Source organism: Euphorbia lathyris, chromosome 6 (genome assembly GCF_963576675.1).
Source record: "Euphorbia lathyris chromosome 6, ddEupLath1.1, whole genome shotgun sequence".
Taxonomy (NCBI): Eukaryota; Viridiplantae; Streptophyta; class Magnoliopsida; order Malpighiales; family Euphorbiaceae; genus Euphorbia; species Euphorbia lathyris.
Genome location: NC_088915.1, coordinates 51,552,139 through 51,624,227, shown reverse-complemented (window position 1 = coordinate 51,624,227; position 72,089 = coordinate 51,552,139). Strand labels below are relative to the sequence as shown.

Genomic DNA, 72,089 nt, shown 5'->3' with positions numbered 1-72,089 from the left:
AAATGATAAAGTGTTTGTCCTAAACAATAATTGCTAAGACACTTTAGATGATTGAAAATCACTCTAGACTTTTACACAATAATATGGAAATTGGTGTAAGGTATTTGCTTTTCTTTTCTCACAGAATCTTCGAGTATGAATTTGGTCAGCGTTTCAACAGCTTGAAGTTCTATGTTGATTGAAGCAAATGGATGGCCTTTATATAGTGACACTTGAGGCACCTGGTCATTTCGAATTTCGAAATAACCATTGGAGGGAAACGGCTTCCTGTCGTTGTCACTCTGGGCGTGCTCAGCGTTGTTGGCCAATAGGATTCTTGCATCTTCTGTCTTCGTCAGTCTTCGGCAGAATGTTTCGCCATTTAAGGAAAAGTCCACGAGACAGCTTTCTGCGCCTTCTGAACTTTTCCCAAAGTAGAAATACTTTGTCAAGAAGTTGAACATTGCCTGCCGTTGTCCAGACTGCTTTGTCGTCCAACTCAGCAGCTTCTCCTTGAAGCTTTTGCCACGAAGGCTTCTCGATCCTTCTCTTGCTGAGTCGTCGTTTTAGTTGATACGGCTTCGTTTTGAACTCTTAAGTCGAATGGTGTTGATGTGTTGACTTGGGCTTGACTTCCACTTTATGGGCCTTTGGGATTTTTAATCTCAATGTCTTATACACAATTAAACTCAACCTTGAACAAACACATTAGTGCAAATAAATCAAAGCATTTTAAATTTAATGTGTTAGAATATTTTTATCATTACTTATATAATTTTGTCAAATCAAAATCATGTGGAAAGATGTTTCAACATTTGGCATTCCATTGATGGCCGGCCTATCGAAGTCCATAGAGGGACTTGCGTAACTTGCAAACAAGTGGAGGAGTGGCCTTGGGGATCCCCGGAGGCAGAGACATATAGACATCCTCATGAAGCTCACCGTGTAGGTAAGCATTATTTATGTCGAGTTGATGGATATGCCAATTTTTGGCAATAGCTAATGATAAAAGGATTCTGATGGTGGTGAACTTTGCAACAGGTGCAAAGGTGGCGGTGAAGTTGACCCCTTCTTGTTGTGCATAGCCCTTTGCCACAAGGCGAGCTTTGAAATGAGCAATACTACCTTCGGCCTTATGGTTGAGTTTGTAAACCCATCAACACCCAATGGGTCTTTTGCCTGCAGGTAAGGGGACTAAATCCCATGTGTGGTTTGCTTCAAGCGCTAATAGCTCTGTGTTCATAGCTTGTGTCCAATTATAATCTAACCGGGCTTCTCTGTATGATGCAGGTTCTTTGTGATAGGCTACGTTGATGAGGAAGGCTTGTTTTGCTGGGGAGAATTTGGAATAGGAAAGGTGTTTGGAAAGGGCGTGGGGCGAGTTGGTGAGGCAAGGCAAAGTGGATCCTGCGGCTAAGGCTATATGATAGTCTTGGAGGCAAGTAGGAATTCTTTTTGCTCTGATGGGTTTGCCCGTTGGTTGTGCTACTGGTGGAATTGCATGTTCATCATCACTATCATTGCCAGTTTGTGTTGCGTCCACATCTTGCATGTTATTTTGTATGTCTGGTTCTGTTTCTGTGTCTGGTAGAAGATTATCATCGTCGTCAATGAGTGATGTATGCAAAGTGTCTAGGTTGTCTTCACTGCAGAATGATGTCCTTGTCGTGTTGTCATTGTCTGAGAAAGGAAAATGTTGCTCGAAAAAGGTAACATTCCTGGAAAAGAAAACCACGTTAGTAGTTAAGTTTAAGAGTTTGAATCCTTTGATGCCATGTGAGTAGCCTAAGAAAACACACTTCACAGCCCTGTCTGTGAATTTTGTTTTGTTTCTGTCAAGGGTGGTGGCATAAGCTAAACACCCGAATACTTTGAGGTTATCTAGGCAACTCGTCTCTCCATATAGGCATTCATAAAGCGTCTGGTTTTGAACTGGTGTTGAAAGGAGCCTGTTGATTAAATACACGGCATGGCTGACTGCTTCAGGCCAGTAGAGTCTAGGCATCGAGCTTTGAAACATGATAGCACGAGTGGTGTTCATGATGTCTAAGTGCTTGCGCTCGACTCTGCCGTTCTGTTGTGGTGTCTCCGGACATGAGGTCTGGTGTATAATGCCATTTGTTGCATATAATTGTCTCATAAGAAACTCAGGGCCATTATCTGAGCGTATAATTTTGACGTGCTTGTTGAATTGTCTGTTGACATAGCTGCAGAAATTTTGTAATGTGATGCTTGTGTCGGCTTTGGTGTTCATTAGGGAAATCCAAGTATACCTACTATAGTCGTCAAGTATAGTTAGGAAATAGTGTTTATTAGAATAGGATTCCCTGACCGGTCCCCAAATGTCGACATGAATGAAATAAAAAATGCCTTTAGCCATGCTGTTACTTAATGGAAATGATCCCCTTTTTTGTTTAGCTCTTTGACAAATGTCACAAGGTGCATTTTTTATTGAATGAAAATCATTACATGATAGATGTAGGCCCTTTAAACGCTCATAAGAGGGGTGGCCAAAGCGTAAATGCCATACATTGGCTTTAACTGAAAAAACAGAATGCTCATCAACTATACTAGGGATAGGATGTTCTAAATAATAGAGACCCTCATGCTCCTTAGCCCAACCAATCCTCTTCCATTTTCTGATATCCTGTATCACACATGTGGACCCAATTATAAGTATACACATCCGACTAGTGGCTAGCAATTTACTAGTAGATATCAAGTTGTAGTCAAAATTAGGGATGCACAATGCGTGATGTAAAATAAGTTCTGGACTTAAAACTACAGTGCCCACGTATTCAGCCTTAACTCTGTCTCCATTAGGTAGGTTCACCCAGCAATTGTTTATCTTGGAGTATGTCATATAGAATTTAACATTGCATACTATGTGGTCTGTGGCTCCAGTGTCTATTATCTAGTGAGGTCGGGTAAACTTACTAGAAGAAGTGTTTAGAGTCATACCAGGGTGGTCTGCTTTAGTAAAAGTGTTGACACTACTGTTAGTTGTTGTAGATTTTCCTGAGCAATTCTGTGGTAACAATGCAACCAAAGTCTGATATTGTTCCTTGGTCAGGGAGAAGGGTTCTAGGCTGGTTGGTCTGTTATCTTCTTCACCCGAGTCACCGTGCTCTCTGTTTTGGTTGCTTGTTGAGTTTGCTTTAGGCTGTGTAGTTCTGAAATTTCCCCCTTTGTTTCGGTTGCCATAACTTGGAGGATAGCCATGCTTTTTGAAGTAGATATCTTCAGTGTGACCTGTGTTTCCATAAAAAGTGCACAGTGATGAATTTTTGTTGTTATTTTTGCGATTTCCATACCTTGTATTGCTGCGATTGTTGTTTTGTCTGCCTTGTGTGTTTGTGAATCCTGCGAATGGATTACTCTCACTCCCTTCTTCATTTTTGACAGGCGCAAGGCCTATCTGTCGTTCGTGCTGAATGGAAAAAGCATAGACTTTGTTGAGTGAAGGTAGTGGCTCCATGAGGAGGATTTGAGAGCAGACGACAGAGTAAGACTCGTTCAATCCTTGGAGGAAGGTGATCACCTGATCCACATCTTATTGGTCACGTAAGACTTTGAACGCACCGCAGCTGCAAGCAGTACGACAGGTACATTTGGGCATGGGCCGCAAGTTGAGCAGCTCATCATAGAGTATTTTCAGATTTGTATAATAGTCAGTAACGTTGCCGTTTCCCTGTTTCAGGATGTGGATCTCTCGCCGGAGTTCCAAGATCCGTAATGAATTTGCTTGAGCAAAGCGTTCCTTCAAATCAGCCCAGATTTGGTCCGCTTTATCTAGCCACATTATGCTTCGAGCGATTGAGGGAGAGATGGCATGGTGTATCCAAGAAATAACCATGTTGTTGCATCTCTCCCACTGATTGTACATGGCGTCGTCTAAGGCAGGGGCTTTGATGGTTCCATCAACGAAAGCAAACTTGTTCTTTGACATAAGAGCCACCTTGACGGCTCGTGACCATTGGTGGTAGTTAGGGCCAGCAAGTGCTTGCGAGACGAGAGACAGGGTCGGGGTCTCGTTAGGTGGCAAATGATAAGGGCTACTGGAGTTGATGATGGGGGCAGCCATTGATGCTTACTTGAAGCAGAAATTCAGAGTTGCTCTGATACCATATAAAGATTGAATGAGGTAAAACTTCAAGCTTTTAATTTCTCATTGAAAAACTATATGAAAACTAATTACATATTTAATCTATTGCTAGGTGTGCTCAACAAGTAAAAAGGACTACAAGGATAATAACAAGTGTTTCGATCCTAGCCGTTGATCAAGAGGCTTTGTGATGTATGACTGTGATTGATTCGGGCTTGGATTACATGTGGTGTGATGCATCCTATAAAGGTGGAGTGCTTCTAGAATAGTCTATTGAGGAAAAGGTCAAAAGTACCCTTTGATCAAAAGGTTACGTAAAAGACTTAAAAGGCCTTCTTTCATTTATTGTACTTTGCCAGAACTCATTATGCTTCCCATCTTCTTTTCTTTCCGGACTCTTCAAATGCTTCTTCTCTCTTCTCTTGCATGTTCATCTTCTTCTTCATCTGTGCTTGCAATTTCGTAACTTAGAATTTGGATTTACCCGGAGCAAGAACTAATGCATGTCTGTGTTCTGTATTAAAGTACCAGTTGTTTATGTATGGAGTACTGTTCATTTACATTTGTGTATAGGGAGGGCAATCGAATAGCGTGCACTCCCTTGCTTCGTGGGCAGCTATAATGCGAATGCTCCAATGGTTTCCATTGGAGATTATCATGGTGTAATTTGGTAAATGATGTGTAATGATGTGTCTGCTATTCTACATTAATCTATTTTATTTAAAAAATAAAAAAGAGCATCTAGCAAGCATATGATAGGGTAAAATAAGCCACATTCCGTTTACGTACTATTGACATAGTACGGAGTTATAGTAATAGAATTATGAAATTGAATTTACACATGCAACAACGTGCGGGTGCTTCATTTCAATTTATATGTTTTTGATACCTTAATCACATGATATGATATTTGATACCTAAACGAGATCGGATCAATCTTTCATTTTAATTAATCACAACTCTACAACATGAGGCTTAACTGTTATTACTACACTCCGATTTTAATTATCTTAATTAATATGTTTTAATGTTTAATTTGTCATCACGTTTTATTCATAATTTTATTAAACAATTAAAATTTACCTTATAATTTAGACTGCTAAACTTTATTTAATTCATTAGTACTCGTCCTATCCTTTTGCATTAATTAGGGTTTTTATAATAATCTGTATAAAGTTATGTTTTTCTCTCTTTTTCTGCATAAAGGGTTTTTACAACCTTAATTTGCTTTTTTATGATTTATTAAATTATCTAATATGTATATATCTAAAATTAATGTAAATTATGAGTTCATCTACATACGAAAGAAAGAACTCGTAGAAAAGTTTCATATTTATATTAATGCATTTCAATTATGATTAACCCAAAATTCCTTCGGCATAAATTGGTGAAAGATATCACTTCTAACTCAATTCAAAAATCCAATTTTATATCTAGTATTAGATAAATAAAGTACGGCCGGAACGGAAATCCAACTGAATCAATTTATTGGGCTCAAGCCAAAGGCTCATATCACAAAGAGCTGAAGGAAAAAATTAAAGTTTAATTAGAAAGCTTCAGAAAGAAGTCATCTAATTGTACACGTGGATGAATGGAAGTTTCGGACTTCAAGACCACGTTCCTAATCCCTAGATCACACCATAAATTACAAAATGACATAAATAGATTAGAGTTCGAAGCCAATCAACAAACTACACGTGAAAATATGTTTAGCAGAACCAATCAGGAGCTGTCACGTCTAAACTGCATTACACATTAGGTATGTAATTATCTATAAATAGCATTGATAGTCGTGCACCAAGGACATTCATTATTCATCTACTTACTAATTGCTTTCAAGTTGCTTTTTACTTCTAAAAACACTACTTACTTAGGCATCAAAGAGGAGACGTCGGATTACGGTCCTTCCCTGATCGTTTGTTGTGATTCGGATCATCGCAAAGCAACTCAAAGATCATGTTCAGTATTGAAGACATCAATATCTAATTAATTAATGACTAATTTTTTATAATATTATTGTCACGAATCATTCAATCTAATAAGGGGTATCAATCATTCAATCTAAGGGGTGTCAATCATTCAATCTAAAGGGTTTTAGTATGATAATAATTTATAATGAGACACTACAAGAAAATCAGGAGTTAGGGGCTGAAAATTCAGTCGTAATTCATTCCCTAAACACATTTATTGACCAAATTTCAGCTGTTAATGATGAAATACATTCAATCAATAACTTATCAGTAAGATGTTAATGGTGATTTTTTATTAGTCGCGAATTTTGAAACCAACAGTAACTAGTTGTTAAACTATTGTAAAGTTTTGTCTAAATATTCAGTCGCAAAACATTGCTCACCAAGTTAGCTACCAACATTTACGATATTGCAAAACAACCATCCACAACAGTGATGAGCTTTCATTAATGATGAAAATGAATCATTACTGACATAGTTTCTATCGACGACGCATAACAAAACAGTTGAATAGATACAAAAAATTATCGAGCCTATTTCAGTAATTAAGTTGTACTTCAGCGTTACCTTTTCATTCTCGAATCAAAATTTGTATTAAATTTAGGAGAAAGTACACAAATAAACCTCGTGGTTTATGTCATTTTCAAATATACACTATGCAGTTTAAAAGTTGACAAACATGTACCTTGATGTTGGTTCCGTTAGCAAACACAGTCAAAGTGTTAAAAAAAAGTCAAAGAAAAAAGAGTTGATTTTGTCTTTATATTTATTTATTTTATAAATTAACCTCATTATTATTTAATTATTGCAAACAAAACCTAAAATTACAAATAAAAAAATATACATTTTCCATATCTCTCTAATCTTTTCTTTTCTTTCTTTTTTCTCTCTCTTCTCTTTCTTAATTTCTCTCTCATCACCACCACCGCCACTCCCCACGGATATCATCGGAATCCTCCTAAAGGCTGAAAAATTCATCACCTTCATCCACTTAAGGTGTCATCGGAAGCACTAAAGCAGTCAATAATGCTCAACTGAATGCTTACAATTTAAAACTCAAGAATTAGGTAAAAATAAGGGAAAATTATCAAATTGGGTAAAATGGGAGACTCATTTAAATATTTAACCCATTTACTCAACCTACTACATATCTAGGCTGTTTTTGTGTGACTTTCCCATAATATCCTCAATATTTATGGCGCGGCTATCTCCCTCCCGTCTGACTTCGTAGATTCGATCATATGCGAAGCCTGCGAAGCTAATGTTTGGTTTACTTGATAATTTTAATTAGCATATGCAAAGCCTGTATGTGTTTTTAACAAAATTCGCTAAGTAGTATATAACAAAAAATGCCAAACAACAACGAATTCTAACATTAAAATCATAACATTATCAAAATTTACAACAACATTGCCACAATAAACTCCTAACAAATCACTTCATAATACATAGGCTCCTATTCACCACCGATGGATGGATGTGTTGAAGGAAAATAAACAAGCCTAGGCGCAGCGGAATAATAAAATTTTATCTATTTTATCTATTTCTCTTTTCCAAGATCTGTTAATTGTTATTTCATATAAAGGGGATAGAATGAAATACATTTTCTGAAGAACTATCTACAGTTGCAAACGAAGTGCCCACAACTCTTAATCCGTGTATCACGAACAACAAAAGAAACAACACAGAAAAGAATAACTAATCAATAATCAACCTTAATAATAGCAATCACAATGATTGCCTCTAACAGAAATCGATACGAGATCAAAGAGAGAGTAAGAAAGATTGTAATTCGCCGAGACGGTTTCGGAACGGTTCTTCTTGCCCCCTTGTATTATGTGTGTGTCAAAATATGGGATTAGCGAGTCTATTTATAGACTTCTCAAAACCCTAATCCCAGTTGTGTTAGGTAATTAAATAATTAGAATCTTATTCGGAATATGATTCCTAATTAGATAATTAAATAAACACTTTACTATTATCTAAATAATAACTAATTATATCTAGATAATTATTATTAATCAAATTAATAATTAATTAATGTTAGGGATAATTAATTGAGAAAATTACATATAAAATCATATTTGAAATTTTTATTATGTTTTTGTCAAATATACGGTTATTGTTTTTGAGTTTGAAAAAATAAAAAAACCTACCAATTTTCACGAGTTTGAAACATGGCAAGCCACTAAAAAATATATGAGAAAACCACTTTTACTATTTAGGTACTTGACATTTTAAGAAATTCTTTATAAAAATGAGATAATTGTAAATAGTTGGCTAAATAATGACTAATATGTAACTTACCCTAATTAATTAGAGTTTCAATCACATAAAAACTTCTAATTAATATTATCAGATAATCCTTTAATTTAATTCATAACCATAATCAAATTATAATTATTAATCAAATTAATTTATCCCTAATTAATCTACAAATTTCCACCGATATATAGTGTCTCATTAATTACATTTTCGTCCTCCGATTCCAAGTCCCATATGCGACCCATTAGGTTCTTTATTGTCACTAGCAGTATATATCCTTTGAGATTAATTCATCACGATTAATTCAACATATATATAACGGAATACCGTCGCGAGCTGTTACTAGCAGAACCTATGATATTCCCCCAGAGCAATTAAGCAGGCAGGTTGATAACTGACGTTAACCTTTCCATATTAGGTACAGTATAATACGATCCTTCATCAACTATATCATGTCGGTCAATTCCTTATAACCATGGAACTATCAAGGTTACATATAACGAAGAGTCTGGTTTTACTTGTACAGGTTGAATTCACTCTGAAAAGATAAGTTAAGTGAAATGTTCATTTCTACTCTTAACTTTATCACCTTGCAAGGATTTCAGTCAATTCACCACAAGCGGCCATTTGGATATATCTCCCACTTATCGGGAGTGACGAATGCTCAATCTGACATTAACTATTCTGCAATTACTTTGTGTGATACCCAACCCTGCTCTCACACACCCCAGGCTCTCACCTGTTGGATCGTGCTCGCACAGAATCAAAGTATCAGACTCCATAATCCAGAATCACTAATTAACGAATGTTTGAGTCTGAGGATTAGTTAACCTACTAATACCAATGAGATGAACAGTTGACACTTTTAGATAAATTAATCCATATTGTTATCTCAAGTCGGTTCCTAATCCTACCGGATCTATGTAACTGTCTAAATATCTAAATATCTAAAGCTTGTGAGATCAGCTTTCTGTCTCGACAGAAAACACTGTTACATGCAAGTCTCAACAGTAATATGCCAACCCCTATAACATATTACTTGACTTGGGTTGATTTTAAATCTATTGGTCTATTATAAAGTATAGTCTCACTTCATGCTTGTATGAACACTTTATAACTACTTAAATAAACTTAGGATTACTTTCTTTATGAAAGATTTGTGCCTTTATATATAGTTACATTTTAATGTTATATATCTGATTAAACAAATGACTAAATAAACAATTTATTCATTAATATTTATATCCTAAGACAATTGTCTTTAGGACACTAAACTCCAACATTCTCCCACTTGGACTAAAGCCAATTGTTTCTGAAAACATTCCCATAAGCGTTCGTATGATGATCATGAACCTTTTGGGGTAAGGCATTCTTTTAAATGGATCTATAAGATTGTGCCTTGGTGGGCACTCTTTTAATTCTCACATCTACTCTCGTTGTTATCTCTCGGAAGAGATGGTAACGACTGAGGTAGTGTTTGGATGTATTATGAGACTGCGGGCCCTTAGCAAGAGCAACAACCCTATTGTTAATCTCATTAACAATGTCAGATACCACGCCTAGTTCATTAATGAATTTGCATTCCAAACTTCCTTTTAGCTGCTTCCAAAGCTGCTACATATATATATACTCTGATTTAATTTACTGGCTCGGTCACGATTTCTTGCTCGGAACTATTCCAGCTAATCGTACCTCTTTCAGAATAAACTTGTATTCTGCAAGATCATCTTTTATCTGTTTGATGACTTGTATCTGAAAGTCTCCAACTTTCAAATTTCATCTCCATATACCCGGAACATATCTTCAGTCATTTTAAGTACTTAAGAATGTTCTTGACAACAATCCAATGACCATCACTCGGATTGACCTATAATCGACTTTGTCATGCTTAAAGCAAAAGTGATGTTAGGTCTTATGCAAAACGCTTTGAGCACTTTTGTCAACGTATTTAGACTGGGAGGGGTCAAGAAGTCTTCTCAATCTATCTCCATGGATCTTAATCCTTAAGATGTAAGCTGCTTCTCCTAAGTCTATCATGGAGAATTTTATCCGATAACCAAAACTTTCACCGATTGCAGTATAGCTACGTCGTTCCCATTAGTAGAATATCGTCGACATATAATACTAAGTAAACGACTAAGCTCCCACTAGTTTACATGTAAAGGCTCGTACGAGCTCCCACTAGCTTACATGTATAGGTTTACAAGAGCCTTCTCATAAGTCGTGGGTTCATCATCTAACACGTGAACCTCTTCGTCGTCTCCCACTAGAAATCCAAATCTCTTTGGGATTTGATGAACTCGACCAGACCTATGAGTTAGCAGTGTCACCAGTGTCTCATCCTGTGAGACAGATTCGAGTTCCACCATCGCTTCCGCTATTTCAGCCAATCCTTCTTCTTGAACTTCTTCAAGTTCAATCACGTTTTCTACTTGTGTTTCTAGAAGAAACTCGTTCTCTAGAAATACAGAGTGTTTGGATACTATTACTTTCGATCATCCGAATGATAGAAGTAATATCCTAATGTTTCTTTCGAAATTCCAATGAAGAAATATTTATCAGATTTAGGGTCTAACTTAATCTGATGCTATGTATTTAACATGTGCTGAATACCCCTAAATTCTCATGAAAGAGAAACTGGGTTTCTTTTCCAATGAACAATTCAAATGGAATAGAACTTGGCGGTTTTGTGGATACTCGGTTCAAGGTAAATAAGGCAGTTTCTAGGACGTAGCCTTACAACATCTTTGGAAGAGAGGTTGTGCTCATCATGGATCGTACTATATCTAATAGAGTATAATTTCTCCTTTCAAATACAGTGTGGTGTATACGGAGGAGTCCATTATGAGCGAATCCTATATTCAATTTAGAAAATTAAGAAAAATCATTAGAAAGATATTCTCCACGACGATCTAATCGAAGCACTATAATATTCTTTCTTGTTTGTTTTTCTTACTTCATTCTTGAAGCATTTGAACTTTCTCAAAAGCTTTTGACTTTATGCTTCATCAAGCAGACATATGCATATCCGATATGATCATCTTATGAAGCTAATGAAGTAATTGAACTTTTCTCTTGCTTGTGTTGACATATGATTACATACATCTGAATGTAGTAGTCCTAGAGTGTCTGATACATGTCCTCCTTTATTGCTAAAGGGTGTCTTTGTCATCTTTCCTTTAAACAAGACTTACATGTGCCCATTGATTCAAAATCAACCGAGTCTATAAGCCCATCTTGATGCAGCTTAGACATGTGTTTCTTGCTTACATGGCCTAGGTGACTATCACAAGTAAGTTGAATTATCTAGCCTTTAGTTCTAAAAGAAAAAGCACCATCATGACCCTTATTCTAGAGAGAGTCTAAGTACTTCTTACAGTTCCTCTTCCAATTCCATTCTTTACCATATTGGTGGCATTCCCTTCTTGCTTTTATTGACTTGGGTTTAATGCATTTGTTCTTATTGGAATCTTTAGAATTAAGAAAATTTCCTTTGCTCTTTTGAGATCCCTCAATAACAAGTGTTGACATCACTTTCTTAAGATTTGGGCTCAACTGGTTTGAGCATGTTCAAGAGCTCTTCTAGAGAGGTCTCTGAGTTTATTCATCTGACAGTTCGTGATGAACTTATGAATAAATCTCTGGGAGGGATCACAGAACTAAGTCGACACTTAATTCATTATCCATCACAAATCCAATACTAGAAAGCTTTGGTGATGTAGTCAATCATCTTGACACAAAGTGCCACAACAGAAGAACCTTCTTGCATCTTGGGGCGAAACAATCATCGCTATCTTATAGCTTTCGCATTTGAGTCTGTTTCTCAAAACACCTCCTCCAAGTGCATAACCATGGAATACGCATCCATGTTCTTATGTTGCCTTTGTAACACTAGTGCCATAACTGCAACTATGATACATCTTGTATGTTCGTCATCTGATTGGTGCTTCCGGTAAACATCAATCTTCTTGACAGGAGCATCATTAACAAGGACATTGGGTATCGACGTATCTTAATACATACCCAATCTTTTCGAACTTCAAAACAATTTTGACGATGGATATCAATGTATCTTAATACATACCCAATCATTTCGAATCCTCAAAATAATTTTGAGTTTGCCAAAAACAGTTGGTGAATTTTGAACTATTCAATTTATCGGTTAAAATATTATGTAGATCTATTTTAGATATGATGACTCAGAGTATTTAACTTGAGAGTGAGATAGAGTGACGGATGTTATTCATTTGTTTAATTCATTTACAATTTAAATACGTTGGTCTTTTTTATTTTTAAATTGCTCCCACTATTTTACCAAATTAATAACCCTCTATATTAATTCGAAGAATTTCACAAATCTCTTAGTGAGCTAGAATCCTAACTCCTGAAATTTCACCTTGAGTTTGCTCAACAAGCTAGTTTCATTCATTGGGTAGATTCATACAATCAATCACATCAACCATGTGATTCCTAGGTTATTGGGTTACTAACCATATTAGTAACTAATATGCATTCATATTAATCCCAACCATATTGCCCATTAGTTTATAACAACATGAGTTTGCTCATCCAATTATCATAATCTAATTTAAGTATTACCTCATATTCGTGAAAACGATTTTCGATAATTCAGGTGTTACCATAAGACCCTGAGCATGAGTTTGCTCAACAACCCAAAGGCCCCCAGTACTGTCGGGTGAATTATAATATTAGGGAGGGGCAACCGATTTTTACAATAACTCGTTTATTGACTTATCTTTTGATTAGTGGGGGGTTTTATTTAAAGTCTCATAATCTAACCTAGTCTTGATTTGCTTTAGCATACATCAGACACATACAATTTACATTGGCGGTTATGGACATATTATCTAAATTTATTCCGTCGAGCCAGAAACAGAATAAAAGGTCACCCTAGGGTAAATACTAACTATTACATATTTATTCTTCAGGTCCTCCGTCTTTTCCTTGGCGCCTTGATTTACAACAATATTTAATTTCTATACTACTTTAGAATACTTCAACTAATTTGAAGGGATTTAGGTGAGAAGAGAAATACAATAGAGAGTAGATAAGGTCGGACACGCAGGCCCTATTTTCCAAAAATACCAAAATACTAAATAACTATTATAGAGGGTCCAAATATGTCTATAACTCCAAACATGCAAAGACTCAATTAAATAAATTTAATTGGTTGATTACATAAACGGTTTATGTAATATTCTAGTTAATCAAATTAACCCTTAAATTAATTATACTTTCAATTTAATCATTTAATTAATTTTACTATCAAATTAACCTTTAGTTAATTTTGTATCATTTAATTTTATTCCAATTAAAATATATCAAATATAAACTTAATTAGACACTCAAAATATGGAGACTGGATCTGGTCAAAGTTTGATACCTTCTTTAACCTGGAGACCCTCCTTAAAATTAGAGGAGTTAAGATTAGTAATCAAGAGGAAGACAATGACAGGCATTGCTGGGCCCTGACCAACAATGGCGCTTATTCTTGTAAGTCAGCCTATGAAGCCTTTACCCCTAATAGGGCCGATCCTCTCTCGGATATTTGGAAATCTATTTGGGCCCTTAAAATCCCTTACCGTATTAGGAGTTTCCTTTGGCTGGGAGTCAAGAACAAGTTGCTCACTAACTCGGATAGACACAGACGACACTTGGCGGATTCAGGGGCCTGCAGTAGATGCAGAGGCCATGTTGAAACTTTGTGCCATGCTCTGAGGGATTGCCCCAAGAGTAAAGAGGTGTGGAAGAAGATTCTCCCTCACCACTCTCTCCCTTCCCTCATGGCTCATTCTGAGGTTGACTGGTTCTCTGATGGAGCTAGTGGCAAGTTATTGGCTAACATGGAGCATGGTGATATTTTCTTTGCTATCATCTGTCACCAAATTTGGAAGTGGAGGAACGATGAGATCTTTGCTGATAAAACTGTCCTTATTCCTGATTTACTTGATTTCTTCTCGAAAAAACTCTCTATTATTACTGAGAGCTTCAAAGGGGACCCCCTGGGAAGATCTACCCAGAAAAAAGAGGTCCATCTCATTGGTTGGAGCAAACCAAGAGAAGGGGTAGTGAAGCTGAATACGGATGGTTCCTGCCTTAGCAATGGCAAAATTGCTGTCGGAGGAGTTCTTCGTGATGCGGGTGGCGCCTGGCTGGCTGGTTTCACCTATAACCTGGGGATGGGTTCTTCCTTTTCGGCGGAACTTTGGGGTATTCTCTCAGGTATCAAGCTTTCTATTAGCCTGGGTATTAGGAGGTTATCTGTGGAATCTGATAACTTGGAGGCGATCAACAGGATTTCAGATAACCAGACTATTTGTCTTAACAGCCAAAATCTTATCAAAGCCATTTTAAGGCTTCACCCTTCCTTTGAGTTCTTAAAGTTCAACCACATCTACAGGGAACAGAACCGGGTTGCGGATCGCTTGGCGGCAGCTGGGCATGAGGGGATGTCAGGTGTTTCTACCCTTTCTGTTCCTCCCATCTTTCTCTCGTCTCTTCTGTTAGAGGATAGGATTGGGGTCAGCCTGCCTAGGTTGATCCCGGGTTAGTTTTTCTTTGTTTGTTTGTTTTCTTTTCCTGTTTCTACCAAAAAAAAAGACACTCAAAATATAACTATACAAAGTATTAATTATTTGTGTTCAATTATTTTACCAAAATTATTTAACGTGTCTAATTCAACCGTATCACATACAAATAATTAAACATTCAATAACTTTGCAAAATCAATTCCAAAACACAAAACTTTTAAGACGAGAGATTATAAATTATTGTGTTTAATCATTTTACCAAAACCGTTTAACGTGATTAACTAATACATCAAACATGATTATTAAGCACAAAACCCGGTTTACAAAATCAAATTAAAACACATATAATTACCATATCCTTTTATTAATTATAACAATTATAAATTAATAAACTTATATGGACTGATTCGTTGTTCCTAAATTTTAATTTTGTAGCAATGAAATAGTTCGTCTAATTAATCGTATCAAAATATCTTTAATTAGACAACTTAATTCAGTCTATACAATTTAAAATAAACAACGATTAAATCATGTGGATTAATTAATTCTATATATATTAATTTTAGTTTTCTGAAAAACCATAATATTTTTGAAAAACAGAAAATAAACGACGAAAACTGGGTTCGTCCCCGTCTCGAATCTCATTCGCGACGATAGGCAGCATTGCTGCCAAAAGAAGGCAGCAATGCTGCCGCAAACAATTACAAAATTGTGTTATGCGAAAGTGCTGCCACTTTCGCATAACACAATTCAATTATTTTTTTTATTTTTTTTAATTCCTTTTCCTTTTGTTTTAAAACAAAACATTCGATTTTTTTTTGGTAGGACAGGAAAGGAAAAACAAAACACCACAAAACCAAAAAGATTTAGCTTGGGATCAGTCTAGGAAAACCGACCCCTACCATATCATCCATCAGAAGAGAAGAAAGGAAGTTAGGAGGAGAAGAGAAGGTAGAAATTCCCAAAATCCTCATGTGGCCTTCTTCTGCAAGACGGTCCGCCACCCTGTTTTGCTCCCTGAAGATGTGACAGAAACTGATGGTCTCGAAGGAAGAACAAAACCTTCTAATCTCATTGATTAAGTTCTTGCTACTTAGACAAGTAGTATTCAAATCAGAGATCATTCTGATAGCTTCCATATTATCAGATTCAACGATCAGATTTTTCAAACCCAGATTAATCGCTAATCTGAGCCCAGAATACAAAACATTCGATTTACTTTTATATATATATTATAAAACTTATTTTATATTTATATATATATATAACCTTTTCAAATATATCAATAATTAATCGATTCTAACCGTTTCGCTTAAATCGTTAACAAAATCAAAATTTTCAAAGATTAATCTAATTAACTCTTTTAACGATTCAAACGGTTAAACCCTTAATCCACAAAACACATATATCTCATATACAACCATCGTTTTAATCAACCGTTTAATTCTACAAACCCTTTGTTAATTAACCGAATCATAAAACATCTTAAAATCTCATCTTAAACATTTATCTTTAGATTAATTAACTAAATCAAATTTATTAATTAACCTAATAATAAATCTATTCAATCTGATTGAAAAACCCTTTTATTTACATATATGAAATAACAGATTAACATAGGCTCTGATACCAATGAAGGAAAATAGACAAGCCTAGGCGCAGCGGAATAATAAAATTTTATCTATTTTATCTATTTCCCTTTTCCAAGATCTGTTAATTGTTATTTCATATAAAGGGGATAGAATGAAATACCTTTTCTGAAGAACTATCTACAGTTGCAAACGAAGTGCCCACAACTCTTAATCCGTGTATCACGAGCAACAAAAGAAACAACACAGAAAAGAATAACTAATCAGTAATCAACCTTAATAATAGCAATCACAATGATTGTCTCTAACAGAAATCGATACGAGATCAAAAAGAGAGTAAGAAAGATTGTAATTAGCCAAGACGGTTTCGGAACGGTTCCTCTTGCCCCCTTGTATTATGTGTGTGTCGAAATATGGGATTAGGGAGTCTATTTATAGACTTCTCAAAATCCTAATCTCAGTTGTGTTAGGTAATTAAATAATTGGAATCTTATTTGGAATAGGATTCCTAATTAGATAATTAAATAAACATTTTACTATTACCTAAATAATAACTAATTATATCTAGATAATTATTATTAATCAAATTAATAACTAATTAATGTTAGGGATAATTAATTAGAGTTTCAATCACATAAAAACTTTTAATTAATATTATCAAATAATCCTTTAATTTAATTCATAACCATAATCAAGTGGAAAGGTAGCTCTCTCTCCTTTGCGGGGCATTTAACTCTAATTAAATCTGCTATTACTGGTTCTCTGGTTCATTCATTCTTAATCTATAAGTGGCCAATGGGATTGTTGAATAAGCTCAATAGAAGTGTTAGGAATTTCCTTTGGACGAGTTGTATTGATCAGAGGAAGCTAATCACGGTTCCCTGGAAAACTTGTTGCAAAAGTTTGGAGGGTGGAGGTTTGGGCATTAAGGACTTTAGGTTCTTTAACCAGGCTCTCTTGGGTAAGATGTGTTGAGAATTAATTCAAGGCACCAGTCTAGCTATTTCTTTGATGAAATCTAGATTTTTGGTTGTCTCTGGTTTGCCTAAAGCTACCATTGCTCCTTCCTCGATTTGGTCTTCTTGTAAGTTTGTTTATTCATCCATTTGGGACCAGACCTTTTGGTAGATTGGCCAGTTTTCAACGCTCAATTTCTGGACAGATAGGTGGATCATTCCATCGGTGGCAAACAAATTAGGTCTCGATCATCAGGACAAGCATTCGCACTATAATTCTGTTGATGACTTTTTGTTAAATTCGGAGTGGCTTGACTTAGGTACTCTACCGTCGATTGTTCAAGACAATATTCGATCTATTCATAAGGGTAGAGATAATATTGATTTCTGCGTTTGGCAGCCCTCTACGAATGGTATTTTCTCTGCCAAAGAGCACTATTCGGTGATCAGTCCTAGTTCCTCCTTGGTGGACTGGTATAAATTCATTTAGAATGCTCACACTCCCCCTTCTCGGTCCTTCACTTTCTGGAGGGTTTTTCATGGCCGGGTTCCGACTCATGACCTTCTGCAGTGTCTCGGATTCTCCATTGCCTCTCGTTGTGTTCTATGTGGTAGGGATGCTGAGTCCATTAACCACTTATTCATTAGCTGTTCTTTTGTAGATTCTCTTTGGAGGGCCCTTGAGATTTATTTTGACTGCTCTTTGCCTCGACATTCCCAATTCATCCACTTCTTCAGCACTCTTCGTAGCATTCATTTTGGCTCTCAAGTGTCGACGATATGGCGTGTTTCCGCTGTCACTTGCATCTGGTTAATCTGGCATTGTCGGAATGATGCAATATTTAAGGATGTTTCTCCTTCTATTCAGCACTCGAAGATCACCCTCTTTCAAATGATTCGAGAGTCCTTTGCTACTTCTAATGGTTTTTGCTCTTCGCGGAGAGATGCTGTTATCTTATCCCATCTTCTGGCTTCTCCCAGGCCGTCTCCTGCTCCCAATATTATTCCGGTCCATTGGCTTAAACCTCCTCCGGGATGGATTAAATTCAATGTGGATGGCTCTGCTTTTGGTACTCCTGGCGAGGCCGGAGCAGGAGGTATTTTTCACAACTATCGAGGCTTTTCTAAAGGTTGTTTTGCTTTTTCTACCCCTCCTTCTTTTGCTTATATGGCTGAATTGAGAGCCGCTATTTTCGCAATTGAACTTGCTCGGGAGAAAAATTGGCATCAGTTTTGGGTTGAGTCAGACTCAATGTACGTAGTTAATCTGTTTAGACATCGTTCCATGGATGTTCCTTGGAGTATTCGGCAACAATGGTTGCACTGTCTCAGCATTTGCTCTAGGATGAACATTCTCTTTTCTCACATCTTTAGGGAAGGAAATAGAGTAGCTGATGCATTGGAAAAGTTTGGAGTCTCTTCCCCAGTGATCAATTGGTGGCCTTCCGCTCCTGCTTTTTGCCACATGTTTATTAATGATGACATTTGTAGTATTTCACACTTGCGTTTCTCTTGACTTTCCTAATCTTTTCTCCTCCCCCTTTCTTTTTGTTTGTTCTCCTTCCTCTCCTCTTGTTCAAACACTCACTTTTTTCTCTTATTAATATATTGTGGGTTTGACAGTTCTTGGGCCATGGGTGCTCACCCCGCCCTAGATCTGTCTCGTCCCAATTTCTATAAAAAAACCATAATCAAATTATAATTATTATTCAAATTAATTTATCCCTAATTAATCTACAAATTTCGGCCCATATATATAGTGTCTCACTAATTACATTTTCGTCCTCCGATTCCAAGTCCCATATGCGACCCATTAGGTTCTTTATTTCCACTAGCCGTATATATCCTTTGAGATTAATTCATCATGATTAATTCAACATATATATAACGGAATACCGTCGCGAGATGTTACTAGCAGAACCTGTGATATTCCCCCAGAGCAATTAAGCAGGCAGGTTGATAACTGACGTTAACCTTTCCGTATTAGGTACAGTATAATACGATCCTTCATCAACTATATCATGTCGGTCAATTCCTTATAACCATGGAACGTGTCAAGGTTACATATAACGAAGAGTCTGGTTTTACTTGTACAGGTTGAATTCACTCTGAAAAGATAAGTTAAGTGAAATGTTCATTTCTACTCTTAACTTTATCACCTTGCAAGGATTTCAGTCAATTCACCACAAGCGGCCATTTGGATATATCTCCCACTTATCGGGAGTGAGAAATGCTCAATCTGACATTAACTATTCTGTAATTACTTTGTGTGATACCCAACCCTGCTCTCACACACCCCAGGCTCTCACATGTTGGATCGTGCTCGCACCGAATCAAAGTATCAGACTCCATAATCCATAATCACTAATTAACGAATGTTTGAGTCTGAGGATTAGTTATACCTACTAATACCAATGAGATGAACAGTTGACACTTTTAGATAAATTAATCCATGCTGTTATCTCAAGTCGGGTCTCAATCCTAATGAACTCCTTCACCGGATCTATGTAACTGTCTAGATATCTAAATATCTAAAGCTTGTGAGATCAGCTTTCTATCTCGACAGAAAACACTGTTACATGCAAGTCTCAACAGTAATATGCCAACCCCTATAACATATTACTTGACTTGGATTGATTTTAAATCTATTGGTCTATTATAAAGTATAGTCTCACTTCATGCTTGTATGAATACTTTATAACTACTTAAATAAACTTAGGATTACTTTCTTTATGAAAGATTTGTGCCTTTATATATAGTTACATTTTAATGCTATATGTCTGATTAAACAAATGACTAAATAAACAATTTATTCATTAATATTTATATCCTAAGACAATTGTCTTTAGGGCACTAAACTCCAACATGTGTCTCACGGTACAGACTCTTATTCACCACTGAGGGATGGACGTGTCCCACGGTGTAAGCTCCTATTCACCGCCGATGGTTGGAAGTCCAGGCCTTTTGGGATGGATGTCTCTCATGGCACCCCAGCACGCCGACTTCCAGAAATGAATATTATGTATTCAACCACCTTCAGAAAAAATTAATCATGTTAGGCAAACAACATGAAGATTTGGCTTCGCGAAACGAGGATTCGCTAAGTATGTGAAAATAAATGTACAAGGAAAATGGTGATTTTACTTAGTGAAACGATGATTTCGCGACGTCTGTGAGGAGAAATGTGATGCTCTGACTTCATGAAATGATGATTACGTGGAGTCAGCGGGAGAAATTTATCGAATTACCTCGCAAACTTCGCGTAATCATCGTTTCGCGAAGTTAAATCGATAAATTTCTTTCCACAGACTTCACGAAAATGGCATATGCTAAATGAATTTATGGGGAAAAACACAGAGAAAACAGTATATACTTACATTTTCTGACGAAAATAATATGATAAACTGGGGAAAACGATGAAAATAACGTAGAATCACCATTTCTTCTATGGTCACAAGAAGAAAGAAACCAAGAAACGAGCAGGAAATAGAAGATGAAGAACCATGACTTCGTTTTCTAGGATTAGGAAGATGAAGAATCAAGAGATGAAGAGAGAAAGAAGAGAAATACATGGTAATTTGTAGAAATCGTGCAGATTTCATGCAATTTAAAGGAATATATGAAGATCAAAAGTCTTGGAATCATTAATGGAGGAGCTGCCAACCGTTTCGCGTAACCAAGGAGAAGGGGGGAGAGGAAAGGTTAGGGGTATTATGAAAAAGTCACACAAAAACAGTCTAGATATATAGTAGGTTGAGTAAATGGGTTAAATATGTAAATGAGTTTCCCGTTTTATCCAATTTTGTAATTTTGCCTAAAAAGAAACATGAGCACCCAATTCTTAAGTATCTTGCTAATCAATATTAATCTGAACAAAAAAAAAAAGACACCATAATGGAGAGGACTTTAAATTGTTGCTTCACTTTCAATCCAGCGAAGACAAAATTGATCCAGCAAAAATCAAACAAAAAACAAAAACAAAAAATTGATCTATTAAAAAAACCTAGCAAAAATTCAGAAATAGATCCAACAACAAACCCAGATATATATAGATCCAGCAAAAATCCATAAACAATTAATGTTGCATCGGAGAACCACTGTAGACGAAATGTGATTAACTTGAAGGGCTTGAGAAATTGAGTAGTAGTATCGTATATCTTTGTCTGTATATGGTAAAAAACCATTCACGAATCATCACTCGAGCTTAAGAACTTGGATGATGATTTTTTCGGCATTTAGGTGGATTCCGATGACATTCCTGGGGAGTTGTAGTGGTGGCGATGAGAGAGAAATTAAGAAAGAAAGAATAACAAAAAGAAGAGAAGATCGTATATTTGATTTTTATTTTAAATTTTGGGTTTTGTTTATAATAATTAGATAATAATGTGGCTAATTGATAAAATAAATAAATATAAAAACAAAATGAACTCTTTTCCTTTTGACATTTTTTTAACACTGTTAGTCAATTTTGGCTGTATTTGCTAACGAAATCAATCTCAAAATGCATGTTTACCAACTTTTAAACCACATAGTGTATGTTTGAAAATGACCTAAACCCCCAGGTTATTTTTGTACTTTTTCCTTATATCAAATTAAGCAAGCTAAGTTATAAATTTCTAAAATGCATAATTGTAAATCCAAAACGCATAATTCTAAATGGTAATTAGATTTGATTACCCAACCAAAATACAAACTAAAGTACTAGAGTTTGACCTAAAAAAAATAAGTGCAAAGCTTAACTGAAGCCCGAGCGCGTATTGAATCGGTTCGCTTGCTAGTTTTACTTCCTTTATCCAAAAGAAAGGCTCCCATTCATGTTAAATATATAAATATCATAGTAATACCTAGATGAACTTAAAAGAATATTAAACCAAATTAAATATAAGAATATCATAATAATATAAGATCTAGATGAAACTTAAAAAGCTATAACTTAAACAAAATATTAAACTAAGTCACACGACTATCATAATAATTTAAGACGTCGATGAACTTTAACCCATGACACAATCTATCCTTTGTACATCATGGAGTTAAGTGATAGATTGTTGAATTTGCCTAAAAAATTGTCTCATTTTCATCTCTAAATCTATCAATCTCTCTCTACAATTTCTCATTGGCATCAACACTCAAATGGATGTTATCATCAGAACATGGCTGCTCCATCCATTGTCCCTCTACCCGATCTAAATACTCTATAAAATGGGCTCTATTAGCATTAAAGCTATTAAGTTGCTCATCTATGATCTGAAACGTGGGATTTTCAGCAGCAAAATTCAAAGTAAATGCCTAGCCAACGCCTAAATTTAAGCTAGGCGATCATCATAATATTGGGAAACATGTGTACCAAGTCCAAAAATCATCCCCCTTGTAAGCCTTTTGGATGTCTTATAGAACTCTTCGAACTCATTAAAAGTTAGTGCAATTGTCCTAAGCATCTGACCATCTTATGTAAGGTCCTCAAATTGATCATATAGTTATAAATGAAATTAATTAGAATAACATATTAAAAAGTATGCGTTATAATACACTAAGTGCAATTAATTTGATTTGACTTTACCTTGAACAATCGTTAACTATTCTCTCATGTTCATGTGTAAGTGTCCTAAAAAACAATTGATGAGGAGTAATAGGTTGGTTCGTCTCTTTTCCTATAACTATATTGTGTTAATGTATTTTAACTATTAAGCATGATATGACTCGATTTAAGTGTAAACGAATCAAGCATCAACAAGAGCTGAATTTCTCTTGTATCGCTCTCAAGCGAGATGTTTCTTCATCCACTAATCACTTTATTGAAGAAATTTCACATCCATTTTCTAACGTGCGAAGGGTCCTCTCGCATTCATAACGACGAAACATAGTACCAGGTTAGCAATTGCTCTAAGAGAAGATTTCTTTTTCTCTTTTAGGACCTATATCATTTGGTTAAACTTAGTTTGTATGATTGTTATCTTTTGAGTGTTTGTGTTCATTAATACAATTTCATATTTTGATCTCAATATTTCTTCAGTACTTACATGTCCTTAGTTTCTAGGTTTAGGTTCCATCATTCACTAGCGGGACTAAAAGGGATAATTAACACTAGAATGGGGTTGACAGGATTAGACTTAGACAAATATAAATTGCTTGCATAAAACTGAGTTAGGATACATTTATTGAATCAATCTTACCACACTTCAATTTATTCGTGCCAGTTGTAAAATGACTCCTAAAAACTTCCTTATATAGAATAAGAGTAGGAGTAAAATTAATTTAGAATCAAAATCTACTTTATTTGTTTGCCCAAACATTAAGAAATCCTAGTAAGATAATACTTGCTGAATAATAACTCTCGTGGATTTGACACCGATCCTTGCCATATTTATTACTTGATACAACAAGATACACTTGTCTCTAGTTGTGATTAGGAATCTTTTGAGTTATTGCCAAAGTCTAGACAGGTAACACATGCATTTTATATCACACTTGCACCAAGCCTATCAAGTTTTTAGCATCAATACTCGAAAGTTATTAATTCCTAGCAATATTGTTTAAAATCCTGAATTATTGATTTAGACATTTCTTTGTTAATATTTTCTGTTTGTGGATATGTTAACTTTGTTTTTTTGAACGGATACTAACTTTGTTAATATTATATACTTGTTTATATTTGTAAACTTAAGTCTTAGCTTCCTAGTTTATGTATACTTGTGATTATTGTTTATTTGTATATTTGTTTGTCTTCTGAATATTTCTTTTACTTGTACACTTTCACTTTTTTTTTTTTTTCTTCTTTTAACGTCTTTTCTATTCCAAGATTAACATGGTCGAGCTTGTGGGACTTAGTAATATATTAATTTTGAATGAGTGAATCTTTAGGAATCAAAATTCTCATTAAAAATATAATGCTAACATACAATATTTATATTATGCTAGGTGTGGTCATCAAGTAAACTTGATGATTAAGAAATAAAGGACACAACATGTGTCAACATAATAGCCTTGTGATGGATTTGATTAAATGGATGGTGATGATTTGATGAAGCCTTGATCAAGTGGAGGTGGTCCATCATAAGGAGGTGCAACCCTTCTAGAATGTGCTATCCATGGGAAATTACCATGACGCCCCTGTTATTGTTGTGAGGACCAAATTGCCCTTAAGCAATTTGGCTTTTATTCCGGAAGATAAGCTTTGGAAATCCAAAGCTCTTAATTCTCCTGACACAAGACTCTCCAAACTCCTTTGGTAAACCAAAGGTCTTCTTCTTCTCCCCTTTGCTTATGAATCCGAAAAAGCCTCCATCTTCTCTCCATTGTTCTTGAAGCTTTTCTTGTACTGGAACTTTTGTTTGATGAGTTTAATATCCTCCCTCAAGCTAAGCTTGGTACAGATTCTTCAAGCTTAGTTTGCCGATCAAAAACCTAAGCTGCGGGGCATGTTGTGCTTTTGTAAAGAGATCCGCTACCTGCAGAGCTGAGGGTATTGGCATCAATCGGATTAAACCGGCCTGAACGCGTTCGCGGATGACGTGACAGTCAATATCTATGTGTTTCGTCCGTTCGTGAAATACTAGGTTCTGGGCTATGTGCATGGCGGAGATATTGTCACAGAACATGAGGGAAGCTGTCTCCGGTGGTGCCTTCATATCTGTTAGGAGATTCGTGAGCCAGTGAAGCTCACATGATGTGGAGGCCATGGCTCTGTATTCCGATTCCGAGGAGGACCTAGAAACGGTGTTCTGTTTCTTTGATTTCCAGGAGATGAGGGCCGATCCGAGGAAGACGGCGTACCCGGTGATTGATTTCCGAGTTTCTTGACAAGTCCCCCAGTCTGAATCCGTGAAGGCCTGTAGTTTCAAGTCGTTGCATGTGGGAAAGAAAAGGCCCAAACCTATGGTCCCTTTGAGGTAACGTAGAACTCTCTCTGCTCTGTTCAAATTCTCTGTGGTTGGTTGCATGAGATGTTGGGATAGTTGATTCACAATATATGTGATGTCTGGTCTGGTATGTGTGAGATATAGCAGTTTACCGATTAACTGTCTATATGGTGTGATTTCTGGGAGTGGATTGTCGGTTTGGCTTGGTTTGTGATTTGGTAGTGCCGGAGATGAGGCTGGTTTGCAGTCGATGAATCCCTGGTCTTGTAACAACTCTAATGTGTATTTTCTTTGTGACATGTGGAGTCCTTGACGGCTGCGAGAGAACTCAAAACCCAGAAAATAATGTATGGCCCCGAGATCCTTGATGCTGAAGACGTTGTTTAGGTGTTGTTTGGTCTGGTTGATGGTTTGCATGTCGTTTCCTGCGAGAACTACATCATCAACATATACTAGCAACATGGTTACCTGTCCTGCATATTCCTTTGTGAATAAGGATGGATCGGCCACTGATTGAGAAAACCCCATATGTTTGATGGTGCCGGTCAACTTGGCATTCCACTGCCTGCTTGCCTGAGCCCGTAGAGGGCTTTATTGAGCTTGCATACTTACCGAGGTCTTTCCGGGGATACTCCTGGTGGCATTGCCATATATACATCTTCGCTCAGCTCCCCATGTAAGTATGCGTTGTCAATATCAAGTTGATGTATATGCCATTCCTTTGCAACTGCTATTGCTAATAGAGTTCTGATGGTGGTGAACTTTGCTACAGGTGCGAAGGTTGCAGTGAAGTCCACTCCCTCTTGTTGGGTGTAACCCTTGGCAACCAACCTGGCTTTGAATCTGGCAATGCTTCCATCGGATTTGTGTTTAATTTTGTAGACCCACCGGCAGCCTATGGGTCTTTTGCCCTTTGGTAAGTCAACTAAGCTCCATGTTTGGTTAGCTTCTAGTGCAGTCAGTTCCTTGTTCATTGCCTCCACCCATCCTCTTTCTAACTTGGCTTCTTCATATGTTGCAGGCTCCCGATGGCAGGAAAGATTAATTGAGAAAGTTCTCTTGGCTGGAGAAAAACCCTCATAAGACAAGTGTTTCCATAAAGCATGCGGGGAATTAGTCAAGCATGGCAGTGTAGAGCCTTGGACCAGTGCCAAGTGATAATCTCTGAGATAGGTTGGAAGTTTCCTTGTTCTTTGTGGCCTTGTGTTGATTTGTTGGTGTTCATGTGCTAGTATCTCTGGCTGCTTGATATTTTCTTCGATTTCTTGTATTGTGTCAACATGCTGTGTTGTCTCTGGTGTGCCTTGTTCATCATCTGCACTGTATGATTCATCCTCATCTTCGTTTATGCATGCTTTATGGAGTAACTCCGGCTCTGCTTCACTGCAACATGATGTTTCATTTTTCTTGTGTTCTTCTGAAAAAGGGAAGAAGTTCTCAAAGAACTTCACATGCCTGGAAAAAAACAATGTTAGTGCTTAGATTCAAAAGTTTGAATCCCTTTGTGCCGTGTCTATATCCCAAGAAAATGCACTTCATTGCTCTTTCTGTGAATTTGCCTTTGTGTCTGTCCAAAGCTGAGGCGTATGCTAGACACCCAAAAACCTTGAGGTCGTCTACATGTGCCCCTTTGCCATACAGTCGCTCATAAGGTGTCTTGCCCCGAATTGGTGTGGATGGTAATCTGTTTATGAGATAAACTGCATGACTAACTGCTTCTGGCCAAAAAATGTGAGGCAGTGAACTTTGAAACATGAGTGCTCTGGTGGTATTCATTATGTCTTGGTGTTTGCGTTCTACTCTGCCGTTTTGTTGTGCTGTTTCTAGACATGATGTGTGATGTATGATTCCGTATTTTGCATAAAAATCCTTCATGATGAACTCAGGGCCATTGTCCGTTCGGATTGTTTTCACATTCTTGCCAAATTGTCTATTTACATATGTGCAGAATTGTTGTAGCGCTGTACTTGACTCCCCTTTTGTTTGCATTAATGTGACCCATGTATACCTGCTATGGTCATCTAATATGGTTAGGAAATATCGTTTACTAGAGTGTGACTCTTGTGTTGGGCCCCATATGTCTGCATGAATTAGATCAAAACATTCATCTGCTATATTGTGGCTTAGTGAGAAAGGCATTTTCTTTTGCTTGGCTTTTTGACAAATGTCACATGGCATTTCTTTGAAGGAATTGAAATCATTACAAGATAGATTGAGGCCTTGCAACCTCTCATGAGAGGGATGACCAAAACGTAAATGCCACAAACTGGCTTTAATAGAAAAAACAGAAATATGGTTAGGCAACGGGTATTCCAGATAATAGAGGCCTCCATGCTCTCTAGCCAAGCCAATCTTCTTCCAACTTGTTGTGTCCTGTATCACACACATCGATCTCGTTATCACAACACAGAGTCCATCAGTACTCAATAGCTTACTAGTCGATATTAGATTGTAATCAAACGCAGGTATGCATAGGACATTAAGCAAAACAAGTTCAGGACTTAAGGTTACAGTGCCAATGTATTCTGCCCTGACCCTTTCTCCGTTTGGCAAGTTTACCCAACATTTTTCGATTTGTTTGTATGAGCTGTACATTTGTTTATTACAAATGATATGATCTGTAGCTCCTGTGTCAATTACCCAACATGATGAGGCAAAATTAGGGTTAGGACCATTACCAGAACTGTCTCCCTTGACAAAGGTATTGACGCTGTTGCCCGAGGCCGGGATCTTTCCTTGATTCATGGGCAGTAGGGCCACCAGCGATTGGTACTGGTCTTTGGTCAGAGTGAATGGTTCTGGGTTGGTCTGCTTGTTGTCTTCTTCTCCTGAGTTTTCCTCATTGCCCTGATTAACCGCTGAGTTTGCCCTGGGTTGATTTGTTCTGAAAGGATTCTTGGTTCTGTTGCCGTAATTTGGGGGATATCCATGTTTCTTGAAACATATTTCTTCTGTGTGTCCAGTGTTACCACAATAAGTGCATAAGGATGAGCTTTTACCGTTGTTCCTGCGATTGTTGTTCTGATTTCTGGTGTTGTTTGATTTGTTCTGTCTGCCGTTGGTGTTAGTGAATCCTGCAAACATGTTGCTTTCACCTCCTTCATTTCCTTTTGCAGGTACAAGACCAAGTTGTCTTTCATGCTGAGTGGCCAGCGTATAGGTCTTGTTCAATGAGGGGATTGGTTCGATCAGTAGTATCTGCGAACAGATGGTTGAGTAGGATTCATTTAACCCTTGGAGAAAGGTGATAACCTGGTCCGCGTCTTGTTGATCCCTCAGGATTTTGAAAGCAGTGCAGCTACACACCTGCCGGCAAATGCATTGGGGCATCGGTCTGAGGTTTGTTAACTCATCCTGCAATACTTTCAAGTTGGTGTAGTACTCAGTGACACTTCCGTTTCCCTGCTTCATACTATGTATTTCCCTTCGCAGCTCGAGTATCCGCAGTGAATCCGCTTGTGCAAACCTTTCCTTTAAGTCTACCCAGATCTGATGTGCCTTATCGAGCCACATCACGCTTCTCGCAATGGTAGGTGAAACAACATGATTTAGCCATGATATAACCATGTTATTGCACCTTTCCCATTGACTAAACATGTTATCGTCTGGTGCAGGGGCGGTAATAGTGCCATCGACAAACCCAAACTTGTTCTTTGACATTAGAGCTACCTTGACAGCTCTAGACCATTGGTGATAGTTTGGCCCGGTGAGGACCTGTGATACCAGCGACAACGCCGAAGTTTCGTTTTGGGGAAGGTGGTATGGACTGCTGGACGTAATCATCGGTCCGGCCATAATAGGTAAGAAAAAGGATAGCCTTTTGTCTTAATGTTGCTCTGATACCATATTAATTTTGAATGAGTGAATCTTTAGGAATCAAAATTCTCATTAAAAATATAATGCTAACATACAATATTTATATTATGCTAGGTGTGGTCATCAAGTAAACTTGATGATTAAGAAATAAAGGACACAACATGTGTCAACATAATAGCCTTGTGATGGATTTGATTAAATGGATGGTGATGATTTGATGAAGCCTTGATCAAGTGGAGGTGGTCCATCATAAGGAGGTGCAACCCTTCTAGAATGTGCTATCCATGGGAAATTACCATGACGCCCCTGTTATTTTTGTGAGGACCAAATTGCCCTTAAGCAATTTGGCTTTTATTCCGGAAGATAAGCTTTGGAAATCCAAAGCTCTAATTCTCCTGACACAAGACTCTCCAAACTCCTTTGGTAAACCAAAGGTCTTCTTCTTCTCCCCTTTGCTTATGAATCCGAAAAAGCCTCCATCTTCTCTCCATTGTTCTTGAAGCTTTTCTTGTACTGGAACTTTTGTTTGATGAGTTTAATATAATATAAGGTTTGGAACTAACCAAATTTAATGTTTCTTTAGATTAGTTACTTTAGCCGCACCAAGGTAAAGTAATTAATCAAAATTTTATAACTAATAGCTCGAGAGGTTTTCTTAAATCTCAAGTAATCACTTTAGTCGGACCAAGGTAAAGTAGTTTAAAAGGTTTAGATTTAATAAAAAATTTAATGCTTCTCTATATTAATTACTTTAGTCAGACCAACATAAACTAATTAATTAAGAGTTTAGAACCAATAACTCGAGAATCTATTAGCTAATAAGAAAAATCGTCATCTTAAAATGATAAAACACATAAAAAAAAAGTTTAAGTGTTAATAATAAGCACAGAGGTTAAGTGGAGCTAAAAGTCTTAGTTTCTTCTATTATAAGTAATATACATTCTCAATTTGTGTAACTCATATTTACTTGTTAATGTAATTTTAATTCGGTTACCCAACAAACTTTACCTTTCGATTGCTTAAATAATAGATAGCAAGCAAAAGATTAGTAATTACAGTCACCATCCTCGTGAGAACGATACTTTACTTTCAGTTTATTAGTTGATTAAGCTGCACTTGCCTTCACAAGCACATATATATAATATATGCATCATGGAGCAATCGACTTAAAAGGGATACAAAATGGAGCATTGAAGGGTCAATAAGTGTACGGGAGGGATTCAAGGTATATGACTCACCGAGTCAATATTCGACTCGTTGAGTTGTATACCTATGTGGGAGACATAACCTCCCACATAAACTTGACTCGTCGGGTTACCCATTGACTCGGAAAGTCAACTACTTTTAGGGGAGATTTAAACTCGTTTTTATAGTTATTTTGGGTGTTTTTATCTCCATTTCTTTGTGTTTTATTGTCTTTAAATAGTTAGGCTTTGAGGTAATTTACCTTTTAAGATTAGACAAGTATAAATTGATCTCTTTGTAATGAATAGCCAATTTTTATTAATGAAATTTCAGAATCTTTATTTGAGAGTTAGGGTTCTTCATCCAAAATTACCGGCTTTTGCAATTCCTTCAAATTCTAGCTTGTAAAATTAAGGATATTTAATTTTTTTTATTGGTTTAAAATTAAAATATTCTTTATTACTTTCTCTCAATGTCTCTTTATCATCTACAATATTTTTGTGTCTTATTTCATAGTTATATAAATTCTAGGGTAAATAATTTATTAATCATCTCCTTTTAGTCATTCTGTCTATTTTTTTAACCGTTATATTCGACATAAATAGTCAAACAGAAATTAATATAGTAAGATGATCATTTTGTATCGCACTATAGTTGTCCTGAAAGTTAAGATATGTTTGGTTTAAAATATAAAAATAAATAAACAAAAGGACCAAAGGTTATCGGTGATAGAAAAAAAAATAGGGACCTTATAATGTGTTTTTGAAAATAAATTGATTAAACAATATGTTAGTTAAAAATGTGGAGACTAATAAATTGTTTACCCTAAATTATAAAACTCTTTTAGCTTTATATTTTGGCATACATAATCACTAAAAACATTTCCCGTGCAAGGAACATCAAAAGTTATCAAAACTTAACAAATCACCCTAAAATATAATATTTTATTTTTTCTCTCATTTATATTTTTTTTACAACTTTTTTTTAAATGCTCCAAAGCTAAATAATTTCAAAATTTGCCATTATGATATAGAAATCATTATTTTATGTATAATTTATTTTAATTATAAATATTATGATATTAAATAATATAATATTTTAATATTTAATTAAATTTTTTTATTAAAAAGAGGGATAGAAAGTGTCAAAAGGTACCAAAAAGTGGCAACATTGTCATAAAAAGCAAGCAATCATTATCTATCCAAGACAATACACTCTTCCAAACACATTCACCTGACCAAACACTCTTTCAAGTAGGGATGACACTGGGTATTGTACCCGTAGGTATTGGAGACTATCTGATCCTAACGAGACTACTTATACCATGTATAAAAGGGTATGAGATGTGTATAAGATTAAAACCATTATCTGTGACGGGTATGAGATGTGTACGAGAATTATGGGTGAGCAAAAAGTCCAATAAACGATGATCAAACCGATAACCGAACCGAAATTCTTGTTTGGTTCGGTTATTTTAATAATTTGATTCGGTTCGGTTGTCGAATTTTTCTTGTTCGATATTCGATTATCGGTTCGGTTATTCCGGAAAAAATATTGGTTTAACCAAAAACCGAACTAAATATATATTTAAATAAACATAATATAATTTTACTTATTTATTTGTTTTCATGCTTTAATTTGTACAAAAAAAAAATCTCAAAATTTTAGTTTTAAACATTATTGAATTAATTTGTAATATATAAGGTATTTGGTTAATTGAATTTGAAATTGTAAATTTAAATTAATAAAGCTCAAATTTCATAATTTATAACATTTTAAAAAAATTATGACTGTTGGTTGAAAGCTTACCTATGACTGTAGAGGTCATGGGTTCGAATCACATGGGTGGGGTGGGTCGAGGTTTTCCTTTATTTTTAATGTAATTTTTCTTTATTTAATGTAAGTGTATTGCCGATCGTCATTTTGTTAGCAAAACACTCATATTTTTAATGTAATTTTCCTTGGAACTGCCATGAGTCTATAAATAAAAACACTCATATAGATCAATATTTTAAAAGATTATAAATAAAAGTTTCGTAGTACATTTTGTTAGCAAAACACTCATATTTTAAATTACAATTAAATTCTAATCATAACCAATAACATTTTTTCCTTTTAAAAAATTACATTTACAAATTAAGAAAACTCAACCCCAAATCAAATTGCGTAAAATAAATATAAATTTCAATTTAGTTTATAAATTATCAAATTCGTAAAAAGAAAAAATGAAATGTTCGCTATATAATTTATAGTTTTGATTTGGGAAAATAACATGTGTTTTGAAGAGGTTGTGTTTTTTTTTTTTTTGGTAGAAACAGGAAAGAAAACAAACCAACACCGAGACAAAAGCTAACCTGGGATCAGCCTAGGAAAGCTAACTCCAACTCTGTCCTCTAAAAGGAGAGAAGAAAGATAGATAGGAGGATCAGAAAGGGTGGAAACACCTAACATCCCCTTGTGCCCAGCCGCCGCCAAGCGATCCGCAATTCGATAAACTTTATTGATACGTAAATATAATTTTTTTTAAAGTAAAATGCTTTTTTTAATAAAATATATCATAAATCTTTATTTATAAACTTTAAATTACGTACATATGAACGTATCAAACGTTTTTGTTTTGTTTGCTATTATCTTGATCATACTAAAATTTCTTGTCCCAAAATTTAGGATGCGATTGATGGTGTAGTGTCACGACCCCATGAATCGTTCATGTTGGCTCAACTTGGGCGACGATTTTCCAACAGAGGAGCACGGTGGCGGGTGACAGATGCTAGTTTCAAAATAGGCGGCGATTCAGCTCCAGCAGGGGCAGTACAGAAAAATCTCACGAGACAGTCACAAATGGAAAGTGAGAGGTCAACAGTCAAACAAGCTACAGATCAGGGAGTGATTTTGGGAATAATGATATGATAGTAGATGAAAGGGTTAGTTACATAAAAGTCAAGAATCAGTTAAAATATTATAAGTGTCTCATAAATAGTAAAAAATTTCCAACTATGTCAAGTTTAAACATTTTAAATCTAAATTTATCAAGTAACTGTCACTTTTTTTTCTTTAAAAAAAAGAAACCGACACCCTGCCAAAAAAGGGAAATATTTGAATTTTTTTAATGATTGTTTGAATAGTAACTGTAATACCTACAGGACAGGCATGCCGATCGCCATGAGTCTCTTAGTTTGGAACTGCCATGGGATGGACAATCCATGGGCAGTTAGGACGATCCTGGATTTAGCTCGTAGTTATAAGTCTAATTTAATTTTTCTTAGTGAAACAAAAATAATAAAAAAAAAAACAAATTAGAAGTCTTAAAAAAGAAGTTGGGCTTCACTGGTTGCTTAAGTGTCGACTACATAGGTAGAAGCGATGGCCTAGGCCTGTTGTGGTTGGATATTGGGACGGTCCAAATATAAAACTCTAGTAAATATTATATTGATGCTAATGTTTTCCTTGGGTCTGTGCAGCCTTGGAGATTTACTGGTTACTATGGTAATCCAGACAGGTTTAGGAGACACGAGTCCTGGAATATTTTTCGTGATATTGCTTCTCTATCAGATGATCTCTAGTGTTGTATGAGTGATTTTAATGACCTAGTCGGTACTGATGACAAGAGGGGGTATTAATCCCCACCCTCCTAAACTATACTTGGGGTTTAAATAAGTAATTGAGGACTATGGTTTGGTTGATTTGGGTTATTTTGGTCCGTTCTTTACATGGAAGCGTGGTCGTGGTACAACTGCTTGGGTGGAGGAATTCCTTGATAGGGAGATGACCATAATTTCTTGGCTGGACAAATTTCCACAAGCTTATGTATATGTTATACCATATAGTTCATCTGACCATCTTCCTGTTCTTTTATCCTTACACTCGAGAAAACGTAAAGCCTGGGTCAAACGTTTTCGCTTTGAAAATGTTTGGTTGAAGGAGAATGAATGTCATTTAATTATTAAAAATGTTTGGAAGGATAGTTCTTTTATAGATTTACAAACTAAGATACATGAGTGTGGCCGAGCTCTCTCAAATTATGGAGAAGATTATATTTCCAAGACAAAAAAAGAAATTACAGCAATTAAGCATGAATTGAATTTTCTACGTAATCAGATGGACAATAGAGGTGTGGCTTTGTTCAAAAAAATGGAGGTTCGCTATTTCGAGTTGCTTGGGCACATGGAAATTTTCTGGAAACAACATGCAAAAGCTCACTGGCTTAAATCTGGAGATGCGAATACAAGATATTTTCATTCTTTTGCTTCAAGTAGGAAAAAACGTAACAAATTGAGATGGGGATTGGGGGACATTATGATACACTATTTTAAAGAGATGTTCCAGTCTTCAAATTCTTTCTCCCCTAAAATTCTAGAGTGCATAAATCCAGTTATTTCTCTTGAGCAGAATGAGAAGCTTATCGAAGAATTACTGCTTATGAAATAAAGAAAGCAGCTTTTAGCATGGATGCTAATAAGGCACCGGGGTTGGATGGAACGAATCCAACATATTTTCGATCTTATTGGTATGAGTAAAAATATGCAAGGATTTTTTTGAATCAGGTTACCTTCCTCAAGGAATAAATAGTACTAGTATTGTACTCATACCAAAGAAAAATTAGCCTGAGGCTATAGGGGACCTTAGACCCATATCACTATGTAATGTAGCTTATAAGATCTTATCAAAAGTAATTGCTAATAGATTAAAAATGTTACTTAATGCGTTGGTTTTGGAGTCTCAAAGTGCATTTATGCCTGAGAGAATGATCACGGATAACATTTTAATTGCATTTGAAACAACACACTGTTTTAGAAGAATACGACCGACTAGAATGGGGATTTATCAAATCTATTTTTCAGTGGTTTGGTTTTGTGAGAGGTGGATTAATCTAAGCATGGGTTGTATAGGAACAGTTGATTACCATATTACAGTTGATGGACAAGAACTTGGTCATATCATTCCTTTTAGAGGGATTCATCAAGGAGACCCACTGTCTCCTTATTTGTTCATCATTTGTGATGAGGGCCTAAGTGCGTATATATGGGCAAAAGAGTCTCAAAACTTGTGGCATGGTTGTAAAATTGCTCGGGGTGCTCCATCTGTCAGCCACCTCTTTTTTACCAATGATTGCTACATCTTTTTTCAAGATAAGGTAGGCGAAAGTGAGGTGGTTCAATAAGTGCTTCAAGAATATGAATTGGGGTTTGTTCAAGTGGTAAATCTACAAAAATCAGTAGTTTTTTTCAGCTATAACATAGGGACTGATACTCGACAGCAAATAGTCACAGGTTGGGGGTTCGGGAAACTCAAAATCAAGGAAGTTATTTAGGGTTGCCATCAATGATTGGTTAGAATGAACGAGAGATCTTCAATTTTATTAAGGACAGAACTTGGAATCGTCTTCAGTCCCGACATTCCAAAATCCTATCTCGTATAGGTAAGGATATATTGTTGAAAACTGTTGTCCAGACAATTCCAATTTATACGATGAATGTTTTCTTACTACCAAGATCTTGAACGTATGTTCAACGCTTTTTGGTGGTGTAATGGGGGCCGGGGTATTCGTTGGTTGCATTCGGGATTGTTTAAGCATACCTAAATTTGTTGGTGGTTTTAGGTTCAAAAAACTTAGGGAGTTCAACTTGGCTATGCTCGGAAAACAGGGTTGACAATTTATCACCACACCAAATTCTTTGGTTTCTCGCATATTTAAAGCTAAGTACTTCTAACATGGGTATTTCTTGGAAGCCACTAGAGGTCATAATGCAAGTTTGTTTGAAGCAGTATTATTGAGGCAAATGACATCCTTCTTCAAGGTTGTCGCAGGAGAATTGGTAGTGATAATAACTTGCATATCGGACATGATCCTTGGCTGCTAGAAGCTCCTCTTAGAGTCCCAACTTCTGTGTTGCAAGATCCTATTGTTGCTGCTCCTGCCAGTTCTCTCTTGTTTTGGGTGAGAGATGATGGGATATAAATATTGTTCATAATCTTTTCAATTCGGATGATCAAAATTATATATTCAGTATTCCTATTTCTCAAAATCTGTTGCATGATGATTTGGTTCTGGTGTTTCGAACATGATGGAAACTATTATGTCCGGAGTGATTATAAGAGGCTTTACACTATTCCAATTGATACTGTAAGTAGTTTGTGGAAGAAAATTTGGCAGCTCAAAGTTCCCTCGAAGGTGAGAAATCTTATTTGGAGAGCATGTCATAATGTTATCCCATCTGCTGATAATTTAATTAAGAGACATGTAGATTTAAGTCCCATTTGTTCATTATGTGGTTCAGTTGAGGGGAGTTTTATGCATGTTTTATGTGGATGCAACATTTCCATTCGAGTTTAGCAGATTTCAGGAATGAAAAGAATTCTAAAATGGAGAGTTCACTTATTCAAGGAGTGGGTGAGTTTTATTTTAATACATTCTGTTGACTCTATTTGTGTGTGGGCTATGGTCATCTAGGGTATTTGGACAGGTAGAAACAATTACATTTGGAACAATGTTAAGATGTCTCCAAGAGTGGTTTTCCAAATGGCTTGTCTGGGTTTGAAAGAATGGCAGAATGCACAAACCTTGTATCACGGCATAAATGGTTCGACACAAAATTCATTAGCACATAGATGGTGTAGACCTCCTCCCCAGGTTCACAAGTTAAATGTTGATGCTTCCCTGATTACGGGTTCTGGTTTGTTAGGGGTTGAGGCTGTGTTTCGCAATAATGAATGACAGTTCTATGGTGCGTTTTCTAAGCTTCTCTCAGGAAACTATCAAGTCACATATGGAGAAGCAGTGTGCATAAGGGAAGCGTTGAGTTTGTTAAAAAAGATAAAGATTTGGGAAGATGTGAGATTGAATCAGATGCTGCTATATGGTAGTTAATCATTTTAGGGAATGACCTTTCAGGTGTGCTTATGGTTTTATATTAGAATAGTGCAAATTTCTGTTAAGTTCTTTAAATGACGTTAGTGTCAATTTTATTAGCCGTTCTGCAAATAGTGTAGCCCATGAGCTTGCCCAGACTGTCTACTCTAAAGAAGGACTTATGAAATGGTCCTTTAGACCTTCTGATTTTATTTGTTCTATATTATATTCTGACTTTTATTAATGAAATTTTTTTTTTCTTCATAAAAAAATTACGTATATGTGTTCGCTTAGTAAAAACCAAAAATATAGATTATGATAAAACAATGAATAGTTGTTTCTTTACTAAGTGGACCAAGTATTGATTTTGAATTATAAAATTCAAAATTTGGACATAAATTCAAATGAAGATTTACGTTTTTGTTAAATGAATTTGGAGGCAAAGTTTTAAATGTGGTACTTGGAGTTAGAAAGTATGGATGAAGAAAGAAAGGAAGGATGAAGAAAGAATAGGCCAGCCCAATCCACTAGTACAATACTATCTACTGTACCAGACTCCATCTTGTTACCCTCTCTCTCATCTCTATTTTATTCTACCAATTTTACCCCATTTCTTCTTACATCATTTTCTTCCGTACTCGTTCATTTGGTCATTATTTTTTATTTTATTTTTATCCGCTAATATATATCTTAAAGAGTTAAGGTGTAAAAATACCCGTAACATTTTGAGTCATGAGTAATTTTACTCCTAACATTTAAAATAGTGCAATTTTACTCATGATGTTGGTAGCCAAGTGCAATTTTACCCCTAACGTTGATAATTTGGGTCAATTTTACCCTATTATAAAACACAAATATTTTTGTTCCTTATTCTAGACTAATTAATTTCATATCAATTCGCTCTAAAAAAAGATTTCACGTTTTTATAATTTAATAATAGAATTGGAGATTAATATTTATAAATTCGGTGAATTTTTTGAATTTTTTTTGTCCAATTTGTATAAAAGACAGTATATTTTTTATTTTTTTTATTCTTTTTTACATCCCAACATATGTTAGTGATTTGTTACTAATAAAATGAAACAAGTGTGAAGTGTAGATGACAAGATTCATGACTGAGAATATAGTTTGATGAATTATTTCTCAAATTAACCCAAATTATCAACGTTAGAGGTAAAATTGCTCTTGGCTTCCAATGTTAGGGGTAAAATTACACAATTTTAGACGTTAAGAGTAAAATTGCTCCTGATCCAAAACGCTAGTGGTATTTTTGCACCTTAACCCTATCTTAAAACTATACATTTTAGGCGAGTAAATTACACACATGCCCACAGAACTTCACTCATTTTAACATTGTGGTCACTGAACTTCAATTTTTAACGATATGGCCACTAAACTTTACACTTTTTAACACCGGTGGCCACTATAATCGTTGACTAACACTTTTTACCTTGAACTCTCATTTTTTACTGGTTCTCTCTCTCCTTCTCTCTTTCTAAAATTTTATATTTCCATTTTACCCTTAATCCATTTCTTTATCTCTTCATCCATTTCTTTCTTTCTCTTCATCTCTCTTTCTCTAGCAAGAGTTGTGTTGATTGCACTTGTTGTTAACTACTGGTTGAAAAAAATAGACAAGTCTAGGCGCAATGGAAATATAATTTTTTTTTATCTATTTTGTCTATTTCCCTTTCCCAAGATCCGTTAATCGTTATTTCATATAAAGAGAGGTTAAACAGAATACCTTTGGATTGATGAACTATCTACTGTTGCTAACGAAGTATCCACGTGGATGTCACGTCAATCACGAACACAGTCACGAACAAGAACAAGAAATCAAAACCAAAAGTTAGTAATCAACCAAATAGCAATCAAGTGTAGATTGCCTCTAACGATATCCACACGAATAAAAGAAACGGATGAACGGAGTAAATAATTTAATCGAGTGAGAGACGAGAAAAATCATATTGCTCTAATGTTGTGTTGGTCGAATTACTAAGGCTAGGGGGTATTTATAGTCCTCAATTAATTGAATCCTAATTCAATTAGGTTTAGTTAATTAGAATCCTAACTATCTTAGGTTTTTTAATTAGATAATAATATGTATTTATCAAATATTATCCATATCAAATATAATATATATTTAATAAATACTATCCTAATCCCATTAGAATAATTAATTAGGTTAGGATAATTATATAGATGAATAATCACATTATACTATCTAATTAACATTATCTCTTTAATTAATTTAATTATAATATAATCTAATTATATTTATCTAAATAAATCAACTAAAACCTTAATTAATACACTACAGATTTCGGCCCCCTTATAGTATCTCTCTATTAAATTACCATTCCATCTTCCAGTCTTATTTCATGTGTGACCCATTTCTTATCGAAACTAGTCGTATATGTTTATTTAAATTAATTCAACTAGATTAATTTAATCCTAACCTTATAACGGAATGATTGTGCAGACTGTTTTATCAGAAACGTCTCATTCCCTTGGAGCGATAAGAACTCATGTTGATTCTAACCTTTACCTTTCAGTATTAGGTTCAGTATAATCCGATCCTTCATCAACTATATTCTTATACAAATCTTGTAACTATGGAATATGTCAAGTTACATATATCGAGACATCTGTTTTACTTGTTCATGTAGAATTAACTCTGAATAGACAAATTAAGTGAAATCTCCATTTCTACTCTTAAACATATCACCTTGCAATGGTTTCAGTTAATTCTTCCACAAGAGGCCCATGGATATACCTCCTATCTATCAGGAGTGACGAATGCTCAATCTAACATTAACTATCCTGCAATTACTTTATATGATACCCAACCCTGCTCTCACATACCCCAGGGTCCCTTGTAGCGGATCGTGCTCGCACATAATCAAAGCATCACACTCCATAATCCAGAATCACTAATTAATGTTTATTTGAGTTTGAGGATTACTTATAGCTACTAATATCATTTGAGATGAAACATGTGACACTAGATAAATCCATCCATCCTGTTATCTCAAGTCGAGTCCCCAATCCTAATGAACCCCTTCATCGGATCCATGTAACTGTCTCGGTATCTCCATATCTAAAGCTTGTGAGATCAGTTATCTGTTCACAACAGAAGACATTGTTACGTGCAAGTCTCAACAGCAATACGTTAATCCCATAAACACATTACTTGATTTGGGGTCGTTTTAAGTTTATCAGTTTATTATAAAGTTCCGTCTCACTTCATGCTTGTATGAACACTTTATGATCACTTAAATAAACTTGGGATTTTTTTATTTAACCTAATTAGTTCTGATAAAAGATTAGTGCCTTTATATAGTTTACTATATCTTATAAAACAAACGATAATGAACAATTCATTTACAAATAGTTTATATCCTACAACAATTGTCTATAGGACATTAAACCCCGACACTGGTGGCCTGGGTTTCCAGCAAACTTATTTAAAGAAGCCTATTATGTGCAACTTCTGCTGGACCAATAGACACTATGCATTTCGCATTATACTTCCTGTCTAACCTACTAATGGAACACACATAAGTTGTTTCCTGCATCAGTAGTTGCAGCAAAAGGCTCAAGTTTACTCTCAACAAGATCTTCACATTCTTTCTTCAGCTGTTGGAACCCAAAATAGTCAATGTACTACCTTCTTCTTCCTATACCAGAAAGCTTCCACCACCCCATCAACATTCGAATGTTTGATCTTAATATCCACTTTCTGGAAATGTTCAACCCATTCATTTAAAGATTCGTTAGACTCTTGCACCAAATAGTTAAGATATTGCATTGTTTTACTCTCAGGAATAAAAGTGATAAAATCATCCGCAAACTTCTTAAACATTTGCTTGAAAGATCTAACAGAGCCTGGCAAGAGTTGGGCATACTAGTAAGCACTTGAATCTCTCAGTTTCGTTGAAAACAAATGACACATGAGTGCATCGGTTGTCGTAGTGGTTTGTAGATCTCTTATAAAATTCTTCATGTGCAGGGTTGGATCTGTCATACCCTTGTAATCTTTGAGTAGAGGATACTTGAAACCCCTTGGCATTGGCTAACTCATTATTTCAGCATTCAAAGGAGTAACCACATTCGTAGTCTTTGGCATCCTGGATTCTAATCCTTCATCCTGCATCACGTGCCGAAGTTCACTCTTGATGAGATTATAAACTTCCTCAATTAAAGAAGATTCATTTTCCTTTGGCTTCAGATGCCTACAATCACGATATTCAGGAGATCTAGGAACCTATAACCTTTTCTTATAAGCTTCATAACAATGAATCAGGGATTCGATGGGATCATGATGAACGCCCCTACATCATTTTGGGGATCTAGATCCTTCCAGCTTCGGAACGTACTTATTAGGCGAATGTGAATGATGACACCTTCGATGTGGCTTTTAGGTATTTCTTTCGATCTTCCTCTAAACACCTCAGGCTCTGATTCTTCAAAAAATCCCCATTTCTTGGGACATGTTTGTGCAACATAATGTCTTGTAGAACAAGTAACTGACCCTCTTCCATCACCATATCTCCCAGCGTCCTTTGCCTCCTTAAACTATAGACGTATCACCTCCATCTGTGTAGCATGCTTCGCTCGAAGGATGTTCATAGACTCTTAAATAGATCCCATATTATATATCAGTTGTCTTGTTAAACCATCCATAAAACTGCGTTGCTCATGATCTAATGACTCTAGGTAAGCATCAATCCTCTGGTCTACAGTTGGTGTAAGTAGCAGTGGTGAAAGAGGATGATTACAAGAATCAACCAAGCCACGATGAAATGCGACTGAAGTACCAGGAATATCTTCAACTCTTTGATTAAGCTGAATTACCGGTTGAACTACAGGTTGAATTGTAGGTTGAATTACGGGATGGATAATTGAACTTTGAACGTCAACCATCTTCTTATGAAAAGCGATCCACGCTCACTGCACCAAATGATGTCATTCTTTTGGAAATCTTCTCTTCCAACTATACTCCAGTGACTTGAGATGGCAATAGTCGTTAGAAAAGGGGGTTAGAGTTTCGGCAAACCCTCTCCGATGCTAAGATCAGTAAATATTTGAGAAAATATGAGATTAACTGTAGATCAATGAAGTAAGAGAGTGAATTAGGAATTATGTACCTATAATAACTGTTGACCTTCAAGAAATTTATAGGTAAAATAGTGTGTGCCTGGACACATGGCGATGTTTAATTGGTCTTTGGATCCTATATTTTCGTTCTGCAAGAAATGTGAACTTAGAGAGCATGCCTTTGGAATTTAGGGCGATCATTCCTCCAAAGAGAACTCTCTTGATACCTAGTGGCCGAACGCGAGTTCAGCCGAAGGGAAGTATGTTTTTGGGCCTTATTGAGTTTGGGCCCCAAATGTTAGCTTCGGAATACGGCTAAAGCCCATTTACAGTCCACTCATTTAAGGCCCATGCAAATAATATGTATCAACCCCAATTGGGTACTCTTTTACAAAATTATTCCCAATATAGTATCGATTAGGAAATATTTTTTTTTAAAAGGGCTCATTTTGAATCAGAGTTAAAAAAAGTTCCATTACAATACCGAATGTACGGAAATATAAGGTCCAAAAACCAATTAAACATCGCCATGTGTCCAGACACACACTATTTTACTTATGAATAGCTTGAGGATCAACAGTTACAGGTATATAATTCCTAATTCACTCCCTTACTTCATTGCTCTACAGTTAGTCTCATATTTTCTCAAATATTTACTGACTTTAGTATCGGAGAGGGCTTGCCAGAATTCTGACCCCCTTTTCTGATGACTATTGCCATCTCAGGTCATCGGAGTATAATTGGAAGAGAAGATTTCAGAAAGCCCATTCAAATAATGGGTATCAACCCCAATTTGGTACTCTTTTATAAAATTATTCCAAATATAGTATTGATTAGGAAATATTTTCTTAAAAGGAATCTTTTTGAATCATGATTAGAAAAAGTTCCATTACGATACCCAATGTACCGTAATAAGGAAAATTTCAACTTTTCAATTACCTATTATAGAGCTATAGATGCCGTAATGAGTATATATGTTGGGCAGTCGCTTCACGCCACAGCCCCCAACTTGAGAAATGGTGCAATAATTCTTTTATAAATTTTTCTATTATATTAATTTTTTTTTACTAAAAACTAATTTCTAATATTTAAAATCAAAGTTTGAGTGAATAGTTATAAAACATATATTATATATACATAAATATTTTTAATTTATTTAATATATATATATATATTAACCATGGTTAAAAACAATATTTAAAGGGAAATATTTCCTAACCATTCCATTCTTAGATTATAAATTATTTTAACAATTAACATCAATGGTGTTTAGCCCTAAGTTATAAATATAATTAATATTTATTTAACTTTCAATTTTTCTTTTAGTATTTATATTTGAAGAAAAGAAGGCATACTTTTTTTTAAAAATTAATTTTTAATTATCGCTATATATTAAACACGTGATGAAAAATATTCTTACATATTAAACATGTGGTACCAAGTCCTTTTATTAATCGTCTATGTTACTATGTTGACGTCACGTGCACCACTCAGTCAATGTAATTTTATCGTAACTAGAATAAAACTTCGATATATTCTATTATTTTAAAGAACAAACTTAAGTGAACATTATCCTAATAAATATGCAAGTCATCAAACAAAATGAATGAAAATAATAGAATTTGTGAAAATTTTAAATACCTATGAAAATAAAAATGTTGAGTATATAAAATATAAATTTGTGAAGGATGATAGCATAGCATAGCACTATCACATGAAGAATCTTTAAGAGAGGGAGGTGGATGAAAACAAAATTTAATTTCCTTTTTGCATATAATTAAAATTAATACTACTACTATAATTTATTTCTCTCTCTAAAAGACACGCATCTTTATTTTTTTTCCCTTTACGCGCACACTGATATGATATCGTCTTTCTCTCTCTAAGATATCAACATCGTCTCTCTCTCTCATCTCTGTAAAGACAAAACCGTGGATCTATCTCATCCCACCATTTCCCTCCTCCTTCTCTCTCTTTCACGCCTTTCTCATCTTTTCCTTGCTTCTCTTCTCTTCTCTTCACTCTCCGATTCTCAATTGAGATCTGCTCTTCCCCTAGATCTTTCTATTTGTTTTCTTAATTAGCTATCGATTTTCTTAAATATGGCATCGTTTCGCCCAGATCCGACTTCCAGAATCTACCCTGAGCCGGAGACGCTTTCTATCGACCACTTTGATCGCCTTCCCGACTCGCTTCTTCTCTTGGTTTTCAATAAAATCGGTGATGTCAAGGCGCTTGGCCGTTGCTGTGTTGTCTCCCGCCGATTTCACTCGCTAGTTCCTCAAGTAGACAACGTTGTCGTGCGTGTTGATTGCGTCATTTCTGATGATGATACCTCTCCCTCCTCTTCCTCTGAGAAATCTCGCTCTTCTGGTTCCTCTTCTGGTTTTTCTTCCATTTTCCGTTTGGTTTTCGGTGGTATTGCTAAGCCGTTCCAGGCTCTCGGTCAGCTGCTTGGACCTAGGAGAGAGATGATCAATTCTTACTCATCAAGGAATGGGCTCTTTACTTCGACTTCTGCCTCCTCGTCTTCACTCTCCGTCGGCAACGGGGATGATGGGGAAATGGATCAGGGCGGTGTTACGCATCATTCTCCTACTCAGGTTCTCAAGAATTTTAACGAAATTCGGTTTTTACGGATCGAATTGCCTAGTGGAGAATTAGGGATTGATGATGGAGTGCTTTTGAAATGGAGGGCTGATTTCGGATCTACCCTTGACAATTGTGTAATTCTCGGTGCTGCTTCGGTTGTCAACAATGGCCGCGGCAAGGCTTGTTCCAATTTTCTAGAAAATGGCCCCGAAGGGGTTTGTGGGAATGGTAACAACCATGGTGCTAATGTTAATGGCGGCACGGAGGATAATGGGAGTATACCCGAGTCATTTTACACCAACGGAGGCTTGAAATTGAGGGTCGTGTGGACTATTAGTTCCTTGATTGCTGCTTCTGCGAGGCATTATCTCCTTCAACCAATAATTGCAGAGCACAAGACTCTTGATAGCTTGGTACTGACTGATGCGGATGGGCAAGGAGTGCTGTGTATGAATAGGGATCAACTGGAAGAGTTGAGGGTGAAACCCTTGTCGGCATCCTCTGCATCCAAGAGAACGCTTGTGCCTGCTCTGAATATGCGGCTTTGGTATGCACCCCACCTGGAATTGCCTGATGGGATTGTGCTGAAAGGGGCGACTTTGGTTGCTATTAGACCCAGTGAGCAGTCTACTGCGAAGAAGGAGGTTGGTGATGCAAATTGGGTTTCCACAGCATTTGAGGAGCCTTTTGGTACTGCGGCTAAGATGCTGGTGAAGAGGAGAACTTACTGTTTGGAGATGAACTCATTCTGATGATACCACTGGAGCTGAGGTAAATTTCAAATCTGCAATTCTACCTTGTTATTGCATTGAATTGAAGTTGACTTTTATTAATCTCTGTTGTCTGGTTTGTTTGTCAGAAAAACTTGCCTCTGATAATGTAGATTGAATTCTAGCAGTTGTAGTTTCTTATTGATGTGTATTCTTTCTTTTTTAAATATTCCTATCATTTCAGTTGCTCTGCGTTGTTAATTCCACTTCCAATGCTTTGTTAGAAACTATGCTTAAAGATATGAATTGTTATATTTAGGTCCATTCTGTGTCTTACAAAGATTACCTTATGGGGGTGTTATGGACCTGAAATACACTTCTGTAGTGTTTTATCAGTTCTCCATGACCTCATTACATAATTTGGTTTTAACATAATGTAGTGGGGTTTTCAGGGAAAGCACGAATGGTTTGGGAGAAGGTGAATACGCAAGTTCTTTCTGAGTGGCAAATGAGAAACCAATTTTGCTTTTATGCTTGGCCTGAAATGGGTTCACTGTCTCATGAAGCTGAATCCTGTCCAGGATTGCCGCAATGACATCCATCCATCCAACCGCAGTCGACTATGCACAGCAATCAACCAGTGACTATGGCCTTAACTTAAAATGCATCTGCTGCTTGTTTTTATTGAGGCATATGCTTGTAAGGGGTGCATCGCATTAACAAGATGAAATGCTTAAAGGGGTTTGAGTTTGTAGTCGTTTACTTTAAAATCTATAATCCGTGTATGTGAAAATTGTAGGTATGAGTATGTTGTGCTTATATTATACGCTTTTGAACTACATTGAGCAATGTAGTTTTGAATTAACCCTATACTTTTTCTATCTATGGTTATTTTGTTCATAAAAACACTTGATCAGTTGACCTGTATCCCAATAATATACTGCAGAAAAGTTGCATTTTTATCTTCGGATGGATGAGTTGGATAAGATGCATTATAGGCATTTAAGGCCCTACATACTACTCTATTGTGGTGAACTGAATCATGCCATGAATAATGGATTTGTTGATTGATTTTTATTGGTGATGGAACTTCCAATTGCTTTTTGAAGATGATAGATATCATGTAGTATTTGTATGGCCTGCCTTTTTTCAGTCTATAAACAGATACTTATCCAAGTTACCCCTAAAAAAGGGGGCTCTTGTCAATTAGTACCTTGTGTAAACATGGGAATTCGAGTTGAATTTGGGCATGATTAGGTTCCCTTTGTTTTAAAAATCAACCTTGTTACGTTGATACATGCCATGAGCATTGAGCATCAATGGTGAATGTGAAGTTAGCAATTTTCTTCCTACTTGCTCAGGGAATAGTATACATAACTTAGAAGCCAAGTGGTGCATACAAGAAGCCAAGTAGTTTTTGTTTTCTTCCTCTTGTAGAGATGAATGAAAAGCAAGTAGCATTTAAATATACAAATTTGTTAGGCCATAAATAAACAGGTGGCCAACATGCTGTAGCCTTTTAAAATCTTTGAGGAATTCTTATCTACATTATTCTTTTTGATTCAGACAAGCACCATGATTATACTTTTGTTGCTCTAAATAATCAACCTTTTTATTACCAACTCTGTCACACTTGCAATCATAATACATTATTTGTTTCCAAGCTTGAACGAAGAATTGATCAACTGAATCAATTTTTATTATATGAGGATAAACGGTATAAATATGACATTTAATTATTTAAGTATCTATTTTCTAGTTTCAGTATATATACTCTAATGAAATATTATTTCCATTGATAGCAGAATAGTTGGTAATCACAATTAGAGAATTATTATTATTATTGAAAGAATGGGCTTAGCTGGTTGTTCCTGTGGCTTTATCTGTTGATCACATGATAGATCTTAATTTGAGACAATACACGTGATTACACCCTCTATTGACTTTCTTCTAAGTTTTTTCTTTCTAATTTTATTTTATTTGCTTATAATATGATTCAATTCATCTTTCATAATTGAGTATGCCACAGTTGGCTTCGCAAATAATTCTCTTTTTTCTTCTTTTAATTTATTGTTTAAAATATTAAATTAAAGAGAATTATAAAAGGAAACAAAGTCCCACATGTTTATTGATTAGCAGGCAATGGTTGTGATTCTGATTTCTGAGGAAGAAAAAAGGAGAGGATATGAATCAACATATGGAAATTACAACTCTAAATAAAAAAAGCATTTTAATGAGAGAACTTTAACCTCCAAATTGATAGCTTTTTTTTTCCTTTTGAAAAACCAAATTGGGAGTTAGTGAAATTAATGAAAACATTTTAATAGAAATTAACTTTCATTTATATTCTATAAACTCTCAAACAACCTTCTGATATCATATTAAATAAGAAGTTAGAAGAGGTCGTACACGTGGACCAATGAGAAATTTTATGCGAAAAGCATAACCGTTAAGGCACGTGTTCCAATCAAATGGTCGGATTTCAAATATATGCTCCTACTCCTTAAGAAGCGTCGTAACTTATGGTAAATAGAGACATGTACAAAAGCGCATGGATAGGTGGGCCAAACACGCATTGACACGTGAAAATCTACACATCAGTAGGTACCTTTTACTTGCATTTATATATTGTCATTTTCAAAAAAGCACAAGGTACGTAATCATTATTCACTCTGCTTTTTAAGTGATTCTTACTCCACTTTCAGTAACATCAGTAACTTAAGCATCAGAGAAGGGATGTCGTGCACCAGCCTCTCTCTGAGAGTTTATTGAGTCCTTTTCAAATGAATCAAATTCAACCTATGTAGTCTACATTGTAGATTGAGAGACATCACCTTCATTGCCACCACTTCTCTTTCCCTTCCATTATCTCATTTTAACTCTCACCTCCATTAATCTCCCAACTCCCAAATAAAGGTTAAATGAGGGTTAATGAGAGTTTTTTTTAAGGAAACAAACTTTTGTTAAGAAGAATCAGAAGAAAGAACATCAATAGTGAAAGCGGTGGACATGCCATACGCCGTGAACAGGCTTAGATGAGACTGCTCTCGCTAAGGAGTGAGCTGCCATATCCGTTGAACGTCGAACAAAGGAGACAAAACAATTGTCTAAATATCTAAATAAATCCACACATTTAGATATATTATCCGAGAGATAGGAACTGGTTACCACATGGTATCGAATGGCTTGCACAAGTGATAAACAATCCGATTAGAATTCGATACCGCTTCAACATGTAGACTTGATCCAGGTGAAGGCCTCTTTGAATGCAAGAGCCTCGGATAAAGCAGGATCAAAGAGACCTGGAAGAGCACTATGTGATGCAAATAAGCACTCACTCCTTTGATTCCATAACAAAAAATCGTAGGAGTTGTAACCTCTCTCCTCAAGCCGACCAATGTCGATATTGCAAAGATAGTGACCATGGGCAGGTTTCCGCCACTGGGAGATTCCTGTCACTTGCGATGAGCTAACAGTTCGGGATAATGTCTGAGTTGCAGTCCAAAGGGCATGGTCATGAGTAGCAGGTTTAATGTGATTATATTAATTAGAAGATTTAATGTGATTATATTTCTAATTAATTAAATTCCTAACATAAATAAATATCTAATTAGGATTAGGATTATTATATATTTATATTAAGATATAGATAAAGATAATAATTGTATTCATTTATCTATTAGTAAACCTATTCGAAATAGGATTCTAACTAAGAGTTTTAACCTATTGCAATTAGGGTTAACATTTTAGAGGCTATAAATAGACCCCCTTATGAAATTCGGTAAATACAAATAAGAAGAGAAGAAATTCTTTCGACCTCCACTCTTCTAATTACTCTCTCTTTGATCTCGTGTCGATTCCTTTAGAGGTAATCAATGGACTGGGCACCAAGCCATCTCCTTAGGAGATTAAGTATACAGCAGTAGCAGCTATGATGGCTGTCTGCAAATTAAAAAGTATAAAGGGGGCTAAGAAAAATAGCAACCCGTAGTTCAAGTGAAGCAGAATATAGAGCCTTAGCATTAACTGCTTGTGAGTTACAATGGTTTCGATATGTTCTTGATGAGATAGGTTTTAATCAAGCTAAGCCTTCTAGTTTATATTGTGACAACAAACCAGCCATTCATATTGCAAAGAATCCAAGCTTTCATGAACCGACAAAACATATAGAAATTGATTGTCATTTTATAAGAGAGAAGCTTCAATAGAAAGTGGTTTATTTACTATCAATATGCATTGAACATCAGCTAGCAGATATCTTAACGAAACCTTTAACCACAGCTCTGTTTCGTTCCATGATAAAACAAGTTGGATTATGTAATATACATCTTCCACCTTGAGGGGGAATATTAGAGATATTATAACTTTTTCAATCCATCTATTTTTAGTTTCTTAATTTCTCTTCTTCATTTCTTTTTCATTCAAATTTTGTTATAACCTCTTACAATAAAATACATATCTTAACCAATTTAATCACTTACCCTGGCTCTGTCCCCCGCTTTTAAAAAAAAAAACCAATTTAATCACTTAAAATATTAAAAGTAATACTACAAAGTGTAGATACAAACTAATATATAAAGGACGAAACTACTATTATTCAAAGGTAGAGCCGGTGGCCGGGAGGTGGAGCCCCAAGTTCTGTGTTTCAGAAAATAGAAAAGCATAAACTTAATTTTAACGGTACATTTTCCTTGTCTGAAAAGTTGCTGAAATAAGGTAGCACTAATGAAGAATCTCTTTCAATTAAAGTCGGCTTTTATTCCTTTTTCTTGAATTTTCTAAAACAATTTCGGTAGAGAATGAGTTGAATGGAAGGTTGCTGTCAATAGTGAGTGCCTTATTAACATCATGGACTTCAAATAAATTTCATACCCACCAATTGCTATTTGAAGTCCACCTGGCCCAATTACGCAATGTCTAGCAATTTCATTCTCATCCATTCATAAACCCGTTAAATTTAGGGTAAATTACATAACGATCATAATTAACAAATTATTTATAACTGTGTCAGATTCTTAAACAAATTTATTTAAATATCAAAAAAAATTATTTAAAGGTCATATTTGGTGGTTTTTTTAAAACTGTTTTTATTTCCTGCAACTGAATAACTGAAAATTTGACAAAAACAAAAATAAAATTATGATATTCTGATATTTTAAGATTTAAAATCATATAATGATAAAATACATAAAAGCGATTTTCATAATTGTAAATAGTTTTTAAAATATGAATTTCTGTGTAATTTTCCCTTAAATTTATATAGTATTTCATTAGGCTTCTGAATTTAAATTGAGATTATTAACTCCTTAAATTCATATGGAAGAGAAATTGAGGATTTAAAGATATTGAATTGTTTATCATTTTAAAAAAAATTCAAAGACTAATAAATCAATATAAGTAAATTCAAAAAAAATTATAGACTACTTTAAATAAATTCAAATGATTTATGAATCACTTTAAGCAATTTCAACTTCAGCAAACTAATGAGACAGTTTAAATTATGGGATAATCAACTTCAGAAAGAGCCCTGATATCTTAATTAAACTGTATGTATTTTTTATTGAGATAATCATGTTCGAACTTTAGCCGACTCTTGATAACCCATCTCCCTACCATCAGTATATAACTAAACCCGAGGTAGGCTAACGATATATTTAATGAGAATCAAATTTTCTCCTCAGTTTGCATTTCCAACTACCACAATGCAACAATCCATAGATTTATTTTCTTCCTTTCCAATTTCGAAACAAATTTTTTTGGTAATAAATTTCTAAATTTTTTTTATCAATATATTTAACTAAAAAGGAAATAGTTATAAAAAAGAATAAACACAATTAAAATACAGTTACAAATCTAGAGCATTTAGAATTCTGAGAATAAAAACTCACCTTAGTTCTAATTGCTAAGAGTACAACTGAAAAATTACTAATTGTATTGAATGAATAACAAAGTCTTCATGTATAAAGCTTTACATGTGCTGTTAGTTAAAAAACAAAGTAATTAACTAACTAACTAGTTTATTTTTACTAATTAATCTCTAACTTTCTAATGGTTACACTTTACTTGCGCCCCTAAAACTAAAAGAGGAGAAAAATTAATTATCCCTATCTTATGCAATATTGGTACCCTGTGATTGTATGAAAGAACATTGGTAAATATATCAGCAAGATGATCTTCTGTGAGTTCTGATTAAGAAATCAACTTCAACATATTCACTAATAATGTATATGTCAATGTCCAAATGTTTAGTTCTATAATGATCATGAAATTTCTTTGCTAATTGCATTGTTGAAGTATTATCACAATGCAATGAAATGGACAAAGACACTTTAATTCACAAATCTCCCAACACATAAGAAATCATTTCCAAAACAATACGAAAAATAATAGTCTTATTGGCAACGTGATTAAAGTTGTTCATTGTTTGAATTGAATCCATCTTGGATATTGCCAAACTTCATTATAATTTTTGGGCTCGTTTGAAAAGAGAAAAATTTGGCAAGAAAATAAGCAAGAGATGTAGCAAAAGTAGGTAATAGGGTTGAGGAATTAGTAAAAAAAAAAAAAAGAAGAGAAGGGGATTATACTTGCAATAAATTCTTAGTGATAGTTCTAGTGGATAAATGAAGAGTAGGTGGAAGAGTGGAAGGAGAAAACAAGGTGTCAACTGAAATAAAGGATTGGCGGTAATATTTAATGTCATAAAGCATATAATGGATATGTTTATCCATTTGTAAGTTCCAAACATCACATCATTATTAATCTATTTAGAATATTATGTATGATGTTGCATTGGTTTGGATCCCAAAGCGAATTACTGAGGTAGAAGTTTCATCCTAGCCACAATAGACATCTTCAAGTGATAGAAATAGGATAGATCCACAAGTTTAGAAGTCTCAGTCACATCAACAAAATCTGAACACGTACTCATGGGATCTCATCTCAATTCAAAGGAAGTCCACTGAAATGTAAAGATCAATTAAGTATAATAATATCGAGGATCCAATGGTGAACTGATTGTATCGGCCTTAACATGATGGTCATGTTAGATCAAGAGGGATAAGATCTTGCTTAGTCGAAACTAGTGTAAGTAGGAGATTATCGGAGTATGTCCTAGTTCCGAGATATTATATCTAGACAGTACCATTGTAAGGCAATAATTGATTCTATTAATTCACTTGCGCGAACTAACTTAATAGAGTATCCTTGATTAGTGATCTGCTCACGTTTGACGGGTTGAGGATGCAAGCAAGTGAAACTACGAGGCAATAAGATATTAATCTAGATATTCCGATTGCTATCGTGTGAACGATAATGAACTAAATGCCAGTATATGCCTTGAATGTCATAAGTGGTTCTCATGTAATACTCATAGACGAGTCTTAGACCCAAAGTCACCAAGGGACTTAGATGAGACACAACATGCTTTTATTATTGCCTAATAGGCTAGTAAATTGGTGCCAAGCATGAGTTAGTCATGTATGTTCAAAATCAAGTCGAGGAACCATGAGTGAAGTGCGGGTATTGCTACTCTCCCACAGGAGAGCTGATACTATCGACCACTTGATTAGTGAAGTTGAGAAACGTGTGGGCACACCCGAATGAAGCAATTAGATATTGCTTATTAAAACTTATTAGTTCAGTAGGAAATCAACAAATGTCCGAGCATCAGATGATGGTGATATTATCGTGCCTCATTCTGGACTTGATATCGCACAACAAAGGACCTCTTGAGGTTGCCATTAGGTTCTCAGTTTCATATACAAGATTACTATATCTAATTTGGGTAGTCATAATGACTTATTAGAGCACATTTATAACTTGTGAGAGAAGACTGTATTTCATTCAAATTACCAATATAGATGGACCTACAAGATCACACGCTAAAAAAGAACTGCTACAAATAAGATTTCTCGGGGGTAGTTTAAAATACATATAATAGTTATATGTATTTAAGCATGCGTGAATTAGTGTAAATGAGCTGGGTGAACATGGGATTTCAACAGAAATGAAATCAAGTTCACCATAATACAATTAACATATAAATGCGAAAAATTTAACTCATTACGAATTATATTTTAGTAGTTAAAATTTGAATCCAATTCAGATAAATTTAATATATTAATATATAGTGTAAAATATTAAATATTATTTAATCATAAGGATTTGATTTAAAACTATGAGGAAATAAAATCTAATTTGGTATTAAGTTTTATGTTATAAAAAAATTGAATTTTTCCCCTCCTCCACCCACATTAATGTTCATCTGGACCCTAAATTTGATCATTTACCGTTAGATCCAAGCTTATTAAATCTAAGCCTTATAATGATTTGAATCTCTACCACATGATTGTAATAAGCTTGGATCTAACGGTGAATGATCAAATTCATTTGGTCATTCAGGGTCCATGTGAGCATTAATACCCCACCCATTATATGTCAAATTGACTTATTTGTTTTAGTTTTGAATGAGATAATATTCTTTTAATTAAAACTAAATTAGAGTTTTAATGATAATGAGATTATTTTATAATTCTAATTTTGTTATGAAAATATATAAGGATGAAGTCTTTTAACCTAACCGTAATCGTAATTGTATTTTTATAACACACTAACTCTCCCCTGTCCAAGTACAAGCCGCAGCCCACTCCATTCTGGTTCGGCCAAGGTTCGCTTTTTGTTCAAAAAAAAATTTCGGTGCTAGCACACATGATTATCCAGATGCGTCTCTGCATGTGTAGTGTAGGGAGGCCACAATGTAGTTTCGGATCTCAATCAACGGGAACATCATCGGTTTAGAAATTCCATCAGATCCTATCAGTGACGGAGCCAGGATTTTGTATTTGGGGGCTAATTTAGCCTTGCAGGTTGTGTTATTGGATTTTTTTGTAATCCAGCCCGTTAGGGCTGGACAAATTTTTTTTGGCCTCAATCTCTTAAATTTTTGTCGTTTTGGATGAATTTCTTATGATGTTTATAAAGTAAATTTTAATTCAAAAATTAAGGGTTTTTTAATTTTAAAAGTGAAAATTTGATTTAGGAAAAAAAAATTCAAAAGGGTTAAGAAGATAAAGAGAACATCAAAATAATTAAGACGTAAAAAAATTTTGGCCTAAATCTCTTAAAATTTTGTCGTTTTGGATGAATTTCTTATTATGTTTATAAAGTACATTTTAATTCAAATATTAAGTTTTTTTTTGTTTTAAAAGTAAAAAATTGATTTAGGGAAAAAAAATTCAAAAGGGTTAAAGAAAATAAAGAGAACATCAAAATAATGAGGTTTAAAAAAAAAAAGGTTTATGAGGTTTGAACCATTGATCTATTATATTAAAAAAATATGTCTTAACCAATTCAACTATCTTAATATATTGCAATAACACTACAAATACATCAATATGAATTAAAATTAGGAGGGGCTTTCAACTGCCGAAATCATACTACTCAATGGAGTCGGTGGCTGGGGGGGGGGGGGGGGGGGGGGAGGAGGAGCCCCCCAGTCCTAGGTTGGCTCCGCCCCTGGATCCTATCTAGCAATAACTGAAAGGACAACCAAACAAAAATTAAAAAAGAAAAGTAATCAAGTCATCCATTTAGTTATGGTTGTTAATGAGCAGATCTGCTCATGACCGGCTCGGCATTTTATCTGATAAAATCTCAATTTTATTCAATTCAATTTATAAATAACTTGAGCTTGAATACAATAAAACACAATTGAGATAAAACACGATTTAGAAACTCGCGAAGGCTCAGTGTTATATAGGTGTTAGATGATAAGGTCTTCAGACACAGTTTGCAAAATTAATCTCTGAACTTCAGACACAGTTTGCTCTTCGTGATCTTGGCAATCTCTCTTACTTTCTTGGGCTCGAAGCAACTTGGGGTCCTAATTCTTTACATCTGTGCCAACGCAAATATATCTCTGATCTTTTGCACAAAAGTAAAATGCATGAATCCTGTGGAATTTCAACTCCATTCTGCACCAGCACTAAGCTAAGCCATGCGACTGGCGAACCCTTTTCCGATCCGGGATTATATAGAAGCATTGTGGGGGGCCTCCAATATGCCACAATAACAAGACCCGATATTAGTTTTGTTGTTAACAAGGTCAGCCAATATATGCACAATCCAACTCTGGATCACTGGAAAGCGGTCAAGCGAATTCTTCGCTATCTTACTTCGACTCCATCTCATGGTCTCATTTTCCGGCAAGGAAAAACATTTGATGTCATTGGATTCTCAGATTCCAACTGGGGCGGTGACGTTGATGATCGTAAGTCCACATTCGGGTTTGCTGTTTTCGTTGGACCCAATTTAGTCTCTTGGAACTCCCGCAAACAAAACACCGTCTCCCGCTCTTCCACTGAGGCTGAATATAGAGCACTAGCCTCTCTCTCTTCGGAAATTTTATGGTTAACCATGTTGATACAAGAAATTGGATTTGGCTCATCTAAGACGCCTGTAATTTGGTGTGATAATCTTGGTGCCACATACCTAACTGCCAATCCAATATTTCATGACCGATCCAAGCATCTGGAAATCGACTTTCATTTTGTCCGTGACAAGGTTCAACGCAAGGAACTTCGTGTTTGTTATATCTCCACCATTGATCAAACAGCTGACATCCTTACTAAGCCATTGTCCAAGTCGCGATTCCAATCCTTAAGGTCCAAATTGACAGTTTCCCAACCATCAATTTGAGGGAAGATGATAAGGTTATTATAGTCTTTGCATAATTAGATAACCTAGACTTGTTCAAATTGTATTCTCTGATATTATTCTATCGGTATCCTTTTATAATTGTTTGTTGTAACAAACTCTCTATGTACAGCCATATATACGGCTTCTCTCTATCAATATCAATTGAATATCAAGCATCCTACTCTTTCATTAGACGGACAAACTCATAAACAAATTTCTCCACGTGAAGTCCTTATTAAAAGTTGTCATAGGAAGATCCCACCTAGCAATAAATGAAAGTAGGACCAAACAATAACAAAAAAGCATAGTCTAAGTCATCCATCTAGTTAACGTACTAAAGCTATATGACTTAGAATTGTGTGGCCTCAAATATTTGATAATGCTAATCACAAGAAGAATATTTTTCCAATAATATTAGTATAAATATAAACTTTACCATTATAATATAGAAGTAAAAAGAAATGGAGAATAATAAGGTGAAGAGCAAAATATTGATATTTGGTGCGAGTGGTTACCTGGGGAAATATATGGTGAAAGCAAGCATCTTGTTAGGGCACCAAACTTATGCCTATAGTCGCCCCATTTCTTCTGTTTCTTCAGCCTCCAAGATTGATACCCTCCATCATTTTCAATCCATGGGTGTTACTGTTGTTCATGGAGAATTAAATGAGCATGAAAAGATTGTTCATTTACTTGGCCAAATAGATGTAGTCATATCTGTTCTACCTCTTCCTTTAGTTCTTCACCAATTTTATATTATTGCTGCCATTAAGGCTGCTGCCAATATTAAGGTACTATTCTCTATTTTACTTAGTGGGTAACATTGCACAATTATAGTTTAGGGTTGAATGATTAATTATTGAGATTGTAGAGGTTCATTCCTTCGGATTTTGGAATTGAAGAGGACAAGATTATTCCATTGCAACCACTTGAAGATGGTCTTGAAAATAAGAGAAAGATAAGAAGGGCAGTTGAAGAAGCTGGGATACCTCACACTTTCGTTTCTGTAAGTGCTTTTGCTGCTTACTTTGTCAACCACTTGCTTCATCCACATCAGCAAACTAACTCTGATATTACAGTTTATGGTACTGGAAATGCTAAAGGTATTTTTTTAATTCACTTCTTATTATAGCCAAATTAACATTATTGAGGAGGGTGTAATTTAGTGTTTGAATGTCAGTTGTAATGAACTACGAAGAAGATGTAGCAATGTATACAATAAAAGCAGCAGATGATCCAAAAACTTTTAATCGATTGTTAAACATTAGGCCAGAGAAGAACATTATATCTCAGCTTCAACTTATTCATCTTTGGGAGAAAAAGACTTCTCGCACTTTTAATAACCTTCACATCCCTCATAAACAGATGCTCCACCTTTCCCTAAGTATAACTTCATTTTCTTTTCTTTTACATTGAAATTAAACGAAAAAGAAAAAGTTGTAATGTTTGGGGTTGAAATTGCATGCAGGTCTACCGTATCCAGAAAATATAAAAACGGCAATTCTTGAAAGCTTGTTTGCAAAGGGAGATACGATGAGCTACGAATTGGAAAAGAATGACTTGGAAGCATCACAACTCTATCCAGACTATGAATATACCTCCATTGATCAACTACTTGATATTTTTCTTGTTCACCCTCCCTCTCCCTCATCTGCTGCTTTTTGATATTGAGAATTATATAAACTCAATTCAAAATAATAATAAGTAAGAGATCAACAAGTTGTATTACCAATTTAAGTTTATGATTAATTGTGAGTGGTACTAAACTGAGTTTAATTTGATTTTCTAGCTCTACATAGCCATTTTCATTTCTAAGTGTGTAATTTAGTGTATTGTTTAGGAAAAACTTGAACCCTAATGTGCGACGCAAGGACTTCCATCTCTGCGATGAGCTAACAGTTCGGGGTAACGTCTGAGCTGCAGTGATATATTTAATGTGATTATATTAATTAGAAAGTTTAATGTGATGATATCTCTAATTAATTAAATCCCTAACATAAATAAATATCTAAAATTAGGATTAGGATTATGATATATTTATATTAAGATATAGATAAAGATAATAATTGTGCGACGCCTCATACCTCACGCCTCATGTGTGCGACGCCTCATACCTCACACTTCCGACCGCTGCATGCTCCGGGAAGCCCGAGCTCGTGAAAATCTTCAGTAGACATGACAAGTAGTTATTGATTACGTGAATATCGACCCCTTGTACCCAAAGGTCTCTTTAGACCCTAACTTGAAGAAGAAATTAATGGTTCCATGGGAGAATCCTCTAGTTATCAAACTACTTGGCAAAAATCTTGGTTATGTGGCTTTGCATGGACGGGTGATAGAGTTGTGGAAACTGATTGCTAATTTCAAGATGATGGACTTGCAAGAAAAAACGCTATCACCGACAAAAATATCTGTCGGTGATTGCCTAATTTGCGTAGGTGATCGTGATCACCGACGGAAGACCGACAAATATTGATGTGTTGGCGTTGACCTCGTAGGTAAACGGCTGCGACAGTTTTTTACCGACACAAAAACATCCCGACACAATTTTCAGTCGGAACATTGTGTCGGAAATGCCGACACCTTTTAGTAGGTGATTTCAGTCGGACATTCCGACAACCTCACCGACTCACATGTGTCGGTCATTTATTTTTTTAATATTAATTTAATAATTTACCAACAGGAGATTGGGTCGGAGATTGTAAATTATATTTCAAATCAATTTTATATTTTCTTTTTGGTCTATTTATTTGGATTGAATGGAACTCGTATATATATATATATATATAGGGTAATTAATTTATTAGTCCCCATATTTTGACAAAACACACTGTTTAGTCCCTGTATTTTAAAAAACACATGATAAAATCCCTAACCTTTTTCTTGATGAACTGTTTAGTCCCTAACTTTTTTATCAGTGAACTGTTTAGTCCCTGCCATTAGACTCTCATGAAGATTTTGTTAGTCAATTTGGATTTGCGTTCTTCTTTTCATTTGCTTTAACTTTAATGCATCTGAAATCAACTTTGAGTGTTCTTCTTTTTGATTTTCTTCTTAATCGTTCAAATTCGTAAGCATTGTGTATTTTCTTTTTCTTGTTCTCCATACAAATAGCTTCTTCTTTTAAATTGAATTTCCCCTTCTAAAGTTTGAAGGTAAATAGTAAAGGGTAATTTAGTCATTTATGAAGTCATAAACGGTAAAAAATCTAACAAATAGACGGAAGGACTAAACAGTTCATTGAGAAAAAAGTTAGGGACCTTACCATGTGTTTTTGAAAATACAGGGACTAAACAGTGTGTTTTGTCAAAATATAGGGACTAATAAATTAATTACCCATATATATATTACAAAAACTAAAAAAAAAACTAAGAATTTGATACAAAGCAATCGTATTTACAGGAAATGCAACTACTAACACTAAAATCAAACTTGTAATAAATTGATTTAAGTAACTAAATAATTAAACAATGTGCTTTGCTGCCTTTTCCCTTTTTTTCTCCACAACACATATACACAAAAGTTGTATAAATTGGAGTAAGTTAAGCACTATCTGACAACTACTCATGTTGAAGAATTGATGGCTTCATTCAAACTACTATGACTTCATGAACTATAAAAGAGAAATAGCATTATTTCAGGTAGAAACTAGATGCTTAATAAAATCAACAAGAAACCAAAATAAAAATCTAATGAGAAAGAGTTTGCCAAAAACCTCTCTTTCTGTCGGTTGGCTCAATTAGAAGTAATACCAAACATCCTCTAAAAATCATTCCTATAGATTATTTTCAGTTCAAATAAAAAATTGGGCAAGGACTTTTAGAAGTTCAGAACAGCCATCCTTAAAATTCCTAGTAATGCTACAATTCCGCTGAATCAAAGAAGTCAAGTCCATAAACAACATTACTTACACAAGATGAAATGAAGATGGGCCAGATGTAGCAGCAACTCTCTGAGCACGTTGTGCTTCATCTCGATAGAGCTCCTTTACTTCTCTCTTCAAACGTCTAGCTTCATGCGTCTCCTCTTTAACAGCAACCTGCATCCATAATTAAAATCTCATAATCTTCAACAAACGAACCATGGTAAATCAGCATATGGAAAAAACAAGGATAAATCCCCGAAGAAGGTGCATTCATACCAATGTTTATGTTAATAAAACGAATTTCTTATTAAGTCAAGTTAAAAAAAAAATAGTTGTAACAGTAACTGTTGTAGGTATATTGAATTTCATTATATTCCCGAACATAGACCTAGATGAAAGTACCAACATGCCTATGGATAAGTAAATTGTTTCCCTAAAGGCCATTTTCAACAGAAGAATACATAAAAATTAATTCAATACGAACACAGAGGGAAATGGATCAAACAAACAACAAATAGATACCTTTCGTTCTTTCTTCTTCTCCTCCTTGGACTCATGACCATGTTGCTTTCTCTTTGCTGGCTCAGTTTTCAAACCCGCTGCATCCTTGACCTTTTCAGCATCAGATTTTCTACCAGGCATGAAATCTATAGGAAGCTTCTCTTTTCCTCCAAGTGATATCACATGATTGGATGCACTCAAGGTTCTGAGAGAGTTTCAGCTATCTTCTTCTTTCTAGCAGCTCATAGAGCATCAATTGTAGCAGGGTGGTTATCATGGTTTGAATATCTGGTTCCCATCGTCTGACAATCCCATTGTTTGGACTCGTCACTACTTTCATGTACCACAATGGCATCCACATTGTTGTCCTCATTTTCATACTTTTTGCACAACGTCGAACAATAACAGCTGCAATGTCTACTGATTCTTTACTTTTTGTTCTTCCATCACCGTGCAATAAATCTGCAGGAACTTCAAACTTACAATCCATCTCAAAATCTGCAGAGTCATTAAGGACATGGTTGAGTTTATTTTCAAGAGATTCATCTTCTTCAACAATATTATCTTCAATGAACTCATTTAATGTAGAACACATACATAGACATGCAATAAAAGTGAAGCAGTAAGTAAATTATGATTTGAATGGAATTACTATCAGGGGTTAATGCACGAATAAAAAATGACATCATCTACAGTATATGAATAAAACAGCATTCTTTCAAGCATTGTGCATGGTCAATTTGAGCAGTGTTGAATCAAACTGCTAGGACTCCAAATAAGAAGTAACAGGCATTGTATACCAGGAAGAAAAAAAAATAGTAATGAAGTTAAAAAAATAGTTCAAAAAGAAAAATCATACCAAATCAAATTTCTCATCCAACATTTGGCGAGATCGTGGCTTTCTCACTAGCAAAATCATACCCTATTTCTGCTTCTTTCTCAACACTACCATTTTGCAGTGCATTTTCTTGATTGCTTGAAGTCACATGACCACTAGATTTGCCAATCAAATGAAAACTCTCATCTATAACCAAATCAGACTCATCCTCTGGAAAATTTGCGAGAACAATAAAATCTCCCTCTAAGTCCTCGGCATCAGAACCAAACCCGGATAAATCACTATCATCAAGCAGTCCAACTACTTCAAGATCCAACACTTTTTGTAACCTGACACCAACAGTCTTTGAAGCCACACTGTAAATGGACATACCATTAGCATCATGAGTATTCACCTCAGATAACCGCACTCTTGAAGCATCATAGGCCTGAAAATTCACAATGGGCAGTCATTTGCACTAGTCCTCCAAAATACATTCTAATGTCACAAACAGTTTCTATAGTTCGAGCCCATTGATAGTAATTAAACATCAAAATGAGTGAAGCAGCAGAAAGATGAGGCATGTTGAATGGTGATAAAGAACGATGAAGATATTTGGCATAAATTCATTATCAATATGTAACCTAGCCACTTCGACGAGATACGAGTTTGATAACAGTGAGCACACCTATCTATAACAGTCTAAGATGCTAACTTCAAACATCAGTTACACTATAAGAGCAGTTTACATATTATTAAGCTAAATATAGTTATAAATAGAAAAAAAAGGAAAAGAAAAGAAAAGCAATTAATATATCTTGCTAATTTAGAATAGGTTAAGGACTCAATTAACCATTTGTAAAGCATGGGCATCTAATTGAGTTTTTAAGTATAGTCTAGGGGCTAATTTTAATTCAGCCAAAAAAAAGATACAAAAGACAAAAGAAATCAATTGAATAATTTCTCCAAAGATAAGAGCAATTAATAGTTAGATCAGTTCAATCATAGTTGTAACCACCATTATTATTCACAACAATATGAGGAATTTAACTCTTCAATAAACATCACAGCAGCACCATCACTTTCTTCAACTAATCTTTGATCACTTAATGCCTTTAGTTGGAATGTGTGGATTATAATAGCTTTCTCCATGTGCACAAGGAATATCAGTAGGAACTTTTCTTAAATTTTCTATTATCATACAATCCCAGGTTATCATTCAAATAAATAATGACCGATGCAGAGCATCTTAGATGGACTTGATAAAACAACAATAAAACACAATCACATACAAATAGGAAACCAAAAAGCAAAACTACAGATCATAACAACAGTTGACAACAAAGTAACACAAACAAATCAAGTGCAAAATGCAGAACAAATAAAAAGGAAATTACCTCCCCAACAAAAACAATAATAGCAACAGGCGAGAATAGTTGTCCGAAAACCAAATCAGAATTAGATAAACAAGGATTCAAAGCTAAATCGAAATCCAAATGCTAAAACCATCAACATAAACTGAATAAAATGGAGATAAGAACATACTACAGGGCAAAATCTTGAAAAATTAAAAACGCTAAACTATACCTGCAGATCTTGTTTCCCTTACCCACTTGATACATCATATATAGCGTACGAGAAAGCACCAAAAGCAGCAAGGAATGGCTATGGCGGTGGGTCTCTTTGTAGGAACCCTCTATTTCAATAGACAGGTGCGAAGCCACTCTGAGGAAGGTCATCTTGGAGAATCGGCGCCCGTCATGATAGTAGCGAGGAGGAGATTTAGGTATTTGTTGTAATCGGGGGAGAGGGGGAAATTAGGGTTAAGAGAAGGTTCCTTAAAATCTACTATATATACTCTTATTTTATTGTGTTTTGTTATTCTGTTTTTTCTTAAAGATTTCTTTTTTTTATTTTGTTAATATATATATATTATAATTTAGGCTCCTACACATTTAATTGTCGGTGAGTAATCTCACATGTTGGTGACATGACCGATAATTAGAATCACCTACTAAAGGTGTCGGTAATTGGGGCCGGAATAATTCCCCCAAAAATCTCCTACACATTCTAAGAATGTGTAGGTCAATGTGTAGGTGAATTCCGACCCATATTTTTTGTCGGTGTTCTGTCGGTGGTTCCTACACAAAAAAATTATGTCGGTCCATTGCGTCGGTGATAGCGTTTTTTCTTGTAGTGAATTGGAACATGGCTATTAGGTTGTGAAGTTTGAGGACCCCTTTGTAGGGAGCATGTTATTATGGATGGTATATGTGGATCATACACAACCACTATCTTATAGTTTGGACCTGGTCTCCCTCCTTCTCACCCTCTGACTCTATGATTGAATCAATGTTGGTTTAGATTAGGCTACCGCAACTCTTCCCTCTATTACTATAACGAAGACGTGTTGCTTGCAATTGTGGAAACCGTTGGAAAACCAATTAAGGTTGATGATAATACTTCATTTGCTGATCGTGACCCATTTGCATGGGTTTGTTTAGAAGTTAACCTAATGAGACCTCTTATTGCTTGTTTTGACCTTGAAGAAACCGGACAACATGTGGAGTATGAGAGCCTTCGTAGTGCTTGCGTTAACAATGGTCGTTATGGTCATTTTAGACAAGTGTGTAATTAGCTGAGTGTCTATCCGAAGAATAATTCCATGAAGTCATTGATGGATGTGGAGAACCCGAACAAGGAGAAACAGGTTGTGCAAAGTGAGAACAACAATGATAGTAGAGGTTCTTATTGAGCAGCCAGATCCTCCTTTGATTGAATATGGGCCATGGATGCTCGTCCCTCGTCGGAAGCAAGCTAACCGTCACAAGACCCCTCTGAAATTAATTGCGATTGACCCTGGTAATGTTGTGGGAAATCCATTTACAGATATGGGCCATGAATGGGTGAAGTTTAACACTGTTCAAGGGAAGGAAACTATTTTCTCTAGCACAGTACCTGCCTCGAGGTCTCAACGAACTCGTTCCAGGAGGGCAAACACTCAGTTTCATGTAGGTTAAGTTGCATATTCTTCTAGAGTCCAAACAGATTTACTGAGTCATAATATCTTCACTGACTTGGCAGATACGCAGGTCCGTCACTGAGCATGGGCAGGAGGGGTGTCTGCCTAGGGACGAGAGAGGGCCCAATTATAATAATGTATAGTACTAAGAGTTTTAAACTATACTTGATTAAATTAAAAATATATATATTTTTTGATTAAAAATATTGTCATCAGATTCTTTCCAAATTAAAAACGTTGGCATTAGATTAAATTCAAAAAAAAAATTATACTTAATTAAAAACATGGACATCAATTACCAAATTTTCAAATTTACCTCAAATTCTTTTCAAATTTTCTAATAATAATATTGAACATCAATTCCCTAATTTATCTCAAAATCTTTCCACAATTATCTCTCTCAGTCATCAATCATAACAAAATTTCTAATTTATCTTCCCCTTCACACTCCAATCCCAAATAATATTGAATGATATTATCTTTCATCTTCAATTCATATTCAATTCATTAGCTATATAATCAATTTTGTTCTCTAATCACCCAATTGTAAAACTTGCAATTGCTATTAGCATTTTTTTTAATTGGAAAAACTCTATCAAATTCTGATTTACTTGATCTTCATAGGCAATTTGGGAGAAACGCATCAAAATCTTCAAATTTCAAGAACTTGGCCCCTAAAACCCGTTAAAAGATGATTTTCAGATTTGGTTTTTCATTTTTATGTCATCATACTTTGTGTCCTGAAGAGCATAAAATATATTAGAACTATTTCATAATTTATTAAATTTGAGAATTTTGCATCTAGAAATGATCAGACATTATTTTGTATAAGAAATTGGATACTTAAAGCAATATAAAATGTTTTTTCATATGCAATGTTTTTATTAGATCGTTTATTAGGGTCTCACTTAATAACTCGCCCCTAGGCCTCCAAAATCTCAGGATCGGCCACAAAGCTTGATATGCTTTGCGCACCGGACACCCCTCTCGGGTTCAGGGAGAAAGAGGGATGTGGAAATCGCACACTAGAATTAGTTTAGAACAAGGGGACAAACCAGTTGTTGTTACCTTTCGATATAAGTCTGGACTTGCGAAGAATGTTGCGAGTAATGTGACTATGATACATAAGGAAAATGAGAAATCCATTACGGTTGCTAGTTCTGGGGTTTCCAGTTCACTCACCTTTATTTTTCTAGTGCAGTACATTGTTTCGAATTGTTTTGGTGCAGGAGGTCATGACTTTCAACGATCGTTGTTCCAGTTAGTCAAAACTAAAAAAACCATCTATTAGTGCGCTTTTGGAACCCAGAATTCCCAGGTCTTGAGCTGAGCAATTAAGATGGTCTATGGGTTTTACTTTGATGGCTATTACTGAGTCTGAGGGTTTTGGGGGGTGGCATTTGGTTATTTTGGGATTCGGCTCGAGCTATAGTGGGCGTATTGGCTCGGAACGATCAATTTCTTCACTCTTAAGTCACTTTAATTGGTGACAGGTTAAATGGTTTGAATTTTTCTTTTATAGTGGTACATGTTAGGCCTTAGGGGCTTCAAAACACCAGTTTTTAGATTATATTAGAAATCTTTAGTCTTATATTTCTATCTCGTGGATTATTGCTGGTGACTTCAATTATATTAAACATGCTAATGAGAAATTACGGGGATCGTGTGTTTTATCCAATCAGTGTTCCATGTTTTCAATTGGATAAATGCTCTTTGTTTGATTGACTTTGGTTTTATTAACCCCCACCCCCCATTCACTTGGTTTAGAGGTCGATCCCCCCATACTCGGGTTGCTTATCGATTAGATAGAGCTCTTTATGATATGAACTGACGCCATAGTTTCCCTAATGTTGTGATTCAGCATCTTCCAAGAAAGAATTCCGACCATTCGCTTATCATGATTGATCTTAGTGAATTTGCCGCTAGGCGTTTTATGTCCTCGTTCTACTTTCAAGCAGCTTTGTTTGAGCACCCAGATTTCATTAGCTTTATCCGTTCTTCTTGGAGTTCCTCAAGCGGTATGATGATGGGGTTACCGGATGTTTCAGCCTCATTACAGGATTGGAATTTGAATACGTTTGGAAATATTTTCATCACAAGAAGCGGCTATTAGCTCTATTAGATGGAGTTCAGTGCCAATTATGCAACGAGAATTCGAGGGGGTGGGGGGTGTTGTCCAAGCCAGGCCCGTCCCTGAGCAAGGGCAGGAGGGGTGTCTGCCCAGGGCCCAGGTGTTGGTCCCGTGTGATTAGTTCCAAGGGGGGGGGGTTAGGAACTAATGTAACTTTTTCGCTAATTAATCTTCCTGACTTGATAATTTTGGTGAGTTTATTAACTCAGCTTTGGTCAGCTTGGCCGATCTTAGTGTAAGACAGCTTTAGTCAGATGTTGACTAAGACTGTTTCACTTGTGAGTTGGGAATTGACACTTTAGTGGTCAGCTTCCAACTCAGCACTCTAATTTACTCAGTGTCAGCTTTAAACAGTTTATATGCTGAGTAAATATAACAAGCAACACATGCACATATATATATTTTAAGAGAGTTAGAAATTACTCAGTATCGCTTATCCTGGTTCGGGCTCTCCGCCTACGTCCAGTCCCCAGACTTCTCCGGGCTTTTAGAATCTAATACTGAGCTCTTTAAAGGTAGAGCACAAACCGGTTACAAGGCAGTTGAATATGCAAGAGTACCTTCCTCTATTCGTCTACTCAACTCCTACTAAGTGCTACAACCCAGCACCTAGATTTCTCTACCACTGAGTATTCATAATCAAATACTCAACACAACACTCTTAACTTACGATTGATACAATTTGCTCTTTTTCAGATAAAGAACACTTTAGATGATTACAAAACAATCAATCTAGCATTTACACAGGAATAGAAAGTTGGTGTAAGATTTCTTTCTTGTTTTTGAGTGCTTTGAACTTGTATTTTTCTCTCTTGTATTTTCTGTAATTTTTGGCAATGATCCAAGAGGATTGCTTGTCCTTTTATAGTTGAACCTTGAGGATCAAATGATTTGAATTTGATTTGTCCGTTGAATCCAAAACGGCTCTTTTGGGGGACAAGCTTCTGGTCAGCTTCAGATGTGCAGGCCAATCTTGTTTTCTGATTTCTTCAGATCTCAGGCTTGTCTTCTTCCTACAGGCTTTGTCTTCTTGCGGCAGTTTGTCTTATAGCAAAGAACAGTTGACCCATGCACCTCGGAATTTGGATTTTGCGTAATTCCAAGGCTTCTATTATTGGTGCAGACAGTTGTCGGATTTGTCTTTTAGCTAATGGATCATTCATGCTGTCCTGAAGATCACTCAGCTTCACTTCGATAGTCATTATCTTTGATTGTCACCAATTCTCATACTAAGTTCTTTTTCACTCAGCTTCTATGGTTAGCTTCGTTCTGCAAGATCTAGTTCTGAAGCAGACTTCTTCGTTCCACTCAGCTTCTTTGATCAGCTTCATTCTAAAGCTGTTGTCTTGAAGATGACTTATCTTCTCTTGTGCTGAGTTGTTCTTCACTCAGCTTGTATTGTGTTCTCATGCTGACTTTGACCTGTCTTAATTTTTATTTCCTTTTGCATTTATATTTATACTCAATATTGAACAAACGGATTAGTACAATTAAATCAAAACACTTAAATTTAATTGTCTCTTAATCATGGATTAAACTTAAATGATTTTGTCAAATCAAAATCTTGTGGAAAGGTGTTTCAACAAACTCTCCCATTTTGATGTTGGCAAAATTTTTAATTTATGGAACTTAGTATTGAAATTCCCCATGATTGAATTACGTTTTATTCTTCTGAAATTACTCCCCCGTAAGGGTTGCTTATATTGTCTTAACTTAACTCTTAATTGAGTAATTAGGGAAGACATGTTCATACTGACTTAGTTCAATCCTAGAAGATCTAATTCAGATGAACCTATGTCAATTTTCAGAAGAGTATAATGTTTACTCAGTTTGATAGATGAATAGTGTTGGTATCAGAGTTTATGTGCGGATGTATCAGAGGTAATGTGTCCTGAATATATTTTTAATTTGAATTTATTTGTTTGTTCAATTTTAGACAGATCAGCATATAGTGTAATCATCACTTATGGAAAACAATGTGAATGAAAAAGATGCTTAATATAAATGGTCAGCATACAAAAAATACATAAGTTAATTTCTTAAAACTAAGCTTGAGCTACCCCTTTGCCTTTATCTTTCCTCTTTTGCTTACTGCCCGAAGTTTCTCCTGCCTTTGGCTGAGTTCCATCAGCTTGTGCTTTCTCACCCGTTTTGCCACCATCAGGCGGAGGAGGGATGAAGGTATCATTGAGAGCAGCACGAGTTAGCTTGACCGAATATGCCTTGAGATGTTTCGTGCTTTCAAATAACCCATCAAGCACTGGGACTCCATCATCCAGAACTATACCAGGGACGCGAATAGATGCGCTGATCATGCTGAGCATGTATTCCTGTGACTTAGTTAGCCAAGATATTGCGTCAGTTAGCTGGGCATAAGATTGATGGTACATTCAAAGTACAGCCTTGTCGTAGATATCACGCTGAGCGTTTGTGTGACGCACATGTCTAAATAGGCTCTGAGTAGTCTGGAGGATAGTATTGGTTTTCACCAAGTCAGTTTCCATTTCCTCTTTACTCAGGTTTAGAAGACGGACAGCTTCACTAATTTCATCCATCGAACATTGGGAAGTTTAGGAGAGGAGTTCACGAGTGCCAGTCGGCTCAGAAGTTAACTGGGTAAAATAGTGACTTAACTCGGCAGAGGTAGCATAGCCCATGTTGACTGTAGGTAAAGCATTGATCTGTCCCTGAAGTGAGTTCATATGATTCACCATCATCAATATTAGCTCGGTCAGCTTGACAAAGGATTCTTGCTTGGGTTGCTGGGTTTGGACTGAGGTCATGACACTTACTAAATCTTTGAGATTCTTGATCTCATTGAGAAGCTGAGTGACAGACGAGAATTCTTGTGATTTAGCATTGGCAGACCCAGCAGCATCGGCATGAGAAGTGTTTAAATCCTGGAGAAGATTTTGAGCCGAGTCAATGATGCGACGTCCAGACTCAGTTGCATGAAGATAGGCAAATTGTGCCTCAGGATTTAACTCAGTGGCCGGAATTCTAGTAGCACCTGATTGAGGAGGTGTTTGGTGTTGTCCTTGAGTATAAGTGCCAATATGGTCAGCAGCTTGACTTTGATTTTGATTAGCAGCAGGAACTAACTGCTCAATGTTCTGCGAAATAGGATGGGAAGGAGGTGGATCGGCAGAGATATTTACCTACTCAACATGGACTTGAGTTGGTGCAGGAAGAGGCACCTTAGGTTGAGCAGGATTTTCCTTAGCTTGCTTGTCTCCTTGAGCAGCTAGGACTTCGAGCTCTTGCTCGGCTTGGTTTGGATTTTCTGGAGTCTTGGCGTGTTGCTCGGTATGAGTAACAGAGGCTTGTTTATCCTATGTAGAGGGCTCAGGATGCATTGAGAAGAACTTAAATTGAGTATCTGTAAGGTCTGTGATTTCATCCCTCAGAGGCGAATCATCCAGGAGGTCAATAACTGGAGATCTGTAGGCCTTCTTCTTAAGCCTTTTCAACTTTTTGGTCTTTGGAGGAGAAGGTTCAGCAGGAATGGAATCAAGAGATGACTCTACCCCGAGATCAGCGTTGAGGTCTTCCATTTCCATTTCTTGCTCTATGAGCTCAGCATCAACTGTCTTACTCTGTACAGTTGGACTTTCAACTTCCTCAATATTCTCTGTTTGTTCTTGCTCAGCATGAGCTTCTTGATGTTGCTCAACATCCTCATCATGATCATGCTGACCTTCATTGTTACTTAGTTCTTCTGCTTCTTGATCAGCAAGAATTTGCTCAAGGTCAATCTCTTGGCTTTTGATGAAGTGGGAATTATCAAGAACTGCAAAGCCAAGAGGGACAGCATCAACAGGACTCAGATCAGAAGTTCTCTTTTTCTTCTTCAGGGGGGTTTCCTCACTTTCCAGTTCATTAGGCTCATCTTGCCTCTTTCTTTTCTCTGCTGACTTACCCTGCTCAGCATTAACTTTCTTACCCTTTGATACAACCCGGATTTTCTTGGGGACAGCATCAACATCTTTTGAGCTAGTTTGGATTGCTTTGCGTTTCTTTTCTCGCTTGGTAGGGTTAGCAGTTTCAGCAACAGCGATGTTCTCTTCCTGAGGTTGCTCATCATCAGCTTCCTCCTGAGCTTCCTCGATGACCCTTTTTCCCTTCTTGGGCTTGATGGGTTGGTCATATACTAACCCAAACAACAAGGCGGCTGTGATTTCAGTTCCCACAGTTTCTGTTTCATTAATCGAGTTGATTTGATGATCTTCGAGGATTCTGGTTATAAGGGAACCCATACTGAGCTTGATAGTACTTCGTTGGAGTGCTCCTACCAGAAATATGGGCATATTGAGAGGGCTGTAGGTCAGCATGTGCCAGATGAAGCACTGCTCGAAATTTAAAGCTGATGATGCTGAGTTGATTTTTGGGAAGATGAAGTTCGTGAGGAGATAGTGAGCCATCTTTTGATTTTGACCCATGCATGTACTGGGTATTTCTCCTTTGTGCTTTGCTGGTTTACAGAACGTTACAATGTGGTCAAGCTTTTCCTTGGTAGTCCTGAATTCCGTTCCGGTGTTTGGCAGATTTAGTAAGGTTGCGAGATAGGATGGGGTAATCGTTAGCTTCTTACCTTTAACGTGGGTTACCAGATGGTCACCATCACTTCCATCAACACAGAGGTTGGAGTAAAATTCCCGTACTAACCTAGGGTAGGTTCTACCAACAAGTGAAAAGAGTCCAGCCCATTCATTCTTCTCAATCCATTCACAGAAGGGTTGCTCATCTGTTATGAAGCTCGGAGAGAACCATCGACATCTGAGAACCTCATGATTCTTTACGCTCGGGTACACTTTAACGAAGAATTTCTCATTCGGCTGATTGTCCTTCTTCTTCTTCTTTGAAGAGGTTGCGAGGTCATTTTTAGGGTTCTTGTTTGGAGTTAGGTCATGATGACCTTGTTGAGGAGGAGACTTAGGGTTTTCGTCGGTGTGGTCGTCGTTGTTACCGCCACCGGAAAGATTTTAGGATTTCGTCATGATTATGAATTCTTTGAGAGGATTTTTGGGATTCAGAGAGAGAGAGGGATTTGAATACCAAGGATTTCGAATGTAAAGAGTGATAAGTGGGAATACTTCCACTATTTATAGAGATGCGAATTGATCCTATTCGTTGAACTAGCCGTTTATCCTCGAGATGATCAACCGACAGAGATTCTGGCATTTATGACACGTTCGGCGCATGTGTTTTCTCATTATTGCTTACGCTATCCTAGGTGGCTATTAATACGTGTGCTAGCATTTAATGTTATAAATGGGTTTTACTCAGCATTAAGAATATCAAACGTTTGAGATTCTGAGTAGTCAGTTTTACGTAGGATAGTTGTTTGTGAGCTTAGTAACTTAGCTTAGGATAATCATTCAGCATGTATGTCTACTCAGCATAGGGTGATTTCATGTCATTTTTAACTCAGCATGCAACAGTTACTAATTTATCACAAATCACTCAGCATGGTAATCACTCAACATTCAATTTAGCACATAGAATTATTGAAGAGGATTAGACATACC

The 72,089-nt window shown here is 35.8% G+C and overlaps 2 protein-coding genes and 1 pseudogene across 3 annotated transcripts; 2 read left to right on the top strand and 1 right to left on the bottom strand.

Annotated features, from left to right (window-relative positions):
- The first annotated feature begins 44,067 nt into the window (after positions 1-44,067).
- LOC136232648 (F-box protein At5g46170) lies at positions 44,068-46,494 on the top strand. 2 transcript variants are annotated; one of them, XM_066021932.1, is made up of 2 exons: positions 44,068-45,588; positions 45,968-46,494. In XM_066021932.1, exon 1 carries the CDS (start codon positions 44,328-44,330, stop codon positions 45,567-45,569), a length of 1,242 nt encoding a protein of 413 aa, XP_065878004.1. In that variant the 5' UTR covers positions 44,068-44,327; the 3' UTR covers positions 45,570-45,588; positions 45,968-46,494. The 2 variants fall into 2 exon arrangements, with proteins under 2 accessions (XP_065878004.1, XP_065878003.1); XM_066021931.1 differs by having other exon boundaries at positions 44,070-45,588; positions 45,980-46,494.
- Positions 46,495-56,661: 10,167 nt separating this feature from the next.
- LOC136233427 (eugenol synthase 1-like) lies at positions 56,662-58,101 on the top strand. The gene is made up of 4 exons (XM_066023082.1): positions 56,662-57,016; positions 57,097-57,328; positions 57,406-57,609; positions 57,694-58,101. The coding sequence occupies exons 1-4, from the start codon at positions 56,687-56,689 to the stop codon at positions 57,888-57,890; spliced, it is 963 nt and encodes a 320-aa protein (XP_065879154.1). The 5' UTR covers positions 56,662-56,686; the 3' UTR covers positions 57,891-58,101.
- Positions 58,102-59,909: 1,808 nt separating this feature from the next.
- On the bottom strand, positions 59,910-61,186 carry LOC136233683 (uncharacterized; annotated as a pseudogene).
- Between the last annotated feature and the right edge of the window lie 10,903 nt (positions 61,187-72,089).

Excerpts from the sequence above, each read along its gene's own strand:
- LOC136232648 (XM_066021932.1), top strand. The coding sequence starts at position 44,328 with ATGGCATCGTTTCGCCCAGATCCGACTTCCAGAATCTACCCTGAGCCG.
- LOC136233427 (XM_066023082.1), top strand. The coding sequence starts at position 56,687 with ATGGAGAATAATAAGGTGAAGAGCAAAATATTGATATTTGGTGCGAGT. Across the intron at positions 57,017-57,096 it reads AGGCTGCTGCCAATATTAAG|AGGTTCATTCCTTCGGATTT; the intron begins GTACTATTCTCT and ends TTGAGATTGTAG. Across the intron at positions 57,610-57,693 it reads GATGCTCCACCTTTCCCTAA|GTCTACCGTATCCAGAAAAT; the intron begins GTATAACTTCAT and ends AATTGCATGCAG.